This window comes from Triticum aestivum, chromosome 3B (genome assembly GCF_018294505.1).
Source record: "Triticum aestivum cultivar Chinese Spring chromosome 3B, IWGSC CS RefSeq v2.1, whole genome shotgun sequence".
NCBI lineage: Eukaryota > Viridiplantae > Streptophyta > Magnoliopsida > Poales > Poaceae > Triticum > Triticum aestivum.
Genome location: NC_057801.1, coordinates 307,677,077 through 307,749,165, shown reverse-complemented (window position 1 = coordinate 307,749,165; position 72,089 = coordinate 307,677,077). Strand labels below are relative to the sequence as shown.

The following is a 72,089-nucleotide window of genomic DNA, read 5'->3' as shown; positions in this document are numbered from 1 at the left end:
TCAGCTCGAGAGATGTTGCTATGTCCCATTCCGTGAGTTAATCCTGAGTTGTTCGATCTTTGAGAAGATTAATACTTCTAGAGTTTTCCTTCCCTCTTCTTGTCATGTTAGTTGGAGTTCTCAGAGAAAGACTTCGAGACAATGATGGTGATCGAATCAACGCTCTTTTGAAGTGCACCCTGGATCGTGAAGATTATACTAGTTTGTGTTTCCCCTTCATCTTACCCTACGCTTGAATCTCGAGACGAGATTCTTGTTTAGTGGGGGTGAGTTGTCACATCCCTAGTTCTGGCCTGACCTATGCTTGCTTCCATGTGTGCATCATGTTTAAATTCAAATGAAATTTGAATTGAGGAATTTTCAAAGCCTCAGGAAACCTCTAAAAATAACCAACATTTAAATCTTCTCAAATGAGTCCAAGAAAATGTTCCTGTTATTCCATAGAAATATTGGTAAGAGGTAAAATTCAAACCAATATTTTTGGAGTCACAGAGATAATTATTTTGGCCATTTGAATTAATCCAATAACTATTTGCTTTGGATTTATATTTAATATATATTAAATATGACTCCAATAATTCTGGAAGTTTGTGAGTGGCTTTGTATATATTTTAGCAAGCCACATAAAAACCTACAGAATTTATAAAAAATGATTTAGTGTCTAAAACTAAATCAAAACAAACTGCAGAAAATAGAAAAGAGAAAGAAAGAGAGAGCAGAAGACCTACCTGTTGCTCACCTGGCAGCCCAGCCGGCCCAGCTCCTCCAGCGGCCCAGCCCACCGCCGCTTTTCCCCCTGTCGTCTTCCTCCCCTCGCACCGAAGCAGCTCGGTGGCGAGCGCCGACGCCGCCCCGGCCACCTCCTGCTTCCCCGGCCCTCCTAGCAACGCCACGACGACGCCCCGTGTCCCCTCACTCTTTTCCCTCACCCGCTGCATCCCCTCTCCCTCCTCTGTCTCTCTCCCTCGCTCATCCCCGGACGCACCCGAGACCGCCGACGAGCACCACCGGAGCCACCAGCATCCCCACGCCCAGCCAGTTAGGCCACGAGCTCCGCCTTGGATCCGGGAAGCTCTACCACGACGCACGCGACGCCGGGTGCCCTGAAGCAACGCCATCACCGCCATCTTCATCGCCACAGCCGGCGATCGCCGCCGTTCGATTCGCAGCACCGAAGACGCCCCCGAGCTCGCTGACCACCTCATCGTTCTCCCTGTGAGCTCCTGCTGCCTCCTCTTTGCTCGCTCCCTCTGTTCCCGTCCCCTAGTTCCATCTTCCACCACGGCCGAAGCTCGCCGCCGCCGTGCCTCATCGCCGTCGTGGCCAGAGCCACTGTGGCTCGAAGCCGGGCACACCACCGTGCTCCACACCTCACCAGGAGCACGTAGCACGCACCAACGCCTCCCCTAGCGCCCTGCATCGCCTAACCCGCCGTTGGCCGAACTCCGGCCGCCGCCTCCCCCGCCGCTGCCGACGCCACAGCTAACCCCAGCTCATCTGGCTTGCTCCATTGGATGCGCATGAGCTCGAGCTCCCTGTAGAACCCCTCCGCGCGTCGAATGGGCGCCGGAGCAGCCATCCCGGCGAGCCTCCGTCGTCGGTTTTGGTCGTCGCCGGCCGAACTCCGGCGATGTCGACGTGGCCCATCATTAGCCACTAACAGTCCCACTAATTAAGCTTAGTTACACTGACAGCTGGGCCCCGCCGTCTAATTAATAGTAGATTAGTTTCTGTTTAGTTTTAACTAATATCAGTGGGCCCACGCGTCAGCTTTGACCAAGCTGACGTGGCCGTTGACTGGGCCCACATGTCAGCGACACTAATCAGCCCCAGTCACTGACCAGTGGACCCCACTGGTCAGGTTTGACCTGAACCTGCCCGTTGACCTGCTGACGTCACTATGAGGTCATGCTGACGCAATAAACCCCTTTTCTGGTTTTAAATAAATCTTAAATGATTTAATAATTTCAGAAAATGCCTAAAACTTCTAAAATTCATAGAAATTCAACCGTAACTCCAAATTAAATAAATTATATATGAAAAATGATCAGAAAAATCCAATCTATCCACCTGTACCATTTTCATGCATGTTAGAACAACTTATAGCTGCTGTTTAGGACAATTCAATTAAATGGCATTTAAATAATCACATGTGGAGTTTGAATTTGAACCTAGGGTTCAAACCAACTCCATTCAACTTGCTGCTAGTTGCATTAGCTCAAATCACATCATATTTCCATGTCACACATGCATCATATTGTCGCATTGCATTGATTGTGTTCTTCCTTGTTTGCCGGTAATTGTCCCATCTCGATAGACGTGTACCGGCGATGTGATCGATGACACCGATGAAGAACTATATTATCTTCAGAAGTGCCGGGCAAGCAAAACCCCCTTGTTCATTCCGATAAAATCCCACTCTCTCGCTCCTGCTCTCTTTTACTTCATTAGGACAACAACGACATATTTGTTACTTGCTGCGGTAGCTGAACCCCTTCATCCTTTGCATGATCTGTCATTGCCACAGTAAATAGATGAAACCCACTAGCATGAGTAGGAGTTGTTTGAGCCCTGATGTGCCTACTCATTCATGCTTGTTTGTCATGCCTGCTACTGCTTAGAGTGGAGTCAGGTCTGATTCATCGGGGATGAATCAGAGGTGTGAACATGTCCTACCATTGAGAGTTAAGTGTGTGAACACGATTTGGTAAAGGTAGCGGTGAGAGGCCATGTAGGAGTACATGGTGGGTTGTCTCATTGCAGCCGTCCTCAGGAACTGAGTTCTGTGTTTGTGATTCATGAACAGCTACTACCACACATTGGGATCCTTAATTGACTCTCTCGACTTATTAATCAACATGATCTCTGTCCAGGAGTTGCAACTAGTTTCTGGTGTTTGTAGGTAGTGTTAGTAGTCTACCAAGTGGCACCCGGTACAGGTGGGCTTGGGACAGACTAGGCACAGTGGCACGGTGTACCAAGTGTCACCCGGATGGTGGGCTTGGGAACCCTGCTCACATCGTTTGGGGCCGTGAGCGACACCCCGGCCGGATCTCCTTGCGGATGGAACCCGAATAGGCGATAAACCTGGACTAGAGACTTGTTCAGTTAGTCAGGTCGTGGCCGACTCCCTCGCCTGGCTTCCGCTTGAAGGTTGCCGAGGTACATGACGTGTCCAGGGCGGTAAGTGGCGGGAGTGTGTGTGAAGAAGTACACCCCTGCAGGGTTATCATTATCTATTCGAATAGCCGGATTCCTCGGATATGGAAACTTGGACCCCTTGTACAGTTCATAGACAAGTGAAAGTGGATACTCTAAAATACGCAAGATAAGCGTGAGTGCTATGGATGGCGTTCTCGTAGGGAAACGAGAGCGGATCCATAGTGGTGTATTGATATGGTGAATATGTGGACTCGTGTGCGCCACCTCAAAAGAGTTACTTGCAGTCGTAGTTTAGGATAGCCACCGAGTCAAAGCTGGCTTGCTGCAGTTAAACCCCACCATCCCCTTGTTGAAAATGATGCATATGTAGTTAGTTCTGATGTAAGTCTTGCTGGGTACATTTGTACTCACGTTTGCCTATTTTATGTTTTGCAGAGAGACTTCAGTCTCACTAGTAGTTCCACGTGGACTTCGACGTTTAGCTTGTTACCTCAGCTACGATCTTGTGCCCTCGGCAGGATCTGGTAGATAGTCAGGCTTCTCAGCCTTTTTCATTTATAGATGTCTGTACTCAGACATCATAGCTTCCGCATGTGTTTTGACTTGTATGCTCTGAGTGTTGGGTCATGAGACCCATGTTTGTAATTTTCCGCTCCTCGGAGCCTAATGAATAACTACTTGAGTCGTAGAGTCCTGTTGTGATGCCATGTTGTATTTGCACATATCGAGCATATTGTGTGTATGTTATTGAAATGCTTGGTATGTGTGGGATCTGACTATCTAGTTGTTTATCCTTAGTAGCCTCTCTTACCGGGAAATGTCTCCTAGTGTTTCCACTGAGCCATGGTAGCTTGCTACTGCTCCGGAACACTTAGGCTGGCCGGCATGTGTCCTTCTTCGTTCCTGTGTCTGTCCCTTTGGGGAAATGTCACGCGATGAATACCGGAGTCCTGTTAGCCCGCTACAGCCCGGTTCACCGGAGTCCTGCTAGCCCAGTGCTATAGCTTGGATTCACTCGCTGATGACCGAAACGTTCGTTGCTGGGTCATGTATGCCTGTCCCTGTAAGTTAGTGCCACTTTGGGTTCACGACTAGCCATGTCAGCCCGGGTTCTTTATCATATGGATGCTAGCGGCACTATCATATACGTGAGCCAAAAGGCGCAAACGGTCCCGGGCCAGGTAAGGTGGCACCCGTGGAAATACCGTGCGTGAGGCCGCAAAGTGATACGATGTGTTACATGCTAGATCGGTGTGACTCAGGATCGGGGTCCTGACAGTTCGGCTCTTAACTCTTCGACCGCCTTCAGAGAGGCCGCATCACTTATTCGGGCTTGCTCCTTGGCTCGGGCAAGCTCCGCCCGAAGGGTATCCACGGCAGCAACTCCATCTGCAGCCATAGCATATTATAGATACTAGCATCATGCTCCTCTTAAACATTTGCTGACAAGCCGAATATACATACCCTGGGCCTTGTCAACCCGCTTGTTAACCAGCACGATGTCGGCATCGGCCACGTCTAGTTGCTGCTTTAGTTCGGCAAAATCAGTAGATCAGTCGGCCGCCGGACCCTCAGCCACCTACACATAAAGCAGCGCGCTTATTACCAGAGATTATGATCCTCTGTTCGCCACGTTGATGGCAACCAGAGTCTCAGGGGCTACTATCTATGCAGAGCACGCTTAGCATGTGCAGTACCATCAAAAATACATTTTTTGCGTACCTCAAAGCCTCTCAGCAGACTCGTAAAAGCTTCATTCAAACCGCTTTTCGCGGATGAAATCCTCTCAACCATTGTACCCATTAAGGCACGATGTGTCTCTGAGATGGCCGCTCGCTCCAGAAGGACCATTAGTGTATCCGGCTGTGTGTCGGACAATCCCGGACTCCTCCTGAAGCTCTCTTTGGGAGCCAGATATTCCAGACTCTGGGCGGCCGAAGTGTAAACTTCTGGCCTTGGTGGATTAGGAGAAATCCTCCGTGACGACACCTCAAGGTCGTCCGCCCCATGTGATGGGGAGGCAGGGGGAGGCGTCTCGCTCTCCATCATCTCTGGAGGAAGATCCCCTGAGGATGAACTCTATGGAGAAGGGCTACGAGCCAGACTACAACTAATATGTTTCGGTCATTATCCTCACAGACAAAATGGGGTATATTTATCAAAGTACTCTTTTACTTATGGCTTGGTGGAGGGCCGGCCCCCTTGCGAGGTTTTCTTCCCTCGTTTAGAAGCCTCCGTTTCCAAATCTTCAGAGGCGGCCCTTTTCTTACATTGAGGAGACGGGATTTTAGATTCCCCTCCCCGATTATCCTCCTTCGCGGAGGCACTTACTCCTCCGATTTGGATGTGTAGAATGTGAGGCCCACATGTGGCTTCTCTATTCCTCCCCTCGTCTTCTCCTGATGGCACCTCATACGGCACGCGCTCAAGCATCCTGGTCAACAAAGGATTCGGCGAGCCTTCGGGAAGAGGGGCCGGACACCTAATCCTCTCCGGCTTCCTCAGCCAGTCTTGGCAGAGAGCAATTTTTTGGAATGATGTTATAATAAACATAAAGGATGGTGTGTTCGGTAACAGAAGTATTTACCTGGGTATCCAGAAGGTTGCAATTGAGACCCGCGTCCTCGGTGGTGTCCGGACACTTTATTCGTGATCCGAAGAATGACTCATACATCTCTTTGAGCGTCATGCCGAAAAATTGTTGAAAGGTTCGCGGTCCTTTCGGGTTGAACTCCCACATACGGAGATGACGACGTTGGCCGGGCAGGACTCGACGAACCAGCATCACTTGCATTATCTTGACAAGACTGACATCCCTCTTGAGAAGGTCTCGTATGCGGCTTTGCAATGTCAGCACGTCGTTAATCGGCCCCCAGTCCAGCCCCTTGTTGACCCATTACGCCAGTTGCGGTGGATGGCCCGGGCAGAATGCTGGAGCAGCCACCTGCTTTGTACCTCGGGGAGCGATGATATAAAACCACTCTTGCTGCCATAAATCAGATGTTTCCGCGAAAGAACCCTTTGGCCATGGGGCGTCGGCGCCTTTTCTTATTATAGTCCGCACTCCGTGTGATGCCCGTCAATCACCCTCGGCCTCACATTGAAGGTCTTGAGCCACAGGCCGAAGTGGGGGTAATGCGGAGAAAGGCTTCGCACACGACGATAAACGACGAGATGTAAAGGATGGAATCCGGAGCTAGATCATGAAAATCTAGCCCGTAATAGAACATAAGCCCCCTCACAAAGGGATCGAGACTAAAACCTAGCCCTCGGAGGAAGTAGGAAATAAATACGACACTCTTGTTGGGTTTGGGAGTGGGGATGACCTGCCCTTGAGTAGGCAGCCTGTGCAAGATTTCGGCGGTGAGATACCTGGCCTCCCTAAGCTTCCAGATGTCCTCCTCTGTGACGGAGGAGGCCATCCACCGGCCTTGAAGATTGGATCTGGACATGGTCGAAGGACCGAAGTGCTTTAGCTTGAGCCTTGGGTGTTGGAACTCGAGGTGCGGGAGGGGAAGGATCAAGCGTGGGAAGGAAAGGACAGGCCTTGGCCCCTTTATAAAGAGGACGAATATCAAGCATCCCTCGCGTGACCGTTTGGGACTTGCCTAAAATCGAGGAGTCATATTAAACAAACAAGGTTGGGTTACCCACACCCGTATTGATGAGAATCCGGTGATAAGGGGGACACGATCTCTGCTTCGACAAGACGTGCCAATAAAACCGCCTCGCAGCACGTGTCGTGGCTGGTTAGGAAAAATGGTTCGAGTAAAGACTGGGCCATGGTAGGACGTCATGCTATGAAAAGCTATCGGTGGATTAGATTTGTGGTAATTATACTCTCTACGGTGGTATGTGGAAATTGTTTTGCGGAGCCGGACACGATTCTCGTGTTATAAATCTTCTATCGAGTATTCGGAGGAGGAACCCGCCTTGCAATGCCGAAGACAATCTGCGTGCCGGACTAATCGTCATTGAAGCCTGGTTCAGGGGCTACTGAGGTAGTCCTGGATTAAGGGGTCCTCGGACAGCCGGATTATATACTTTGGTCGGACTGTTGGACTATGAAGATACAAGATTGAAGACTTCGTCCCGTGTCCGGATGGGACTCTCCTTTGCGTGAAAGGCAAGCTTGGATATTCAGATATGTAGATTTCCTTCTCTGTAACCGACTCTGTGTAACCCAAGCCCCCTCCGGAATCTATATAAACCAGAGGGTTTAGTCTGTAGGACAAGAACAATCATAATCATAGGCTAGCTTCTAGGGTTTAGCCTCTACGATCTCTTGGTAGATCAACTCTTGTAATACTCATATCATCAAGATCAATCAAGCGGGAAGTAGGGTATTACCTCCATCAAGAGAGCCCGAACCTGGGTAAAACATCGTGTCCCCTACCTCCTGTTACCATTAGCCTTAGACGCATAGTTCGGGACCCCCTACCCGAGATCCGCCGGTTTTGACACCGACACTCCCCCTGACGTACAATGGGATTCTTGGACGCCCAGCTCTGGCTAAATTCATGGCGGCATCCCACTATGCCTACAACACCCTGAAGATGCCTAGGACATTGGGAGTCCTCACCATCCCATCAGATGAGAAAGATGCCATCATTTGTGTGGACAAGATGTACCGGGACGCGGTCGCGACAGAGGCAGCGACGGCAGCAGTTCCCGCCAAGGAAGGCGAAGGAAAGAAGAAGGATTGTAGGACCTCTGGCAAAGAGTCTGGGAAGCATGCCCCCACCGAGTGCACGGCACCTGTTGACGACGTGCCAGAGTGCTCCCATAGCAAGAGATCCAAGGTTGTTGCTCCACAAGTGAAAAAGGTCCCAGCAGGGCTGGCCACCCTCAATGACAAATAGGAAAGCGCGCTCGTTGCCTTTCTACAGGCGAATATTAATGTGTTTGCATGGCAACCATCTGATATCCCCGGTGTTCCCAGGGAGGTAATCAGGCACCACCTTGCTATCTGCCCACACGCCAGACCTGTTAAACAGAAAGTCCAAAAGCAGGCCTTGGAGTGGCAGCAGTTTATTGCAGAAGAGATCAAGAAGCTTCAGGCAGCTGGTTTGGTCAGAGGAGTGCTACATCCCCCTTGGCTAGCAAACCCAGTGGTGGTCCGGAAGGCAAACAGGAAGTGGAGGTTGTGCATTGATTTCATAGATCTCAACAAGGCTTGCCCGAAGGACCCGTTTCCCTTGTCGCCTATTGATCAGATTGTGGATTCCACTTCAGGCTGTGATTTTCTCTCACTTCTGGATGTCTATTCTGGATATCACTAGATCTTCATGTCCAAAGAAGATGAGGAGAAGACGTCGTTCATCACACCATGTTGTACGTACTGCTTTGTCTGCATGCCATTCGGACTAAAGAATGTTGGGTCCACCTTTACAAGGGTAGTCCAGATTGGTTTTGAACCTCAGCTGCACAGAAACATTGAGGCTTATATGGATGATAGTTTGGTCAAAACCAAGGACAGAGGAACTCTTATCTAGGATTTGGAGGAGACTTTTGCAAATTTGTGCAAGATCAACTTGAAGCTCAACCCAGAGAAGTGTGTGTTTGGCGTTCCCTCCAGCAAGCTGCTTGGGTACTTTGTGTCCCACAGGGGGATTGAAGCTAATCCCAACAAGATCAAGGCCATTGAGCAGATCCAAGCGCCAAGGTCAGTTAAGGATGTGAGGCGCCTGACGGGATGCGTTGCCGCGCTGAGCAGATTCATCTCCAAGTCTACCGAGTGTGCCCTGTTGTTCTTCAAAATTTTGAAGAAGGCAGGTCCTATGAAGTGGGCCCCCAAAGCAGACACGGCTTTGCAAGAGTTGAAGGCCTACCTATCTTCTGTACCAACTTGGGTTGCTCCCAAACCCCAAGAGCCGTTGTTGCTCTATTTGGCGGCAACCAACCAAGTGGTCAGTGCAGCCATGGTAACGCAGCGGGAGGTGGATGAACCAGAGAGTGAACAGAGACCGGCAGAGCCAGATAAGGATCAGGACGGCAGTGAGCACAGCAATGAGAGCAACCCCAAGGACGTGGCGAGGAAAAAAGTGGTGCAGTGCCCAGTGTACTTTGTCAGCTCCTTGTTATAGGGGGCTAGATCGAGGTACTCTGGTGTGCAAAAGTTGATTTTTGGTCTCATCATGACCTCAAGGAAGCTGCACCACTACTTCCAGGCCCATGAGATCACGGTTGTTACTCGTTTCCTGTTGCAACGGATACTCCAAAACCCAGAGGCTACTGGAAGAATAGTGGAGTGGGATTTGGAGCTATCCAGCTTTGGTTTGAAGTTTGAGAGTACATCAACTGTCCAGAGCAGGGCATTGGCAGAGTTTATTGTAGAATGGATGCCAACCCCTGATGAGGAAGTAACAAAGACAGTTATACCTGGCAAGGAATCACCCCAAGAATGGATTATATATTTTGATGGTGCTTTTTCCCTGCAAGGTGCGGGGGCTGGCGTGCTTCTTGTTGCCCCCTCCAGGGAGCAATTGAAGTATGTCATCCAAATGCATTTTGCCCGGGAAGAAGCAACCAACAATATAGCAGAGTATGAAGGGCTCCTCGTCGGGCTCAGGATTGCAGCAGAATTGGGAATTAAGAATCTGGTCATTCAAGAAGATTCACAGCTGGTGGTGAGACAAGTTAACAAGGATTATCAAAGTACATTAATGGAGGCATACGTCGAGGAAGTGAGAAGATTGGAGGAGCACTTTGACGGATTGCAAACGGAGCACGTACCCCATGCGCAAAACAGCATAGTTGATCATCTGTCTAAGTGTGCTATGCAGAAGCTTCCTGAACCAGGAACTTTTGTTCTCTGTCTTACTCACCCTCCGTATCCCTAGCAACAATGGCCTGGAAAAGGAGAAAGTTGGACACCGGTAAACCTCTCTTGGTAGAGTCGGCCGCTCCCGGCAGAGACCCTACCGGAAACAACTCCTCGCAGCCTGCCGGACCATCCCCTCCAGCCAGGCCCACGGACCCGCGTACGAGGCTGGTTCTCCCACAGCAGAGGAGGTGCTACTAGTCCTTGTTGCCGAGCCTTAGGCTCCAACTTGGGCAAGGCACATTGTTCGCTTCCTCCAAACCGGAGAGCTTCCCGGCGATCAAGACGAAGCTGAAAGAGTAGCCCGGAGGGCCAGTATGTATCAGTTTGTCGATGACACTCTGTACAGAAGGAGGCTCAACAGTGTGAAATTTAAGTACGTTTGCCAGGAAGAAGGAAAGGAACTGTTGGCTGAGATACACAAAGGAATGTGCGGCTCCCACATTGGATCAAGGGCATTAGTAGGCAAAGCATTGCGGTGAGGATTCTATTGGCCCACAGCCCTCCAAGATGTGGTCGAGCTAGTCACTAAGTGTGAAGCCTGCCAGTTCCATTCCAAGAAAACCCACCTGCCTTCCCAAGCGCTTCAAACAATCCCTCTATCATGGCAATTTTTGGTCTAGGGGCTCGATATCCTTGGCCCCTTCCCTCAAGCAATCGGGGGCTTTGAATTCTTGTTCATTGCCATCGACAAGTTCACAAAGTGGCCGGAAGTGATTGCCATGAGAAAGGTGACTGCTCAGCCAGCTATCAAGTTCTTGAAACATCTGTTGTGTCGTTTTGGAGTTCTAGCAAGGATCATCACCGACAACAGCACCCAGTTCATGAGCCACGCCTTCATGCAATATGTTCATGCCCTCGGATGCAAGATCTCATTCGCTTCTGTGGCACACCCCCGGAGCAATGGACAAGCTGAGAGGGCGAACATTGAAGTGTTACGCAGACTCAGGACAAGAACCTTTGATACGCTGTAGAAGCACGGCAGGCGGTGGATCGGGGAGCTGCCGGGAGTTCTCTGGTCCCTCAGAACGACACCAAACCGAGCTACCAGGCAGACTCCCTTTTCCCTAGTCTACGGGGCTCATTTATGGGTCGCCTTGAGTGCTTGCTTATGATGAAGTCATGCAAGATCAGCATCGGCGTTTGATGCTGTGCTACTCGAGGAGAACCATCTCCAGGTTGCTCCACGTGCTGCACGCTATTAGCAAGCCCTACATCGCTATCATAGCTGCAGGGTTCATGCCCGGTGTTTTGAGGAAGGTGACCTTGTCCTTAGGCGTGTTCAGTCCACCAAGGGTACACAGAAGTTATCACCAAAGTGGGAAGGCCCTTACCGAGTAGTACGAGTCACCAGACCGGACGCAGTGTGTCTGGAGATCGGAGATGGCACTCTGTTGCAAAACTCATGGAATATTGAGCATCCCCGCGAGTTCTACCCGTAAGGCGTGATGCTGTCGGGCCCTGCCCAGCAGCCACCCATTTGTACAGGCCTTGCCTCAGTTGCATGTAACCCCTTGTACAAAGCCGGGGCGATGACCCCGTGCGAGAGAAAATAAAGAAGCACTGTAGGGGAGCCCCCAACCTAGATTATATGCATGCATGAGCATTCCAGATCACTGCATAAGCATTTCATGAGAATCTGCATATGCATATAGATAGGATCGCATATTGCATTCATTCTCATCTGCATGAAGCTGCAGGTTCTTGCCGTGAACTTGGCTTCGACAAGGAGTTGAGAAGATTGCCCGACACTGTGATCCCCGTCAAGACAAACAGATAACTTCTACCTCTTGTCCATTCGTGTCCTGTAAGCTATAACTTATGCATTATAAAACCTCGTCACTCTTTTTAGACTTAGGTGCTCCCATTCCTGACTCGAACGATGCTTCCGTCAAGATGGTCGCAGTGGCCTTTGGTAAAAGGAAGCCGGTAGGGGGTTGGTCCCTTTGTATGTATCCCGGCAGATATGGCTCTTCGACAGGCAAGAAGGGTGCCGGTAAGATAGCCTACCGGGAAAAACTCGTTTATTTATACTAAAGAGGCATCTCACCTCTACATGGACGTACACATGCGCGGGTCCCCAGCAAGGTTTATCTTTTTTATTAACATGTTGATACAAGTACAAGCATTACAAACACGAACATGGACTCGAGAGATTACATTATTTGAATTAAAATTTGGCAAGTGCCTACAAGTTTAAGATTGAAAAAAGATAGGTGCCCTGTAATGCCTTTCCCCTGTCCATCTCCTACAGGACGAGGTCGAAGAGGCAGGGGCGGGCGCAACTAGAGTCCAGTGCCTCCCCAGGATCAGGACGGCGCCGCTCTCTAGCAAGCAGGAAGAAAATGGAGGGCGGGCGTGGATGGTGACGCTGCCAGAGGATCGGGTGGTAGGGCACGGAGTCACCGGCAAACACGGCTCGTCGGAACGGTTGCCCCATTCTTGATGCGACGTGGTTGCCGCCGTCATCCGCATCACTACCACCCGAAGACCCCAGATCGTCAGCCACATCGAACACCATGCTCTCTGGCTCACCGCATAGAGAGCATGGCCGTCCCCAACGGCCCTGATGTCAGAAATCACCGCACGTCCCGAAGACGTGTACGAAGACGAGAATCCCTCCTCCACAAATAGAGGACGATGCCTGGAGGAGCCAAATCTGCCCTCACGAGCGATAGACCTCCCCCAAGGCTCTTCCTCTATGTCGTGCAGGAACGAAGAATGAGGAGCGACTGACTACCACGCCTCGCACCCACCGTGTGCCTCGGCATGGTGTGGTTCGCATCCCCTCCCACCAAAATCAAGGCCACGGGCAGCACGACGACGAGCACGCTGGAGTCGCCACCTCCGGCGTTACTGCCGTGCCTCCAGAGCATCCTCACGACCACAAAGAATTCTAAGATAAAGCCTTGGGGGCAGCCCCAGGCTCTCCCTTCCAGCATATTCAAGATGGAGCAAGACAAAGGAGAAGGAGAATGTTGTTGGATGCCTCCACTCCTCCCCCACTCTTCCTTTTATAGGCAAGCAGGGGGGTTGGGGCCTGGTTCCGCAACGGGTGATCACCACCCTCCTCCACCAATTCAAGGAAGTCGGACCCTTGCCATTATGCCCTCCCGCACCACATGCCTCCGTTACCTACCCTGTGCGATGCATGTGACATACGTTGCAAAGGATAAGGGCATGGTGGGAAGAGTGAATTGGCAGTTTCTACCCCGTGTGTTAAAGTCATTCACGGGCCATTACTGGAGAGGCCCCACAACTATTAGCTTTGCCGATGCACGGTGAAACCGGAAAGACTAATGAAGAAGCAAAGAACATCTCAAGAGACCAGCCTCTTTGGCAGCTCTGACTCTGCACTTGTTAGGCCCTACCCCGACGACGCTCGGCAGCGCATTCTGGGTAGGCCCGGGGGCTTCTATCGGTGCAATAGACCCTGGGTCTATTGCCCTGACTGTGCACAGGCACAAGATCAAGATTGAAACACTAGTCCAAGACGGAGTACAAGAAACCAAGAGATGCGAAGAACCAACAAGAAGATCAGAGAGACCAGGACCAAGCCAGAAGAACAAGATGTTGTCAAGAAAGGGGCCTCCCTTGCCATGCAGGCGAGCCCGGCAAGGGGCGAGGCCATCCCCAGAAGAAGATGACCAAGGCATCCCAGCAGGGCCTGCCGAGACCTGCGGAGACCAGATCACCTCCCCGACCACTCCACCATGACTCACGTTGTTGATCAGTGCGGTGTCAAGCCGCGGAGTGATTAAGTGGCAGCCATCCGCCACATGGCAGACACTTTCTACCAAGAGAACCCACAAATGACACTCGTCCCATGACGTGTCAGGCAAGCAGGCGTGGAGCTGGCATGATAGCTCGGCAAGCCTTGCCGGGCAACCAACGACGTGACGTTAAGAGGTGCATTAAATGTGCACTGTTAGCCTGTAGTTTAGGTATGATAGCACTATTTGCTATCTTATCAGTGTCTAATGACTAATTTGCTACTGTGGTGACCCCTTAACCTATAAAAGGAGGCCAATGGCAACGTTTCGAGGGGTTGGAAAGTTGGATAACTCGCACCCTCGTACGCGCGTAGCCACCGCCGCCCTGAGGCAACCCTTGTCGGGCAAGTGTACTACGCACCACCACCAGTTTTCCACAATTAATCCACCAGCGCAGGAGTAGGGTTTTACGCCTCGCTGTGGCCCGAACTTGGGTAAAACTGCTTGTGTGATCTCTGTCGTGCTGCCCCACGTTGGTGTGCTCTTTGTGCAACGCAATGTCCCCCTGTCGAACCAGCAAGGGGCCGCCCTGGCCCCATTGGTGTTTTTGGTTTCCCACGACAAGTGTGTCTATGTACACTCATAGACCATAAGCGGAAGCGTTTCACAACGCGGTTGATGTAGTCAAACTTTCTTCGCAATCCAACTAATCAAGTACCGAACGTACGGCACCTTCGCGTTCAGCACACGTTCAGCTCGGTGATGTCCGCGCCTTCTTGATCCAGCAAGACGTCGAGGTAGTGGATGAGTTCCGACAGCACGACGATGTGGTGATGGTGATGGTGAAGTGATTTCCGCAGGGCTTCGCCTAAGCACTACGAAAATATAATCGGGGTGTAAACGATGGAGGGGGCACCGCACACGGCTAGGAAATTGTCTATTGTGTGCTAGGCTCCCCCCTCCCATATATACATATAGGTGGGAGGGAGGGAGGAGCAACCAAAGGAGGTTCCCAAGTATGAGGAATCCTACTTGGAGTCCCTCCCAAGCCGCCCCTGCCTTATATAGGTGTGGGGGAAAGGCAGGGGAGGGTGGCGCCCCCCTTTCCTTTGTCCCATGAGAGGGAAAGGCGGGAGGGGCTAGCCCTCCCCCTTTCCTTACCTTAGGGCCTGCTGTCCAAAGAAGGGGTGCACCAGGGGCTGGTCTGTTCCCCCTTTGTCCAATTAGGCCCATATCTTTGTCGGGGGTGCCCGAAACTCCTTTCCGACGACCCAGTAAGTACCCGTTACCCTCCGCAACACTTCCGGTGTCCGAATACAATCATCCTATATATCAATCTTTACCTCTCGAACATTTCGAGACTCCTCGTCTTGTTCGTGATCTCATCCGGGACTCCGGACAACATTCGGCCACCAAATCATATTACTCATATAACACTATATCATCAACGAACATTAAGCGTGTGAACCCTACGGGTTTGAGAACTATGTAGACATGACCGAGACACCTCTCCGGTCAATAATCAATAGTGGAACTTGGATGCCCATATTGGCTCCTATATATTCTACGAAGATCTTTATTGGTCGAACCATTATGACAACATACATAATTCCCTTTGTCTATCGGTGTGTTACTTGCCCGAGATTCGATCGTCGGTATCTTCATACCTAGTTCAATCTCGTTACCGGCAAGTCTCTTTACTCATTCCGTAATACATCTCCTCGTGACTAACTCCTTAGTCATTTGCTTGCAAGCTCATGATGTGTATTACCGAGAGGGCCCAGAGATACCTCTCTGATACTCAAAGTGACAAATCCTAATCTCGATCTATGCCAACTCAATAAGCACCTTCAGAGATACCTATAGAGCATCTTTATGATCACCCAGTTACGTTGTGACGTTTGATAGCACACAAGGTATTCCTCCGGTATGCGGGAGTTGCACAATCTCATAGTCGAAGTAATATGTATTTGACATGAAGAAAGCAATAGCAATAAAACTAAACGATCATTATGCTAAGATAACGGGTGGGTCTTGTCCATCACATCATTCTCCTAATGATGTGATCCCGTTATCAAATGACAACACATGTCCATGGTTAGGAAACCTTAACCATCTTTGATCAATGAGCTAGTCTAGTAGAGGCTTACTAGGGACACGGTATTTGTTTATGTATTCACGCATGTATTTAAGTTTCCGATCAATACAGTTCTAGCATGAATAATAAACCTCTATCATGAATAAGGAAATATAAAATAACAACTTTATTATTGCCTCTAGGGCATATTTCCTTCAGATGTAAATTTAAATCTTCACACAAATGAGTCAGTGAGGTGATAGTATTATCGACACTTATCTGACACGAAGTCCTCAAGGCCAGCATTTTGTACGTATGCACCAAATTCATCCTTGAAACCTGCATGAACCATGAATTGATCAAATGGCCATTCTCAAGGCCGTACTTGAGCTTCTCTTGGTGGTTCGAGGTCCGGCTCATGGATTGCGAACCTTGGGGCTTGCTTCCTCGAGGAACCACCTTGATATATCTTCCTAAACATTTTTCTTCCTCTGAAATTTTTAGTGACTCACAACAAAAGTGAACAAAACTCAACAAAATTGATAGCAACTACTCCTACAAGTGCCTAGAGGTTGTATCATGCATCAAAGCTACTTGGGACCATATAAATTTGACATGCAAGCTCAAGAACAAGGTCACCACAGTAGCAAAAAATTGCAATATATAAAGCACTAGAACAGAAACTAATTGGCCCATTGGAGGAGTCACATACCGAAGAACAATCCCCCAAAATTGTTTTGCAAATGGAGCATTGCACAAGGAGATCGAAAATGGCAGCAAGGCACGGGTTTGAGCAACGGGGTGATTTTTTTGGTGGAAGACGAAGTGGATGGGTGTTGGAATAAGTGAGGGGGACCCACGTGGGACCCACAAGCCACTAGGGTGCGCCCAGGGGGTGGGCGCGCCCCCAGGGCTTGTGGCACACTAGTGTAGCCCCCTGGTGTGTTCTCAGTGCCAAAAATTCTCAAATATTCTATAAAAAATCATACTAAATTTTCAGGGCATTTGGAGAACTTTTATTCCGGGACATTTTTTATTGCACGGATAATTCAGAAAAGAGATGGATAATAGTACGTTTGCTTTATTTAATCCAAATAAAAGAAAGTAAATGGTGTGTACAGAAAGTTGTGCTTTCTAAATTCATCCATCTCATGCTCATCAAAAGGAATCCATTAACAAGGTTGATCAAGTATTATTAACAAACTTCTTTTGAATAACATGAAACCGAAGATTTTTTGAATAACACTAGGTTACCTCAACGGGGATATCCATGTCCCCGACAATAAGAATATCATATTTATTTTTCACAGTAGGGAGAGAGATTTCAAAATCTCCAATAGTAATAGTTGAAATTTTTCCAATAGAATTGATACTATGAATTTGGGGTTGTTTCTTCGGAAAGTGTACCGTATGCTCAACCATTAACATGAAAACTGCCATTGCCTTTGTAGCAATCAATAACAGCCCCTACAGTATTCAAAAAGGTCTATGAAGGATGATCGACATACTGTCGTCCTCGGGAATATCAAGAATAACAAAGTCCATTAAGATAGTAAGGTTTGCAACCCCAACAGGCACATCCTCACAAATATCGATGGGTATAGCAGTTGATTTATTAGCCATTTGAGAAGAGATTACAGTAGGTGTCAACTTATTCAAATCAAGTCTATGATATAAAGAGAAAGGCATAACACTAACATCGGCTCCTAAATCACATAAAGCAGTTTTAACATAGTTTCTTTTAATGGAGCATGGTATAGTTGATATTCCTGGATCTCCTAATTTCTTTGGTATTCCACCCTTAAAAGTATAATTAGCAAGCATGGTGGAAATTTTGGCTACCGGTACCTTTCTTTTATTAGCAACAATATCTTTCATATACTTATCATAAGGAGACGTTTTCAGAATATCAGTCAAGCGCATACGCAAAAAGATAGGTCTAAGTATTTCAACAAGCGCTAAAAATCCTCATCATCCTTTTTATTGGATGACTTAGGAGGATGTCATGGGGGAACCACGTGCACCTATGGGGCTGCGAGCCCCTTTCTGGTTCGGCGGGGGGATGGCATGTTGCCTTGAGAGCCGAGGAGCGTGAGGCAGCACAACAGAGATCGCACGGGCAGTTTTTACCCAGGTTCGGGCCGCCGTAAGGCGTAAAACCCTACTCCTACTTTGGTGGATTGATGGTGGATGGTGGTGGAAAAAATGCAGCGCTCTCTGCCCGGTAGGGTTGCCTTGGGGAGAGAACGGCTATGCGCGTATGAGTTTACAAGGGTCTGAATCCTTTCTATGGTTGCCATGGGCCTCCTTTTATAGATATAGGGGTCACCACAGTGGCAAATCAGTCATTACGCACTGATTAGATAGCAAACAGTGCTATCATACCTAACTCTGTAGGCTGTTAGAGCGCATTAAATGCGCCGCTAAATGTCACATCATAGCTTGCTCGGCAGACCCTGTCGGGCTAATTCGCCAGCTCGGTGCCTGCTCGCTCGACACGTCGCAGGAGGGGTGTCGCTTGTAGGTACTTTCTGTAGAAGGTGGCTGTCATGTGGCATATAGCAGCCACTTAGTCACCTTGGGGCTTGACACCGCACTGATCGACGACGTACGTCGTGATGAGGTGGTGCGGTGGAGTGGTTTGTCTTCGCTGGTCCCGGCAGGCATGCCGGGACGATTCAGGGGAGGCTCGCTTCCGGGGATAACCTTGCCTCCATCAGGCTCGCCTGCCCGGGAAGGAAGGTTGTTCCCTTAGTAGTGTCTTGCCCCTCTGGCTAGCCTTGGTCTTCTTGATCTGTGCTTGGGTCCTTCAAGGGGATCGATTCACCTTGCTTGAGTTGATCATGGTGTTGTGAACTTGTCCTCACGCCCGATAGCTCGTCGTCCGTGCACAGGTCAAGGGGGAAACATGCACCCTTGCTTGTGTACCCCGACATAAGCCCCTGGGCCTGAGCCAAACATGTCGCTGGGCACGTTGGGTTAGGCCCCAAACCATGCACGGACACATGTCGAGGACCCTCCGTGCATGCAGCGGTTCACTCTGGTCAATCCAACGTCCACTCCGCAATTACTTTGGGTCATGGGGTGTGTTACTATTGCAGTTAATGTAAAATGGCAACTTTCTGAAGCGTCACGCCCCCACTCCACGCCTTTTGCCCTTTAAGATAGGGAAATGTGGAGCGACGCGGTTTACTCCTCGCCTACCTCGCCCTCCCATCATCTTCCTCAGCAAGCCAAACAACTCTCCTAGACCCGCCGCTGATCCCCATCTGATTCCCTCCCTCATTCGCACCGGCACTTGCGGGAATGGGGAAGAAACCCACAGCAAAGCGGAAGCAGACGGCTGCAGCGAAGGAAGCGGTCGCCGAGGGAAGCAAGAGGGCGATGGAACTAGACAAGAGGCGGAAGGGAGACGTTGTCTTCTTCCCATTGAATCTGGACGGCCCAGTCCTGCAAGCAAGGTACGGATAACTGTGGGGGCGAGAGGTCCCTAAAGGCATGGCGCTCCCAATGTCTTGGCGGAGGGAGAGGAAGATCCACTGAATTCTTACAAGTTCTTCTGTGCATATTTCATTTCTGGCCTCTGGCCTCCTTTTTCTGATTTCTTTGAGGCGATGATGACGATTTACGGATTCCACCTCCTCGACTTCACGCCGAATGCAATGGCGACCATGGCCATTTTTGCTCATTTATGTGAGAACTTTGTTGGGGTTGCTCCCAATGTTGATCAATTCCGGCATTATTTTGTCCTGCGGGTGGAGAACAAAGCTCACCGCTCCGGAAACATCAGCTGGATGCCACGGGTGGCAAGCAAATCTTGGGATTACATCTCCGGTCTGCGGCGTGAGAGATGGGATGAATGGAGAGGGGACTGGTGTTGGATTCAGGATGAGAAAGCCCCCGAGTTCTGTGAAGCGCGGACAGTTTGCATTGAGCACGGCAAGGAATGGAGTGCATTTGGTCTCTCCGATGACAGGCTTCGCCCGGCAATAAACAGGATCACCCGCCTGAAGACTGCCAGGTTAACCATAGAACATGTGGGAGCAGATTTCTCTTCCGCCGCATCTCGCCACTGCAGAAGAGGGATAGACCCGCCTGGTTGTATGGTGACGCTGGGGACAGGATGAGATTGCTCCCATGCCTGGCCAATAACCTGTCTGTTTATGGCCATGCCTGGTTGTGCGATCAACTGTTTGTCCGCTTTGAGCTGTTCAAGCTGCCGGCGAACATTATCCCTCTGAATGTCAATTCTACTTGGGATCAGATCTTGAAATGGATGCTGGATTGCAATGCTCATGGGGTGGCAGGTGATTGGCGGTTGCCTTCTCTTGATGAAGAACTTGAGTGGTCCAGCACCCTGACGAAGAGGGTTACAAGGGTGGAGACCAAAGTGTACAAACGCACCTCCTCCATAGAGGTGGCGTTTATCAAGAGGAGGATCGAGGAGGACAAAGCGGCCCAGAAGGCTGCAATGGCGAGGGCCGTAAAGGACGGGAAAGGGAAAGCAGAGGATGAGAGTTCTTCCCATGATGGCAGTGAGGCGCAGACCACGGAAGAGGTTGCCGGAGGAGACCTTGCCAGGGATGATCCTGCCGGGCATGGTACTCCCGGGCTTGAGGCTTTGGCTACCATGGCAACAAAGCTCCAAGAGGAGGAGGAGGCGGACGAGGTAGCGGAGCCTGAGGCGGAGTGGCTCGTGGCTGGTCCTCAAGCCCCCGAGCCGATTTTAGATCAGCGCCCCCGCAGGCGCGCTGCTAGTCGGGGAGCGGTGGCCTCAAATTCAACGCATGTCGCCAAGAGGGTGAAGAAGACCACCACCAAGAGTACCAAGGCAGAAGTGGCGTGCCACCAGTCTCCTCGCCTCGCTAGGATCAAGGATTCTCCCGCCAAGCGATCAGTAGATGTGGAAGCTGATTCCAGCCCCCACTCTGGCTCGAGCTCTTCACAGAGCTCGTCTTCGCCGGAGCCCCCAGCGCCTCGACAGGGCTTAGAGCTGTCAGAGAGCTCTGCTCCTGCATCCTAGAAGAGAAGCAGAGCACCCTCACCGCCCATGGTATTCAAATTGAGCGCCCTGCTCATCGATGAGGAGTAAGGAAGACTTCCCTCTCATAAATAGCACCAATATACTTGATTATCTTTGTTGACTGACCTTTCATTTTGTTGTCATTGGCAGGGAGGAGGAGGAGGAAACGGAGACCCTTGTCCACCGGTCGAAGAGGCTCCGGCGTGCAGGGTCGCCGAAGCCTGTGGACAGCCTAGACTTGGCGGGGAGAATACGGAGGATCCTACACCGAGCCCCCAGCCCAGCCCCCGGCCTGATGATAGAGGCCTGGTCCTTCCCGCCGGAGGCGACGGAGGTGAGATCCCCATCCCTTCAGCTTGAGGAGGCGGCGGGACGATGCAGGAGGAGCTTCCCCTAGAAGGGCATGTTCAACCCTTGGATCCAACTGCAGAGCCCTCGATGAAACCCTCTGCGAACGAGCCCGCACAGAGTGTTGCTGTGACTGCCGCGGCAGGGGGTGGAACCTCTATCCCGGCAACTGGGGTTGCCGGGGAAACCGAGGCCTCTATCCGGCAAGCTTCTCCAGGTATGTAGCCTTTGCTTTTTCTCTTTCCTTTTCATACACGCCACTTCTCCTCATCCCCTGGATATCTAATACTTTTGCCTTTTTGTCATTTGCATGTATTTTCATCTGTAGCTCCCCAGGCTGAAGAGCTAGAGCTGTTGGAGGAGGTGGCTGGAGAACTGCAGCGGATGAGGCCGCCAAAATAGTTACCGCAGAGGGGCAGGGCTCCGCTGCTGGGATTGCTCAGGAATCCTTGGTGGTGGCGGAATATGCTTCCGGGAGTGCCTCAGAGGTGGGAGAGGTGGTCGAGGGGAAGATTCCTCTCCAAACTATGGGTCCCCTTCCCTCCTCTGTGCTCGTGGCGGAGGCCTCGCCATCCTCCTTGAGTCAGCTGGCGCTGGTTTTGGCGCAGCCTGGGACTGGAGCCCCCGGCCCGTCAATGGCAACGGGCGTGGAGCTCGATGAAGAGCTTCAGCGCCTTCTGGCACCACTGCGCCAAGGTGTTGGGGAAGCAAATGACTCGGTCATCGTTGCGATGGACATGTCTTTCCTGGAGTCCATGGTGACGGGTATCAAGGAGATGCAGGCCCGATATGATTAGAAGTGATAGGCACTCAAGGAGCGGCATGAATCCTCTAACAAGGTGGACCAGAAGCTGAAAGACAAGTGCCTGGAGTTGCGCGAGTGGCACGGCAAGCAGCCCCAGGCGCTTAGGAGGCAACATGAGGTGATCTTGATGATGAAGGAGGATGTCATAGCCCGCGAAGCACGCCTGGCGGATCGCAAGACACATCTGGACGCCAGAGAGCAAGAGATTTCCCTTGGAAGGAGAAGCTTGAGGCCACCCTTTGTGCCAAGGACGATGATCTGGAGGCCCTTGTGCAGCAGCGCACCAAGGAGCTGGAGGACAAGCATAGGTCTGCCATGGATGCTCTTTCCAGTGATTCTGCTGCCCAGCTGCACAAGCTTACTGACGATCTTGCCGTTGCATCCGCTGCCAAGACTAGCCTCGACCAACAAGTGGCCAAGCTGACCGGTGATCTTGTCAGGAGTGCCAAGGAAATAGAGGCCCTCAAGGAGGAAACGCGGAAGGCATAGGCCCATCTAGAAGATGTGCGATCGCAGCTTTCCTCTAAGAGCCACGACCTTGAAACCGCCAATGGTACTATCGTAGATTTGAAGGCCATGATTGGCACCCTAGAGAGCACGGCAGAGTCTAGTGATGTGCGCCAGTAGCAACTGTCAAAGGACCTCGACACTGCTTGGTGCCTCCGAAAGGATGCAGAAGACAAGCTGGCAAACCAATCTGAGCAGGTGAACCTTTGGATCAAGAGCATGGTGGATATCGCCAAGCGCCTTGCTGCCTAAGATGCAACAATGGGCATGGACGGGCCAGCTTTCTCGATCAGCAGGCAGGAAGTCCCTAGCGCCAAGCTGGGAGTTTCCTTCAACGAGCTGATTGAAAAGCTGAAGGTGCATGAGGAGGGGAGGGCCAAGCATTTCGCGATGGAGTCCCGGAAGCTTGCTCATGATGCCCTCCTCATGGTCCTGAGCAACATCGCCTGCCGTCATCCGAACCTTGACCTTGTTGATGGATTCAAGAAGCCGTTGACGGGTGCTGATGTCACTACTGCTAAAGAGAATGATGCCCCTCTGGCTGCCAAGGCCCTCAAGATCCCAACGGCTTCACGTGGCCGCCAGGTTTGACCCCAAGCTATTCCTGTTATCGCACAGCCCTGTAATCAAAACATGATGTATGCTTTGTGTTCAGGTATCGTATTGTTTATGCTAGCACGGAACTGATGTCCTCTGCTTAATCTTAACTGCACATTTATCCCTTTGGGTTTATCTGCTTGTGTTCATACGATTAGTTCCCACATATGTTTTGGTTACTTGCCAGTATCATATTGTCGCGATTGTCATAAGGGACTGGCCCTTAACAGTTATCTTGGCGCGGATGCATCCCGACAAGTTTTTCCTTGGTAGTTCTTGACGCGGCCGCTCATTCGCTGAGCAGGGCTCGGGACAGAAAGAGGGTGCAGACAAAGAACTAACCAAGGTACCATCACACGAAGGACTTCATAGTACGACACTAGAAAAATAGAGGGATAAACGAATGCGAAAATCTAAGATTCATCAAAAGGAAATGGTTGTATTGACTTAGCTTTTGATCTTTGCTCTTCCTCATCTCTCCCGGCAGCGAGCGTTCAATGTGCTCACTATGCCCGAAAGGGTGGGAGCCAAGCGAATAGCTCCCTAGTCTCCGGCAGGGACCATCATACGTCACGCATGTCTGGCGGGCAGCAGGATACGGTGTCGGGCTTCCCTGGTCCCTCCCTCTTTCTTTACCCTTTTCATACAATCCAACGGTGGTTGGCACAAAAGTCACGCTCACTCGGATGTCCTTGCCGGAGTGTGCCTACCAGGGGCATCGATCAATGGATTTGTACCAGCGCTTTACTCAGGATTTCCCTAAACAAGGTAAATGCTGGACCGAGTATCGTGCGGTACTCATCAACATTGATGGCATCTAGGCCAAAGCAACTCGATTTCCTAAAAGGGAGAGGGAAATGAGAGGAGGGACCTCGCTCCCACACGTATCATCTCCCCTCCTTGGATGGTGCCCGAGCGGCGCTTACCTTGTTCGGGCCACCTGGGAGGGGCATGCCGTCGCTAATGCTGATCTTCACCACAGCCACGACCACGGCAGGACGGGGCAATGAACAAAGCGGGTGAGGGCACGGCCCCGCTTCCTCCGCTTTGTTTTCATACCCCTAGGGGCACTATCAATGCCAAGAATTTTGGCTAAACTGCAATGGAGGTGTTGCACTGCTCATGCTTTCAGGTTCGCGCAAGTGATCCCCCTACCTGGCGTGCCAAAGATGTCGTGGGGGAACCACGGCCACCTATGGGGCTGCGAGCCCCTTTTTGGTTCAATGGGGGGATGGCACGTTGCACAAAGAGCGTAGGAGTGTGAGGCAGCACGGCAAAGATCGCACGGGCAGTTTTTACCTAGGTTCGGGCCGCCGCGAGGCATAAAACCCTACTCCTGCTTTGGTGGATTGATGGTGGATGGTGGTGGAAAAAATGCAGCGCTCTCTTCACGACAGGGTTGCCTTGGGACGAGAATGGCTACGCGCGTATGAGTTTACAATCCTTTCTATGGTTGCCATGGGCCTCCGTTTGTAGATAAAGGGGTCACCATAGTGGCAAATCAGTCATTACGCACTGATTAGATAGCGAACATTGCTATCATACCTAACTCTGCAGGCTGATAGGGCGCATTAAATGCGTCACTCTATGTCACATCACAGCTTGCCCGGCAGGCCCTACCGGGCTGATTCGCCAGCTTGGCGCTGCTCGCTTGACACGTCGCGGGACGGGTGTCGCTTGTAGATACTTTCTATAGAAGGTGGTTGCCATGTGGCATATAGCAGCCACTTAGTCACCTTGGGGCTTGACACCGCACTGATCGATGGCGTACGTCATGATGAGGTGGTGCGGTAGAGTGGTTTGTCTTTGCTGGTCCTGGCAGGCCTGTCGGGACGATTCTGGGTAGGCTCGCTTCCGGGGATAACCTTGCCACTGCCAGGCTCGCGTGCCCAGCAGGGGAGGTTTTTCCCTTAGTAGTGTCTTGCCCCTCTCGCTAGCCTTGGTCTTCTTTATCTATGCTTGGTGCCTTCAAGGGGATCGATTCACCTTGCTTGAGTTGATCATGGTGTTGTGAACTTGTCCTCGTGTCGATAGCTCGTCGTTCGTGCACAGGTCAAGGGGGGAAAATGCACCCCTGTTTGTGTACCCCGACAGAGGAAAGGGCATGGGTTTTTGTACCCATGGTTCTCTTTCTTTACCGTGCTTCCTAGCAATGAAGTTTCTCTTATCATAATGTTTATTCTTAGGTTGTGGGTTATCAAGATCAACGGCAGGCTCAATCTCCACATCATTATCATTACTAGGCTGAGCATAAACATGAACATCATCATTAACATTATCACTAGGTTCATGATCATCACCAGATTGTGTTTCAGCATCAGAAAATGAAATATCATTTGGATTCTCAGGTGTGTCTATAGTAGGTTCACTAGAAGCATGCAAAGTCCTATCGTTTTCTTTTTCTTTTTATTACTAGGAGGACTAGGTGAATCGGTGTTAATTCTCTGAGAATCTTGCTCAACTCTCTTAGGATGGCCCTCAGGATACAAAGGTTCCTGAGTCATTTTACCACCTCTAGTCATAACTCTGACAACATGATCATTGTTTTTACTATTCATTTCATTGAGCAAATCATTTTGTACCTTGAGTACTTGTTCTACTTGAGTTTTTACCATATAAGCATGTTTACTGATAAGCTTAAGATCACTAATAGTTCTACACATATAATCACCCAAGCGCTCAAGCATATAGGCATTACTTTTCAATTGTCTACTAACATAAGCATTGTAGTTTTTTTGTTTAGCAATAAAATTATCAAACTCATCCAAGCATTGACTAGCAAACTTATTAAGAGGAATATCGCCTTCATCAAATCTATAGAGAGAATTTACCTCTACTCCTGTGTCGGGTTATCAAGACCATGTATTTCTTCAAAGGCGGTAAATTCTTAACATTTTCATCTTTAATACCTTTTTCTTTCATAGATTTCTTTGCCTCTTGCATATCTTTAGGACTAAGAAATAGAATACCTCTTTTCTTCGAAGTTGTCTTAGGAGTTGGTTCGGGAAGTGTCCAATCATTATCTTTACTCAATATATTATTCACTAGCAATTCAGCCTGCTCAACAGTCCATTCCCTGAAAACGTAACTAACACAACTATCTAGGTGGTCCCTAGAAGCATCGGTTAGTCCATTATAAAATATATCAAGTAATTCATTTTTCTTGAGAGGATGATTAGGCAAAGCATTAAGTAATTGGAGAAGCCTCCCCCAAGCTTGTGGGAGACTCTCTTCTTCAATTTGCACAAAGTTAAATATTTCCTATAAGGCAGCTTGTTTCCTATGAGTAGGGAAATATTTTTCAGAGAAGTAATATATCATATCATGGGGACTACACACACAACCAGGAGCAAGAGAATTAAACCATATCTAAGCATCACCCTTTAATGAGAAAGGAAACAACTTAAGAACATAGTAATAGCAAAAAAAATCCTCATGAGAAAATAGGGTGGCTATATCATTCAATTTAGTAAGATGTGCCACAATAGTTTCAGATTCATAAACATGGAAATGATCTGATTCAACCAAAGTAATTAACTCAGGACCGACAGGGAATTCATAATCCTTATTAGTAACAGAGATAGGTGAAGTAGCAAACTTAGGGCCATATTGCATTCTAGCATTCAAATATTTTTCTTTCAGCTTAGCTAACAGTTTCTTAAGATCATCTCTATCATTGCAAGAAAAAAAGTCTCTAGTAGTTTCTCCATCCATAACATAACCCTCAGGTACCTTAGGCAATTCATATCTAGGGGGAGAATCATAATCCTCAGTTTCAATAATATCATCAGTTTTAGTAATTTCATTCTCTCTAACCCTAGCAAGTTGTTCATCAAGAAATTCACCTAGTGGCACAATATTATCAAGCAAGGCAGTAGTATCATCATAAGCATCACGCATAGCAGAAGTAGCATCATCAATTACTTGCAACATATCAGAATTACTAGTAGGTGGTGGTGTCACAAGCTTACTCAAAACAGAAGGTGAATCAAGTGCAGAGCTAGATGGCAGTTCCTTACCTCCCCTCGTAGTAGAGGGATAGATCTTGGTTTTGGCATCTTTCAAATTCTCCATAGTGATCAAAAGATATAAATCCCAAGTGACTCGGAGAATAGAGCTATGCTTCCTGGCAATGGCGCTAGAAAAAGGTCTTCATAACCCAGAAGTATAGGGGATCGCAACAGTTTTCGAGGGTAGAGTATCCAACTAAAATTTATTGATTCGACACAAGGGGGACCAAAGAATATTCTCAAGTATTAGCAGCTGAGTTGTCAATTCAACCACACCTGAAAGACTTAATATCTGCAGCAAAATATTTAGTAGCAAAGTAGTATGGAAGTAACGGTAACGGTGGCAAAAGTAACAGTAGCAATTTTGTAGCAACTGTAACAGCGGCAACAGCAAAGTAACGTAGCAAAGATCAATATGTGAAAAGCTCATAGGCAATGGATAAATGATGGATAATTATGTCGGATTGCATTCATCATGCAACAATTATAACCTAGGGTGACACGGAACTAGCTCCAATTCATCAATATAATGTAGGCATGTATTCCGTATATAGTCATACGTGCTTATGGAAAAGAACTTGCATGACATATTTTGTCCTACCCTCCCATGGCAGCAGGGTCTGAATGGAAACTAAGGGACATTAAGGCCTCCTTTTAATAGATAACCAGACCAAAGCATTAGCACTTAGTGAATACATGAACTCCTCAAACTATGGTAATCACCAGAAAGAATCCCAATTATTGTCACCTTGGGGTATGCGGATCATAACTCGTAATAGGTGTCTACAACTTGCAAGATCGGATCAAGAACACAAATATATTCATGGAAACATAATAGGTTCAGATCTGAAATCATGACACTCGGGCCCTACTGATAAGCATTAAGCATAGCAAAGTCATAGCGACATCAATCTCAGAAGATAGTGGATACTAGGGATCAAATCCTTACAAAACTAACTCGATTACATGATAAATCTCATCCGACCCATCACCGTCCAGCAAGCCTGCGATGGAATTACTCACGCATGGCGGTGAACATAATGAAATTGGTGATGGAGGAAGGTTGGTGATGATGACGAATCCCCCTCTTCGGAGCCCCGAACGGACTCCAGATTTGGCCTACCGATGAAGAACGGGAGGTGGCGGCGGCTTTGTATCGTAAAACGCGATGAATCCTTCTCTCTAATTTTTTTCTCTCCGGATGTGAATATATAGAGTTGGAGTTAGGGTCGGAGGAGGTCTAGGGGACCCACAAGCCAGGGGGCGCACCCAGGGGGTAGGGCGTGCCCCCCACCCTTGTGGTCTCCTGGTGGGTCCCCTCTGGTTGATTCTTTTGCTGGTATTTTTTATATATTCCAAAAATATTCTCCGTAAATTTTTAGGTCAACCCGAGAACTTTTATTTCTGCACAAAAATAACAGCAAGGCAATTCTGCTGAAAACAGCGTCAGTCCAGGTTAGTTCCATTCAAATCATGCAAATTAGAGTCCAAAACAAGGGCAAAAGAGTTCGGAAAAGTAGATACGATGGAGATGTATCACTGGTTGGCCCTCGTCGAGTTCTGGTACAATTCCACCTATCACTCTACCTTGGGCAAGACACCTCGATAGTCTATGGTCGGGAACTACGCCATTTGGGGGTAGTACCTAACCATGTTACTCCTCTACCTAAGTTGAACAAGTGGCTCAATGAACGGCGGCAAATGCAAGACATCCTCCGCCAACACTTGGTCCGGGCAGAGCAGATCATGAAAGCACAGGCCGATAAAAATAGATCGGCTCGCGAGTTTCAAGTGGGAGATCAGGTCTTCTTGAAGTTACAATCGTATATTCAAACTTCGATGGCAAGGAGAGCTAATCATAAGCCCAGCTTCAAGTGCTTTGGGCCCTACCCCATCATCAGGCGCGTGAACGTGGTCACGTATGAGCTCAAGTTACCTGAGGGATCATCCATCTTTGTCGTCTTCCATGTCTCCCAGCTCCGGCGGGTATTAACACCAGGTGCAAGTGCTTCCTCCTCATTACCATTCTTTACTGACAAGGTTAGCACTCATGTGAAGATCTTGCACAAGCGTTGTTGTTTGGGCTCTCGCAAGATGCGCGAATGGGGCTTGGTGCATTGGCCGAACACACAAGCGACTCCGGACACCTAGGAGGATCTCAAAGATCTCCAGCGTCGTTCCCGGCTGCACCGACTTGGGGAAAAGTCGTGTCTAAAGGAAGAGGGGGTGTTAGCACCCCACCTACAGGTGGAACATCAAGTCCAGGAGCAGAAGCGACCCAACAAGGCCGGCCCAAGAGGGAGCAACGACCGTGCAACAAGTTCACGAGCCCCTAGTGGATTTCCTACATGTTTGACCCGAGCAGCGCAATCCTCAACTAATAAGAGAGGGTGTAGCAGGTGTGAAGAGGTATCCTGGCTAGGATCAGGCAGCGATGGCATGTGCGTATCTCCCTATAATCCCGATCCCCTCCTCATCTCCTACCTCCAGTTGTACTGCTACCTGATCGAGATCCACCATACTTGAGAGAAAGAGAACTAGTGTGTACCTAACACATAGTCGTCGCTCCTGCGAGTTTGTGACTTTGTGTTACCAGCTTGCGGTTGCCAACCCTGAAGTTGAACCACCGGCCCAAAGCTTTTCCTCATCCCTTGATCTATCGCGCAATCGAGGAGAGGCGGCGCCTGCAGTGATGAGTTTTGTAGGGTTTGGTCTGGATCACTGATCGATATAGTTGTAGTTATCGTCTTATTGAGCCCAGCAGTATTACGAGCGGTCTTCTGTTTGCTGCAGATAAAGAAAAAATAGAAGAAGAGAGAAATTGCTCGTGTTGTCGTGCGTGAGCCATGCGGAGGAGGGCGACGCATGAAGAAACAAAGGAATACCGTACTGTGGGTTGACTTTTTACAACAAAAAAATGCTCGCCGGGGCCAAATAGGTAGTAAAGGCCCAAGTGTAACGACCTAAGCCCATGAACGAAAGAAACTTTAACGTAATGTTTAGTGTGTGTGTGTGTTACAGGCAGAAACATATGTAACGATGTACACGCAGAAGCATAACTCCTTTATTAGTAGGTATAGATTTTATTTATTTTTTTGTTGTTTTCTTTGGTTTTCTTTTTGTTTCTTTTCTTTTTTCTTCTCCTTTTTCATTCTTTTTTTGCATTTTTTATTTCCTTTTTATTTTGTTCATTTTGTTTCTTTTTTTAGTTCTCTTTGTTCTTTTGATTATTATTCTACACTTATGCAATCAACAATTTTCTAATACACGTCTAACATTTTTCCAATAGGAATTAAACACTTTTGTAATACATGGTCAACATTTTTTCTATACACTTTTTAAATGTTTTTTAAATACAAGATTAACATTTTTTTAATACATGATCAACATATTTTTTATATAATTTTAAGATTTTTTAATGCTTGATTAATATTTTTCAAATACAAGTTTAACATTTTTTAATACATGATCAAAAAAAATTCTATGCACATTTAACGTTTTTTCAAATGCTTGATTAACATTTTGCAAATACTTGTTCAACATTTTTTTCAAATGCTTGATTAAAAAAAATTCATCATATTTTTTAATACATTGTCAACATTTTTTCTCTACATATTTATCATTTTTCAAATGCTTGGTTAACATTTTTCAAATATTTGTTCAGGTGTTTTTCAAATGCTTGATTAATATTTTTCAAATACATAATCAATTTTTTAATAAATTTTTCGCATGCATGATAAACATTTTTCAAATGCTTGGTCAAAAAAATTCAATTTTTTTTATAGATCCTTTTTGCAATATATATTTAGAATACTTTAAAGTATAAATAAAAGTACCAAAATAAAGCAAAAAAGAAAACAGAAAAAAGAGGCTGTAGCCTCCCACGCAGCTGGGCCGGCCTATCTGGAGCTTCCCTGGCGAGGCTTGCCCTCTCTTGCTTACAGCGAGACATAGGGGCGCCCAACTTTTTATGACTTAACTAGTTTTAGGAAGCTTCTATTTCTTTTCACGTTGGTTTTATTGTATTCAAATTTTATTTTGTCCTATTTCCTTTACCATTTTTTCCTTGTATTTTTGCATATGGCACATCCTACGAACTCACTGTCCCAGTATCATATTGTGCATATGTGAACATTGATTTCTGCAAACTGTTTTGTTTGTTGGCAAACATATGTGAATATTGGTCATGTTGTGCATATCAGTACGAGTGCTCAATTTATGTTTACACTAATCTGACAATTGCAGTTTCTATTTTTCTATTGGAAAACTTGACATTAGAGAATTACACACAATATTCCACATGTAAATAAGTAGGAGTACTCAATTTATTGTAATTTTTCATATCCCACATTGAAAATTTACTAAGGAGGGACATATTGTAAATTTACTCTAAAAATTATGATTACTCCATACTGTGCATATCATATTGCAGATGCTGTTTTATTCTTAGTTTACATGTGGGATTACTAAGGAGGGATTCATATTGCGTCCAATAGGAGTAATTTACTCATATCCTATCCCGTATGTAAATCAGGAGTATCTCCATATTGCCGTTTTAAATTTACTACTCCTACCATATGATTACTCAAAGAAAACTATGGATATTGCAGTTTGAATGCAGTGATGTATGTGAAATTGCACATCATCACCGCAAAACAGGGCAAGGAGATGAACCTGGGGCAAGCATGGCACGACAATGAAGAGCCTGGGCGCGGCGGCCTCCACCTGGGCGCCTAGGCGCGGCAAGGGGCGGGTGTGCTAGTGCTGGGCACGCCAAGGCACTGGGCAACACGCTGCTGCAAGGCAGCGTGCTAGTGCAGGGCATGGCACACTATGAGGACAGCATGGGAGATGGAGCGACGACGCACTGGTGCAGGACGGGATGAGGTGCAGTTGTACCGAGGTGCAAAGGCCGGACAAGGTGCAGGTCGCGTCAAATTTGAAATTCAAATGGGCGAGGTCAGAAATGACTATTCACACTGTTTTGACAGCTATCGGAAAACACAAAAACGTCTGATATTAAGTCACAGAGGGAGTAGAAATTCCTTAACAAACATTTCTTCCGTAACAAAACTTTAAATCTATAGTACTCAATCGGTTTTGAGAATCTACATGCAGTGTAATTAAATCTACGCAGCTAGAAAATCATACTAGCCAGTTGAATGCTCAAGCTAAATCCACCGTCCAAACGACGAACCATGTTCCAGATTCTTGCCACTTAAATATTCCTGAAGATCTTACTGCAATGTTGCCTTTCTTGATACACACAATACAACAATAGTTTCTATGTTGCCAAGGTACAAGTATAATTTCCTGATCTTCAAACACCAGTTACACTATATTCATACAAAAAGAATGTGGCAAGAATGACAAATCATGCCACCACCGGAAAAAAAAAGAATGAAACAAACCTTTGAAGAAAAGAGAAAAAATGAGCAAACTGCAGGGAAAACCTCAAAACCAAGCGCCATGATTACTCAGGGAACTCCATTTGTTACTCATTCCCAGGTTTTTAGACTCAGTTCTTCAAGCTCTTAAGTGAAATGTGATCACATGGGAGATCAGAATAAAACATACCTCCCGCTCACGGCTCCTTGCAATTCATGACAAGCCAAATGGTTTTAAAAATTTCGGTTAAACTATCTTGATGGTTTCTTACGGCTAAGGATCTCCTCTTCTTTGAGGCGCTGTTGAAACCTTGCTAAGCGTGCCTGGAGACTGATCAAGCCGGACGCCTTCCGTGACAGGAGAAAATTCAGTTGTGCCACATAATTGTCAATAAGGCTACCTGGTTGGTCAACATCTGCTAATAGGTTCATCTCCTGCAACACAACGGCAAGTGGTGTTAAGCAATCATGTAGTGCTGAAATAACTGCAAAACTGTGACTAGTGTTAACTGTTAAGCAGTGATCATCTGAGATCAGTAAAAAAAAATGTTTGAAGGTACATAATTTGTAACTTCAGTGGTTGCATTACAAGTTGGTGTTTGGTTAAATAAGAATAGATCTATAGTAAGTAATGGTATGAGAAGAGTGTAACAGCGTGTACCAAATGGAACAATTATAGTCGGACCATTTCACAACTGTTGCATAACAAAGAGATGGGAAGTAAGCTGCAAATATTAGGTTTGCTTTACAAGAACTCAGTTAAATTGACGAGGACATCCTTACCATTGTTACACCCACAACCCCTACCACACTACACATGTTAGGTTCTAGAGAAACAAGGACCAATCGCTAGAGCTCACGCACACTAATTAAATTATCAGGTACTTTCCTTTATCAGAATTACTTCTAATATTCATGAGAATATGATGCTGCCTAAATTAGATGTGTTTGTATTGCTTATTATTCATGGACAAGAGTGATGAGCATTGGAGCATGATCAAGCATGGAGATGAAGGCGGGTGCGCAAGGAAGCAAATGGAGCTTCAGCAGAGATTCCAGGACTTTGAAGCCACCATAATGACATATGAAGACTTTGATGAAATATACAAGATGACATTTCATATTTTCGTTCATAGCCTTCTATATGTGCTGGACCACCTTACTTTTGGGACAAGAAGCAGTTTTTATAGCACGTGGTAGTGGAGGAATAGGGTGTCCCCCCCCCCCCCCCCCCCCCCCCCCCCCCCCCCCCCACCACCACCACAAAAGGTTTCTATTAGTGGAGTATATCATTTCAGCGTATGATCTCTTCTTTAGGTTTTCACTTAGAAGCTCAAGGCCTGACAAACAAAGATCTTTTCCAACATGATCATCTCACTTATTGAGATGGCATATTTACACCACAAGCAACACAATGCTCAACAACAGGGAGTAAGAAGACACATCATGCACGCAAGATCAGATAGCAAGAATATCACAAAACACAAAGACATTTATGATGTAAATTGAGTAAATGTAGCTTACTTCCCGCACTATTTCCATAGTATTTTCAATTTCCTTTCTGTGAGCTGCTATCAATGCCTCCTCTTCCTAACAAAAACAAACGTTGGTATCAGCTCCACTTCAGTAAAATTAAACAATTTAAAAAGGTATTATTTTACCTCAAGTATTGCATTTATTTCCTCATCACACGAACTTTCCTTTTCAGATTGTCTCGATGAAACCTGTGATGCCGAAGTAGACCGTGGTCTTTGCTGCTGCTGTTTCAGTTGCTGTCTGTGAACAATCCGATTTACATCTGCCCCATTTTCCTTTTTCACATAGTTGTTCTGCCTTTCAGATTTGTCCTCCCTATTAGGTTTTCTCCGAGGAGGTGAGACTTTTGTAACTTTATCTTCTTCTTGTGAATTAACTGAATTCTGAAGTGACTGTGCTTTACTACTATAACCAGTCGGGTTAGATTTGAAATCAATTCTCTCCCTATCATTCAAACTAGATGTTGAACCAGTTTCTTCCCTTCCTCTATGAGGATAACTTGGAATCATACTAAATGAGTTCCTATCATGATCCACTGAAGAACTCATACAGATTTCAACAACTCTCCTTGAAGCATCAATATGTCTGTTCTCTTCAATCTGGTCCACAGTTTCTTCAGCTTCACCTGATAATGGATATGATGTATGGGTAGCTTCCTTGCTGGAGGACACAAACTGCCCACTGAACTGCTCTTTTTTTGAGTTGCCACTTTTCGAGAGACTCTTAACCCTGCTTGTCGAGCAGCTATATCGTTAAAACCTGATAACTCAATGTACATCCAAATTATCAAACACAACATGTAAATTTAATGTCATTTAAAGGGAATATCACCTGTCAGCATATCTTAAGGTATTTAGCGTGTGTTCACATGAACCTGAACCCGGTGAGATGCAAGAAATCATTACTGTTCGAGAGTTACCAACAAACGAATCACGAAGCACCTCGGTTAGCTTGCTTCCTCTGAAAGGAATATGTATCTGATCATTATCCAGTGCCCGAATGCATTCCTTGAGAGCCAAAAGGCTCTTGTTTATTTCTGCACCCTCAATTCTGGCACAAGTAGAAAGTTAGAAGGCAGAGGACTGTGGTATGTTGGTATTTATGGAAACATTTCAAGTAAATGGAAAAAGATATGGCTGGAGCATGCCAGAAAGAAAGAAGTCAATATCTATCGGATGAAAATAAGTACCTTGTCTGCTTGTCATTATCTGTTGTATCAGCACCACGCTCGCTTCCAGCAAGGTCTATAAATGACAATTTTCCCACAAGCTTTGTATTTTTAGCTTCATTAGCCTCACGATCTCTCTGTCTTCTGGTCTCTGTCACTGGGATATGCTTCTTCACAGTTAATTGCAGAATGGCGTGAGATCGTGATGACTCTTCGTTGGCCCCAGTTGATCCTGTGCTTCTCGAGGCATTTCCTCTCTCAATGTATTCTTTGACAATCCGGACATCAGAAACCTCAAATTCCTGTAAGCCAACAATGCAGACCTGTTTCTTTCCATCTTCCCTAATGCAGAGTGGCCTAGAAAAACATAGAAAAAATGCAGCTCAAATTCAACCACAGAACCAAGTAAAAGGTAGAAGAACTAGGTCCCATTAAGCATACAAAAACAAGTCACAAAAGGCAAGTTACTGAAGTGTATGTCAAAAGCAAAGTTTCATTTCAATGCTGAATTTAAACAACTGTAGCTAATCACCGTACTTCCTCGAATCCAAAACGCAAGTCTTTTAGGACACGGCACAATTTTCAAGATGGTAATATCAAGTTTGACATGGCACAAGTTTCTGTGCAAACCTGTTCCCTGTACATTACAAAATTATATTTCATGGCAAATCTAGTAATATCAATATAGAAGATCAAACTTGAAAACATTTCACTTGTAAATTCCTAAAAAGACTTGCATTTTGGATTGGAGGTAGCATTTAGTAAGAGTCATCACCTGCATTAAGTTCCCCCTAATAAAAAGTGGCAGTATTTCCTATGATCAGCAAAAACCTCGTTCCATTAAGCCCAAAACTACTTGCATGATCACTGTTAACCAGTGGCCAATAGGTAACCATCACTTCATACATATATGTGTGTATGCCCATGCTTGTATGCAAGAACAGAAGTTTTTCCAGCACTCCTAAGATAGTCTTAGCAATGTGGCAACAGGAACATGGGTGCACATATATACATGCACAGAAAAATGGGCAAATTAAATGCATTATAGCTGCATACTTATCCACAGATAATATACATACAATTAATTTCAACATCACATTGACAACACACAAAGGCAATAAGTTTACTATGCCAAATTAGATAGTATAAAAATGGAGTGCAGCGATCAACCTCCTTTCGCTCAAAAGGTCATAAAGCTTCCCGCCATATATCTCAAAGTAGCTAAGCCACAACTTGAAATTTTGACTCAGGTACACAGGTTGATGCAAAAGATAAACCATATCCTGTGCAGCCCTTAGAGGTAGGGGTTGCATTGTATATGTCTTACCACTACCTGCACATGGAGGATTAGCAATGCTGCAAAGCGAGATTGGCAAATCAAACTAGGAGTAGGTGTACATGAATGATTCGTAATTCCAAATTCATGAGCCCAGTGACATCTACAACATAGCATCCAGATCAAAAAGATGAATGAAGGACAGCATCAAGCATATATAGCACCTTCAGATACCATAAAGATAGAAAGCTCAGGCTGTATTAATTTTAAGCACCTTTTTAATAATGCTTCTAAGATCAAGGAACACATATTGAACTATCAAGCTGCCATGTTACAATCAATTTTAAATAATAAACTTTCCGGCTTTATTCCTTCCATGAAGTATGAAATCACGATAAGTGTCTATAGGCCATGTAGAGCCAAACACTTGAGAGTCGGGACATCCAGAGAATTTTAGGTACAATATAAACAGAATTGTAGGCTCTATGCGGCTAAGACTGGAACAGCTTGAATTTCTAATTATTCTAGGCGGCTAAGACAAAGAAAATACTTTGATTGGCTTCCTTTATTCATCGGGATCAAGTCCCATCTTATAGGCGAACTAACTTGGCCATCAAGGCAAAACTAAACTGATTACAATCTGGACTCTTTCTCTCTTAATCTAATCTGCCTACAAGATTTTAACTAACTGAATTCTGACTGAAGAATTTGATCTAATAAGCCTAACTTGGACTTGTTACTCTTGAGGATTGAGCATCGTCTAGACGCTTAGGTGTCTGTTCAAGAGCATCCAGAGTGCGGACTGTCGAAGAACTAGTCTCTGGCGATTACCTCAAGTTGGGCGGGTTCTAAGTGAAATTAGCTCAAGTAGACTAAGACGAGGACTTTCGTGTTCTCAGAGTTGTGGCTCAGTCTCTCCATCCCAGACATAGAGTTGTGCCAGCAACTTGAACTGGGGTAACACATCGCATTGTCTTATCCGAGTAAACAAACGGGCTCTATTTCTTCGCACTGTGTTACTTTCAGTAATTCCTACGTGTTTCGAAGAACTTCCCATGTTTCCTTTCTTTGTGATTGCTGTGAACACTGCGCTGAGAACTATCTTATTCTGTTGCATGCTAAACGTTTAGCTTTGTTCTCTGTTTGTTCATTGTACTGAAGACTATATGTCTATTTGTCAGGCATGTTTACTTGTACTGCTAATTAGTAAGTCTTCTATCTAGCTTGGTATTGACCCTTCCCGGACCCTACGCAAGCGGGAGCAACATGCACCAGGCTGCCCTTTTTTTCTCTATCTAGCTTGGTATTGTCTTTGACTCAGTCATTTTACCTTATTATTCTCCGAGTTGTGCCTGTTTATATATTCTTCTATTCAGTATTGTGTCTCTTAGATTTACTCTGTTCTTGAAGAATTTGTTAAATCTCCCATTCATCCCCCCCCCCCCCCCCCCCCCCCGCGGGTGACATCTGACCCTACAGCACTGCTGTCGATGACCTCTTGTACATGTTTCTGATACCAAAATTGGAAGAACTCAAATTTCTATGTACTCTAGGCTGCTAAGGTAAAAAAAGTGCTTTGAATTGGCTTCCTTTATTCATCAGGTTTAAGTCCCTTCTTATATAGGCAAACTAACTTGGCCAACAAGGCAAAACTAAACTGATTACAATCTGAACACTTTCTCTCTTTATCTAAACTGACTCTGCAAGCTTTTCACTAATTGGATTCTGACTCAACTCGAGGCTACAGAAACAGTCTCCCCTGCTACTCATGCCTCCTATGGTGGTTCCTTTGGTACATTGGTGTGGGTACTACGGCTATAGGTCTTGCCCCATGTAACAAATACCAAAACATAACAAATCATAAGCACACTGAGGACATGATTTACCAGAACGTCTACATAAATTACAACTTAAGTGTTTTAGCTTGAAACCAGCATTATCTAACCTGTTTGGCCATATGCAAAGCATGTTGCTTTGGTCCTTCGGAAAATTATTGGTATAATGGGCTCCACAGTCTCCCGGTACACCTGCTCAAACAACCCAGCAACTTATATGCTAAGAATAACATGTTGAAAAAGAGAAAAGGAGACAGCCATTTATGATGGTTAGGAAAGTAGTACCTCGTCATTAGTTACAGCCTCATCCAGGACAGCATCAAAGCAGAATTCATGTTTGTCCACATAAGCCGTCAAATCCACCTTCCAGTGGAGACTTCGTGTTAGCCCAAATCACATGATAAGCTAAAACGGCTTGTGATTCACAGTTTTATTATTGATAGGTATGCATGACAGTTGAGTGTTGCATCTTATACGGACATGCTTCTTTTTGTCAGCAAAATGAGGACACACTGCCAAGAAAACAGAAACACATGGAATAGTTTATCTCCAGCAATCCTGTTATGTAATACTCCTTTCCAAAATATAAGGTGTATTTTTTTTCTTTCAAAAAGTCAAACTTCTCTAACTTTGTTTAAGTGCCTGTTCGACAGGCCTCCGCTCCGCAGCACAGCTCCTGGAGCGGCTGGAGTAGCTGCGGAGTGGCACTGAACGCGTTGGCTCCATGCTCTCCCAGAGCGGAGCGGAGCGTAGGCCATTTTTTCGGAGTTGCAAAAGTGCCGCTCTGCGCGCTCCGCATCTAGATGGAGCTGGGAGTTGAAAAGTGGGGAGTGGAGCCCTGCCAAACATGCTCTAAGTTTATACAGAAAGCATTAGATATGCCATGAAATATATTTTCATATTTTACTTATGTAGCATTGTAGACGTTGATATATGTTGCTATAAACTTGGTCAAACATAGAAACATGTGACTTTTGAAAAAACTAATACACCTTATATTCTGGAAGAGGGAGTATAATTAACCCCCATAGGTGAGAAGGTAGTTTTTGCCAGTCATACAGTTGTACATAGCAACAATGTTGCGTAGATATAATATTTTATAAACCCATAGAATATTCCAGACCCCACCTTGTGTGGGAGCTTTCAGCACTGGGTACGCCCTTTTATGTCTAAGATACTACTGACGGGGTGAAACCGTGAAAGGAAAGATAGTGCACCATTGCAGGATGTAGATAGACGCTAAGCACATAAAGGAATTCAAATGCCCAGAAGAAAGATTCTTTTGCATTAAATGATTTAAACTCTTCGTATAAATGTTTCATGAAAAAGATAGGTCGGATTATCTATAGGCTGTAAACGTACTTGTTGATGCACATCATAATTCATGGCCTAAATCATATTGGCGTTAAAATAATATATAGTGTTTATGTATTGCAATAAATGTCATACTGCAAACAAGACTACAATAGGCATGATGGAAAACATGGAAGGAGTAAATGGATTGTCTCTCTTACTACATTTGCCTCTACTGCATCACAAGACATCTACAAGTCCCATAGAAAGATGAAACACAAGAACTAAATAATTTTACCTATTGAACTATTGCAGACATAATGAAGAATACCAATGAATGGATGAAAGATGGTACCTTTAATTTAGGTTCATGAACAGTCAAGAATTGAGAATTATGTACATCTATTACGTCATCCTCCTTTCGAGATATTTCCTTTCTGTTCAGAGGCCTCTTCCTTACCTAACATTGTTACTAGTATTAACTGAATAATATTTTCACTAACAATAAGAAACAAAGAAAAGACTGAATTGTGACTTCAATGCATAACTGTAGACATAGTAGAAGTACTTGGAAGTGATCAACGCACCACAACTTTAATCTTTGCTACATTACTTTCTTTAGTATTGCTCTCTTTTTCGCTTGTGATTGCACCACCATAATTTTCTGATAGACCTTGCTGGCTTCCTGATATTATATCGTCCTCATCGTCATCAGTTTCCTTTGGCACAAAGGGTGAAGCTTCAAATGGTTCTGATGCTACATTCTGACAACAAAGAGACCATAGCTGGATTAGACCACGAAGAAGTTATTTTGAAGAGCAGAAATCAAGATTTGGACATCACATGTGTTTGAATCCCTTTGCCACATGCAACATCACCCTAGTTTCTAAAAGGAGCAGGCATGCACAATGAGCACATGCCAATATAACATGTGGGCATAGAAAGTTATTTTGCTTATACTACTAACTAGAGTAATACCTCAGAAAGAAGCTCGCTGTCATCCATTGCATGAAGATCCAAAAGGCCAGCTCCGAATTCACCTCTAAGTTCGGGTGAGTAGAATCCATCTGTGGGGGGCCCACCACTGAAGCTCTGGGTTGTCGGTGTGTATGGCTCAGATATAGGTGCAGCTGATTCACCATTAAAATTCAGGCTCCTTAATAGCATGTAAAGCTTCTGTTTTTCTTCGATCGATTGGGGCCCATACCCCTACCAAATAAATAGCAACTGTTGTAAAACTGTATATAATCACTTGGCAGCAGCATGCATGTATTGATAAAGCGCTTATCGTTGAACAGGTCAGAAGTCCTACAAGGCTTTAACAGATTAGCAATATTAGACAAAGTGCCCTAAGTGCAAAATATGAACCGAACCACAAATAACAAACAAGGCCTCAACATGAGGACCTCACGCATATACTGTACATGGGTCACCTAAGCACAGGAGTAAGGTCAGACCTTTGCAATAGATGCCATAATCAAAAGTTGATATAATCATATCGACAATGCCACATACATGCCCATGTAATACAGTAGGTGTTCCTTGAAATTCAAGACGAGAAATTTGACAGTTCAAAAGGGCATTTAATGCAACAACAAAAAACAGCAGACACAATATTTTTCTGATTTTCTCACTAAGTAATATTTAATTGTTTGCATCATAACAGATCAAATTGCTGAGGTTTCAGCTTTATATACTTGGCATTCAAAGCAAACTGATGTGAATACCATTACCGAAAAAGGGTTTCCCCCCTCTTTGTATTCCAAAGCAACCAACACCGAGTACAAAGATCCCTGTGGCGAGCAGCACAACAAGCTAAAAGAAAAAGAGACAAATGCCAACCACGGCAGCTCGGCAAAGCGCGGATGACCCGCTACCGCGGCGCCCACCGGATACAAACCACCACAAGCCGAGGCTCCGAACCGCCGCGTACCAAGCAGCACCTCCAAGAAGGGATGCGACGCCGACGACGCTGCTGCCCAGACGAGTCCTAGGGTTTCCCCCGGCACACGGAGGGAGGTGGGGGATGGATACCACCGACACCCTCCAGGAAGGAATGGTGGCACCCGCAGGTGTCATCGCATCAGGACCGAAGCCGGCAGGGATTTCTCCCGCACTCCAAACCCAACTGCCCAACCGAACGGAGCCGACCCGCCAAACCGTCGCCCACCACCATGCACCAACGCAGTTGCGCCGCCACCCACACCGCCTCACTACGAACACCACCACGAGGCCAAGAGGACCGGAGAGAAGCGCACCACGACGGGAGCAGCAACACCGAAGCCGAGCGGGAGGGAACCACCTCCACCGCCGTCGTGCGGGAGGCCCGTGCCTCCGGCACCGTCAAGGTCGCCGTCCGGACGCGGCAGCGGGGCATGCCGGGCCACCCCTGGCCCAGCCAGGCCCGAAGCGGGCCCGTTAAGCCCCGCCGGCCATGATGCAGCAGGCCGGCATCGGCGCCGCCAGCACCCAGCCGCTCGTCGCGTCTCCCCCGCCTCCCGGAAGCCACGCCGGAGACCATCCCCGTCGCCGGCCCGCCCAGGCCCAAATGGGGCCCGAAGGGCCCGGATCTGGGCCGAGCGGGCGACGCCAGATCACACCGCCGCCCAGCTGCTCACCTGCGTCGCGCCACGGAACCCTGCCGCCACGCCAGACCGCTGCCGCCTAAGTGCACCCCGATGCAGCTCCGCCCGCGCCGAAGAGCGACCGGGAGGGGAAGGGCAGGGAGGCCGCCACCACCAGCAGCCCCGGGGCCAAGCCGGCCGCGGGCGCCGGCGACGGGAAGGAAGGAGGGAAGCAAGGCCTGGAGGGAGGAGGGAGGTTGCGCGGCCGGTCGCCCGCGGGGGGGGCGACGCGGTCGCCAGAGGAGGAGAGCCGTGTTCTCTCGTGTGGATACCATTTCATATGGCACACAATGCATCCTCTAATTTGCATCCAAGATACAACAGATTTACGTGTGCACCAGCTCAAGATTATAAAAAATCACATCGTGAATCTATTTAAAACGAATAGAGTAATCTCCCAAAAGAGCGGGTGCTATTTTGTGTCCATTCAATCCATCCAGCTTACTTCTTCAAACTGAAGAGACATAGTTCCACCATCCAGGTTAATAGTGTGCAGTTCTAAACTAAACTTTCATGTAATGCAGGCAGTTAACAGTGTGCAGTTCTAAACTAAACTTCATGTGATGCAGGCAGTGGTTTCAAAAGAGTATGCGGTAAGACACTACCTTCCAGCTAACTAGCAGAACTACCAACCTAACCATCCAGTCTGGCTGTGCCAGCCTTCCTAACAGGACTAGAGACAGGCGTGCCAGCCATGTAATTTCACAAGGCGTGATAATCATGAGCATAGTTTTGACAGATTGATCCTTCAGGAGCACAACCCCAACTTGCCAGGCTGAGAAACAGCAAATTTCCCACATATGACTCGAATATTTATACATCAGTCATGCAGCAATGTGGGCTTCAAAGCCAGCAATTCGTCATTGTACAATACAACCGGCAACTCTCACTCAACTTGAATCGATCCCTGAATGTGGGCGATGAATAAACTCACTGGCTTCCGTCCATTTCTTCACCGACCCACAGAAATAGGAGTGACTTGAACGAAATACACGCGCGCTGGTATGGACACGCACAAGATCCGCGTGGCTAACCTAGCGATCGTGCAATTGCAGGTGACGACCCGAACATATACAGCGTGGTATCAAAACGTGCGGAAGGACCACGCCTACTGGAAACGACGAATAGCTGGAGGCGATCAGAAGAGGCGCACGAACCTGCATGAGAAGGTTCGGGAGGATACCGCCGCCGCGGAGGTCTCCGGCCATCCCCATCGCCAGTCCGGGCCCAGGAGCGGAGGAGGACACCGCGAGGTGCTGCAGCCCCGCGGACTGCAGCCACCGGGCCATCACCGCGTCCCCCGAGTCAGCCGCGGCGGACGACGCCGTGGCAGCGGTGGCGGCGGCCGCGCCACCGCCCCCGCCGACGCGCTGTGGCCGCTTCTGCGGAGCCAGCTTGGCGTCGCGCAAATTGCGGGGTGGCTACGAGAGAGCAGCGTGGGATCTGGAGCTTCTGCAACTGGAGCCCAGATCTGGGGGTGAGACGAGCAATGTGGGTGGGATTGGCGCGGGGTGGGGGGCAGGCAGGGTTTGGGACGAATCGGGTCGAATTTGTTGTGGGTTACTGGGATTGCAAGGGGAGGGGAGGGGATTTTGGGGGTGGATTGCAGGAGGAGTTTGAAGGTGGTTCTCAAATAGTTTTCGTCGAGAGAGACGTTCTGAGTTGTGACGTTGTTGGTGCTCGTGAGGCAAGTTTGAAACGATAAAATGGGCAAGCTTCAGTCTACTGCCCCTCGATCCCATAAGATCGAGTATTTAACCAAAAACTACCACATTTACCGAAAACGTGACAGAAAACTATCACTCTACGTTTTTGTGCGAAAAACTACCAAATTTTTCCTAAGCCGTGGCAAAAAACTACCAACTCGCGTAATCGCTCGCTTTGCCCGCGCTAACCCCTATTCTGACTGGTTGGGCCCGCCAACAGTTGCCACGCGGGCTAAATGACGCCCGGCGCGCGCGGACGGCCGTTAACGGCCCGTCCCCTGTCGGAACGGCCGCTGTCGGTCGGGTCAATAAGTGAGAGCGAGCGAGCTCAGCCACTCGCTCATTCTCTTCCTTCTCGCTCGCTCTCACTCGTCCTCATCCTCTCCCCTCTCCCTGGTGCTCTGAGCTAGGTCAGGCTGTCGCCGTCGCCGCCGCGGCCATTGCTGCCGGTAGAAGTTGAGGATGCCATCCTGGAATGACGAGGAGAGCTCGGACGAGGACATCAACATGGTTTCAATGGATCCTCAGCTCTTTGTAAGTGCATAATGGTGGAACAGAGTTAGGGTTAGGGTTAGTTCATCCAAGTTGGAGATTCCAAGTTGCTTTAGGTTTGGTTCGAAGTTTATGTCAGATGCTAAATATAGCTGTTAACTGAATTTATGTCTGATGCTAATTCAGAGAGCATATTGATGTAGGTGTGAACTTTGGTTATCTGTACTAAGTTTGTTACTAAGTGATTTGTGCTTAATTATAAATAATTGCTTCTGTAGGATGTAGGTGTGAACTGTGGGGTTGTGGAGTGGGTGGATGGTCCTTGGCCAAGGAGCAAAGGTGCATTCTTCAAAGCCAGGCAGATATCATTCAGAACATGAGGAAGGCCATGAAGGAAGTGGAGGGGGACAGGGACCTACTTAAGAAAGAGAAGAAGAAGCTGGAGTATCTGATTGCTGATCTGGTCAATGCTGGGCATGCCAGCAAAGATAAGCTGGAGAGGATCAAGGCAATTATGAATGAGTGAAGTGCTTGGTGTGTGGGTTAAGTAATTAGTAGGCCTATATATATAGCTGGCCTTGGAATGTCATGCATGTTAGGTGTATATTTTGGGAAAGTTTTATGTGCTTTCAGAATGGTACGAGGGAGGGAGGTACTCTTATGGTTTAAGAACTAGTTGGTTTTATCTATGATGTAATGACTTTTATGTTAAGACCTACTATGCTAAGTGAGTACTCATGCTAAGTTAATTAAGTAAGAATGTTTTATCTATGATGAGTCTGTTTTACTCTGCATATATCATGTGTGGATAACTGACAGTAGTGACATAGTTGGAAGTAGAAAGCAGCAAGTAACATATATAGCAGAGTGGAAGTAGCTTAGATAGTGTGACAAATAACTTAACATATGTAGCAAGTAGCAACTAACATATATAGATAATCTGATATAGATAGATAGTACTACCATTCATAGTCTGACATAGATAGCAACTAGTAGTAGATAGTGCCTGACATAGATAGCAAGTAGATAGTGCTGACGAAACTGAGCCTAGGAACTTACTGAACTTATGAAAGTCCAGGACTGACGAAACTGAATTTTTTTGCACTGAACTAACTGAAGGCAGCACTTCACTCCTCCTTCTTCAGCATCTTCAGGCGATGGGAGCGGCGCACTGCAGTCACGGCCGCCCTCTTCTTCTTGCCCGGCGCCGGCTCCACCACATCTTCCTCGCCGCCATCTTGTTCTTGCTTCACCACGACGCCGTCTGGGAGATCGACCTCCGGCAGCGCATCCACGTGGATTGGGAGGTTCCTGTCCCCCTCCACGGCGTCGAGGACGGGAGCCAGCAGCTGCACTTCAGGCTCGTCGTCGGAGAGGATGACGACCTCATCCACCTCGTCAGATTCGTCAGACGACTCGTCCTCATCATCTTCACTGGACTCGTCGTCAGAGGACTCGTCGTCTGAAGACTCGCCGTCAGAGTCGTCAGAGGGGCCAAGGACCCATGGATTGCGCCTGTCCCAGTAGGCATTGTTGATTGGGGCTGGGAGCGCGAGGACGGCGTCGGTGACGTGGTCCGCGGCGGCCGGCGGCGTGGTGGATGAGCGGTACATCCACCATCGGGCGCGTTGCCTGGGGTCGGGGGAGCGCTCCACCTCGCGCATCGCCCACAGCAGAAGGGACGGCGGCGGGATGGTGCGGCCGGCAGGGAAGGCGCGCTGCTTTTCAGCAGCTGCCATCACCTTCACGAGGCCGCGGGCGTGGTTCCTCATCATCGCTAGACTGGGGAACCAGCGCGCGATCTCCTTGTACTGCGCGCGCATCTCCTGGTTGTTGCCGGCGAGAGCTTCGATGGCCAGCTGCCAGTCCATGGCGACGGCGGTGGCGGTGGTTGTCGGCGGCGATTTCGATAGGAGAGAGGGGGAAGCGGAGTGGGCGGTGCGAGCGGCGAGTGGGCGAGTGAGCAGAGAGCGTGGTGGGTGGACACGTAATAAACTCGTAGAATCCGAAACGGCTGGGTTTATTCCACGACGTGGTGGGCAACATATAATAAGTTTGGCCGATGTTATGCAAACAAATCACTAGCACTACCCTATTGGTATTGAACGCATGGTTACAACCAACTGGTCCTGGGTTCGAGCCCAGGCCAGACATTTTTTGTGCATATTTTTTTTTCTAAAATGAATTTGGCAGTCACTTCTAAACTGTACAAAGGGCAAAGTAAAACAAAAAAACAAATTAAAACATGCACCTAAACTGCACAAATGGCAAAGTAAAACAAATAAAACAAACTTAACCCATACATTCAACATTGCACATTGCACACAAGTTCACATGTCTGAATTTAAGCAGTCTAGTAGCAGAGCACAAACTTAGTACCATACAATCAAACTAAGTAGCAGAACACATTGCCACAAATTTAAGCAGTCTAGTAACAGAGTTTCAATGGTTTCCACTAGCACTAAAATATAGTGCAAACTTGCTAGGGGGTTTCCTCTTCCTCTTGCCTGCTAATATCCCTGATTCTGCAGTGGATGCTCTTGGTGCATTGAATGTTCTTGTTGATGCTGATCCTCTTTGAGCTCTTGTTGATGCTGATCCTGTTGGAGGTGCTGGTGAAGACCTGGCTGCTCCTGCAGAAATAGTTGATGCTGAAGCTCTCTTATCTGCTGTTGTTTTTCTGTTCCTCACTGCTTTAGGAGGTGGAGTAGATGAGGCTGGCCTCTGTGAAGTTTGGTGTTGATGTGGTGGTTCTGGAGGTGGGTGACTAGCACTAGAGGAACCCCTAAAAATTTCTCTATTCTCCTGCATGACAGAATTAAGATAGTTAGTACATAATTAAACAACTATTAACTAAACAAAGAATGCAACATTTTTAAATGACCTGGTGTAAGTTCTTTCTCATCTGAAGACTTGGGTTTAGAGCTGTCCCACAGTAAGTAAATCTATGCCTTGTAGACCACAATTGCTGCATGTAATTGTTCCCATCCTGCTTGTGTCTTTTGGTGCAGGCACCTCAAACTGGCCCTTTCTCCTAGCTGTTTGTTTCTTCCCTACTTTTTCTTTGAACACTGGTGGCTCAATATCCTGAGTATGGGTGTCAGGCCAGAATCCAGGACCAGGGACAGGGTACACTATGTCTTTGTATGCTTCAATATATAGTGGTTTTTTGAAAAATTCATGCACATAGTCCTCTGGGTGCATGTGAATCTTGCTCATTGCTGCTATTGCATGACTGCATGTCACACCTGTCATGTCCCACCTCCTGCAGTCACATGAGTTAGTAGCTAGGTTGACACAGTACTGATTTTCCTTACTAGACACTTGCCAAATGTCAGGACCAGCCTTATGTGCCTCACAAAATTTGGCATACTTCTTATTCTCCTCTAGTTTCTCTGAATAGTTGGGTGTGATCATCCACCTGCTGTTCTCTGTTTTTTCCCTGGTCTTCTGCCTTTTGATCATTTGCTTAGTCCTTATTCCTTCAAACATAGTTCTAATTGGTTTGGCCCTAACATCAAGGATCATTTTGTTGAAAACCTCACTCAGGTTGTTCACAACAAGATCAGTTTTGCAATTGTAATCCATTGAAGACCTACACCAAGTCTCCTTTGGAATTTTTGAAAGCCACTTCCAGGCATCCTCACACTCTGCTTTAAGCTCTGCCATTGCTAATTCATGGCCATGTTTGGTGAATGAGTAGCTAGCCTTATCTACTAGCTTTTTTAGTTCTGCTCCTCTAAAACCAGCTGACTGAAAATTTGCATAGATGTGCCTGAGGCAGAATCTCTGAGGGGAATCAGGGAACACCTCATTTATAGCCTTAAGAAGACCCTGATTGTAAATTAATAACCATGGTCATGAACAAAAACAAATAAAGCCATTAATAACTATATTTATGTGAACTACTAGCTAAGATAGGTTGCATACCTTTTGCCTGTCAGAAATAATGGTGTAGGTTCCAAATTTGCTTCCACTTCCAATGCAACATCTTAGCTGGGTTAAGAACCATGTCCAACTTTCTGAATCTTCCTTATCAACCACACCAAAGGCTATGGGGTAGATGTTGTTGTTGCCATCTCTTCCTGTGGCTGCAAGAATTTGATGTCCAGTGGTTAGCTTGATGAAGCAATCATCAAGCCCTGCATCCATACCCAAATTAGCTACCAAAAAATTACAACAAGATATTTTGAACATAATGCAGTTATATATTTACCTATAAAGGGCCTGCAACCATTAAGAAATCCTTGCTTTGATGCATGCAAGCAGTAGAACATGTACTTAAATCTAGGAGTTGGGGCAGGGTTTTCTGGGTCCTCAAATGTTGTAACTACACACCTGCTACCAGGGTTTGTGTCAAGAACTGCTTGTAGGTAGTCCCTCAGTCTATAGTACTGCTCCTTCTGGTCACCTTGTACAACCTTCATAGCCTTCCTCCTTGCCCTATAGGCCACACTCTTTGATACATCAACTAAAAACTTGACTTTGCTGTTTTTAATAAGTGAATCCACAGGTGCTCTAGGATCTGCTCTAAGAGATGGCTCAACTTCTTTGGAAAGCCACTTAGTAGTAACTTTTGTGTTCTCTGCTGATGCTGGACAAGTGTGCTCCATGTTACACTTCTTAATGCAAAATGTCCTTTCATGAGCTATCCTGGAGGCACAGATGTAAAATTCACATCCATGCTCTCTCTGTGAACACCAAACAATAATTCTTGTTGGAGTGTTCCTGTGGTAGTGAAAAGACCTCAAAGTCCTTATATGAAAATCTCTTAATGCTTCTCTGAACTGGTAAACAGAATCAAAACACAAGCTCTTGCACAAGAGTAAATGTGAATTGATAATTGAAGGGTCAAAATATACTCTTTCCTTCATCTTTTTCTTACTACTCTTTGTCTTTGCCTTCTTCATGATGTATGGTAGTTCAACTTCATCTTCTTCTTCCTCATCACTTATGCCTGGATCACCAGCAAAACAAAACTCATCTGCTTCAGGAAACCAATCTTCAAAACATTTTTTCTCTACCTCATTGTGACATCTGCTAGTTGGCCAAGGGTTCTTCACATGTTTCACAATAGCAGTACTTTGCAATGGTGTTTCCTCTTCAGAGGCACACTCTATTTCCATTTGTTGAACAGCTTCAGCACTACCATCTGAATGAACTAAATCATCAGAACAAAATTCAGACACTTCAGTGTCTCCTTCAAAGTGGTTCAAATCTGCCTCTCTTTGAATCCTGCTCCTCTCAAGCTGAGCCTTTCTATCATCTATCTCATTCTGAAACTCAGATTGCTCCACAACCTTTTGCACACAACAACTCTCTTGAGTGTTCATGTAATTCTGAATAGCCTGTGTACTTATTGCAGGTTCAACATCTCTCACAACCCTTATGTTCACAACATTGACATGATTAAAAAACTCCAACATTTCATGAACACTAGATTCATTACCTAAATACTTTACTCTTGCAGATCCAATTTCCTCCTCCTTCACATAGTACATGTAATCACTCTGCCCATACCCTTCACTAGCAATGAGTGATTGTAGAGTAACAAAAGATATATCTGACTCATATATAACCCTTTTCACAGGGTTTCTTCCTTCTAAATGAAACCATATCTCCCACTTCTTGTCAGCAAAACTGCAGAAATAGGTGCTCATGAATTCAATTGAAAATGACAGAGCTACAAGTGCAATACAGTTTACTACACATGTCCAACAAGCTCTAACAAACACATATTACTAATTTGCTAGATTGAAGCAGCTAACCAATTCATGAGCAGCTAACCTGTTTGGCAGATTGAAGCAGCTAACCTAGCAGATGATATTTTCCATACCTGCAACCCATTGGCGATGACTGGGCGAGCTGTGCCTCCTGCTGCTGCGAGCCGGCCTGCGTCGAGAAGCTGGTGCTCCCCAACCAATTGTCGACTGATCCCGCAGCGTCCAAACTTGTGCCACCGCCGCCTGCGTCGCCGCCGCCGCCGCTACCACCCATATCTCTGACGCCCCCCTCCGGAACCACCGCCGCCATCGTTGCCGCCGCCGCCACCTAGTTCAGAGAGAGGGAGAGGACGGAGAGAGTGCATCGAGAGGGGAAAGGGTCAGATCTTGACCCGCAGCGACAGGGGACGGGCCGTTAACGGCCGTCCGCGCGCGCCGGGCGTCAGTTAGCCCGCGTGGCAACTGTTGGCGGGCCCAACCGGTCAGAATAGGGGTTAGCGCGGGCAAAGCAAGCGATTACGCGAGTTGGTAGTTTTTTGCCACGGCTTAGGAAAAATTTGGTAGTTTTTCGCACAAAAATGTAGAGTGGTAGTTTTCTGTCACGTTTCCGGCAAATGTGGTAGTTTTTGGTTAAATACTCCATAAGATGCTTGCAAAAACGTCTCATAATACGTCTCATATTACGAGACGGAGGAAGTAGTTCGTTGTAAGATGCATGTGCAATGGTTTTATCAGGACCCCGACTCAATGCCACATCGATCTAGCATGTAACACCTCATATCACTTTGCGGCCTCACGCACGGTATCCCCACGGGTGTCGCCTTACCTTTGCTCGGGACCGTTTGCGCATTTTGGCACACGTATATGATGGTGTCGCTAGCATCCATATGATAAAGAGCCCGGGCTGACATGGCTAGTCGTAAACCCAAAGTGGCACTAACTTACAGGGACAGGCATCCATGACCCAGCATCGAACGTGTCGGTCATCAACGAGTGAATCCAGGCTGTAGCACTGGGCTAACAGGACTCTGGTGAACCGGGCTGTAGCGGGCTAGCAGGACTCCGGTATTCATCGCGTGACATTTCCCCGAAGGGACAGACACAGGATCGAAGAAGGACACATGCCGGCCTGCCTAAGTGTTCCGGAGCAGTAGCAAGCTACCAGGGCTCAGTGGAAGCACTAGGAGACATTTCCCGGTAAGAGAGGCTACTAAGGATAAACAACTAGATAGTCAGATCCCACACATAGCAATACACATTACACGTACGCATAACATGCAAGTATGTGCTGTACAACATGGCATCACAGCATAACTCAACAACTCATATAGATAAAGGCTCCGAAGAGCCAACATAGCAATATTGCAAACAGGGGTCACAAGACCCATCATACAGAGCATACAAGCAACAAGCGGAAGCATTACATGTCTGAGTACAGACATCTATAAATGAAAAAGGCTGAAAGCCTGACTATCTACAACATCCGATCAAGATCGTAGCTGAGGTACTAGCTACTAGTCGAAGTCCATGAGAACACTAGTAAGACCGAAGTCTCCGCTGCAAAAACATAAATAAAGCAACATGAGTACAAAAGTACTCAGCAAGACTTACATCAGATCCTATCATACATGCATTTGTATCAAGAGGTAATGTGGGGTTTAGTTGCAGCAAGCCAGCTTTGACTCTGTGGCTATCCTGTTCTACGACTACCAGAAACTCTGGAGGTGAGACAACGTACACGAGTCCACTAATCACCATACAATACACTACTATGGATTCATCCCCGTCTCCCTACGAGAAGGCCATCCATAGCACTCACACTTGTCTTGAGCATTTTAGAGTATCCACTTCAAGTTGTCTATGTACCATGTAAGCATCCAAGAAGTCCATAACCGCGGACCCGGCTATTCGAATAGATCATGTTAACCCTGCAGGGGTGTACTTCTTCACACACGCTCTCGCCACTTACCGCCATGTACACGTCATGTATCTCGGCAACCTTCAAGCGGAAGCCTGGCGAGGGTGTCGGCCACGACCTGACTAACCACACAAGACTCTAATCCAGGTTTATCGCCTATTCGGGTTCCATCCGCAAGGAGATCCGGCCGGGGTTTCACTCACGGCCCCAAACGATGTGTGCAGGGTTCCCAAGCCCACCTCGCCGGATGGATCTACGCTTGGTACACCGTGCCACTTGTGCCTAGTCTGTCCCAAGCCCACCTGGCCGGGTGCCACTTGGTAGACTACTAACACTACCTACAAACACCAGAAACTAGTTGCGACTCCTGGACAGAGATCAAGTTGGTTAATAAGTCGAGAGAGTCAATTAAGGATCCCAATGTGTGGTAGTATCGAGTCATTGGACAGCATACATAGAACTCAGTGCTTAAGGACGGTTCCAGTGAGACAACCCACCATGTACTCCTACATGGCCTCTCACCGCTACCTTTACCAAATCGTGTTCACACACTTAACTCTCAGCACCAGAACATATCGTAACACTCCAATTCATTCCCAATGAATCAGACCTGACACAACTCTAAGCAATAGCAGGCATAGCATGGTAGGAACACATCAGTGGCTTCAATCAACTCCTACACATGCTAGTGGGTTTCAACTATTTACTGTGGCAATGACAGGTCATGCAGAGGAATGGGTTCAACTACCGCAGCACAAAGTAGCAGATGAATCGCTGTTGTCCTAATGCAATAACTGAGAGCAGGAGCGAGAGAGTAGGATTTTATCGGAATGAACAAAGGGGTTTGCTTGCCTGGTAGATCAACAAGGGAGGCACTGCTTCATAGACAGGCACTCTGGAACGGACTCCGGAGTAGGACCTATCGAGAAGGAACAGTGTCGGCAATCAATACACAAACATATGCAACAATATGATGCATGAACATGGCATGAAGATGTGATGTTGTTTGAGCTAATGCAACTGGTATCCATTTGGTTTGAAGTCCATTTGAACCAAAGGTTCAAATGCATCTCCAAATTAAGCTCCTATATATGCCATAATGTGTTTTCACCTATACAGCAAGTATAAGTTGGTTTGTCATGCATGAAACTAGTACAGATGGAAAGATTGCATTTTTCTGATAATTTTTCATATATAAATTATTTTAATCTGAGCTACGGTTGAATTGATATGAATTTTTGAAGTTTAAAACAATTTCTGGAATTTCCTGATTTAATTTAAATCCAGAAATCATATATTGCGCCAGCATGACGTCAGCACGACGTCAGTGGTCAACGGCGGCTGGCTGGGGTCAAACCTGACGTGTGGGGTCCACACGTCAGTGACACTAGGGTTAACCCCGAGTCAAACCTGGGCTGATTAGCTTTGACTAAGCCCTGGGGCCCACTCGTCAGCGTCAGTAGGTGGGGATTAGTGCCTAATTAACAGAGCCATGTCAGCTCGCCGGAGTTTTGGCCGGCGGCGACCAATAGCGCGGCGGCAACTCGCCGGACTTGCGCTACAAGCGGCGTTTGGTCGCGCGAAGACCACCGGGGCGTAGCCCGTCGTCGTCCGCAACCAGGGGAGCTGGTGGGGGGCTGCGGGGGCGCCGGAGCTCGCCGGAGCAAAGCTCGCGGCGGCGGCCGGAGCTCGGCTTCGAGCGGGAACGGGCTGCGGGGCACGGGGAGGCCACCTGAGGGGCTCGGCGGCACCCTCGTGGCACTGGGAGCGCGATGGAAGGCTCGGTTTGGGTGGAGGCGGGCCGAGACAGCGGCGGCGACATGGACGGCGGCGAGAGGCTTCGGCCGTGGTGGGGAACGGCGCTACGGCGCAGAAACGAGGGGGGAGAAGAGAGGGGAACGGCGGCGGAGCTCACCGCGATCACGCAGAGCAGCACAGCGGGGTCGGGGGAGACCTGGTGACGGCGAATCGACGTCGGCGGACGGCGGAGCCCGAGGAGGAAGACGATGGCGATGGCGGCTACACAGGGCGTCCGGAGGTTCGTGGCTCGACGAGGAGGTGGAGGGGGTTGTGGCGGAGCTCGGAAGCGTGTCGGGGAGGCGAGGGGAGGCCGGTGGCCACGGCAACGGCGAGCGGCGGCGACGAGCGCGTTCGGGCGGTCGGGAGAGAGAGAACCAGGGGAGGGGGAAGAGTTCGGGAGAGAGGGGGGTGAGGCCAGGGGATCGGGGCGGCACCGAGAAGAAGCAACGCGGCGTCGCGCTGGCGGGGTAGGCAGGCAGGCGAGCTGGTGGCGTGGCGCTCCGCCCGTGCGCGCGCGTCGGCCACACGCCTGGCCGACTGGCGCCAGGAGGACGACGGCGGTGGTGGGCTGGGCTGCCTTGCTGGGCCAGAGGCGCCAGGTAAGAAGCCTAGGTAAGGTTTCCCTCTTTTATTCTGTTTTCTAATTTTTCTGACATTTGTTTTGATTTAATAAAATATTAAATCATTTTATTACCTTATGCCAATTTTTTGCAGGAGCTAGATATATTATTCCAGAGCTCCTTTATAAATGGCATAATTTTTGGACCATATTTCATATATATAACAATATATTTCCAATGCAAATAATTTATCGCATTAATTCCAAATGCCCAAAATAAATATCCATGAGCTCCTAAAAATATTGGTTTTGATTTTTATCTCTGTCCAATATTTTCAGAGAGCAACATGAGCATTTTCTTGGACCCTTTTGGAGAAATTTTTATTTGGGTCATTTTCAAAAATGATTCTGAGGGTTCCACCAATCCTCATTTCAAATTTAAATGAAATTTAAATATGATGCACAAATGGCTAGCTAGTCTAAGTCATACCAGACTAGGGATGTGACAACTCGCCCCCACTTGAGAGAATCTCGTCCCGAGATTCAGGGGTCGACGGAAAGAAAGCGGGGTACTCCAGTCGAAGACGATCTTCTCGTTCCCAAGTAGCTTCTCTCTCGGAATGATGAGACCACTGAACTTTGAGAAACTTGATGTTCTGACGTCGAGTGACACGCTCTGCTTGATCAAGAATGCGAACCGGGTACTCTCGGTATGTGAGGTTATCTTGGAGATCAAGCGTTTCGTGGTCCACTCCGCGGATGGGATCCGAGAAGCAACGCCTGAGTTGAGAGACGTGGAAGACATCATGAACTCGAGAAAGATGTGGGGGTAGTTCCAATTGGTAGGCAACCTCTCCTCGTTTAGCGAGAATGCGAAAAGGACCAATGTAACGAGGAGCCAACTTGCCCTTGATACCGAAACGATGGGTACCCTTCAAAGGAGTAACCCGAAGGTAAGCTTGGTCACCAATTTCATAAGTCATATCCTTATGATGACGATCGTACTGGCTTTTCTGACGAGACTGGGCTGTTTTCAAAATCTCACGAATGATGCGAACTTGCTCTTCTGCCTCCTGGATCATATCCGGTCCAAAGAATTGTCTTTCACCGGTTTCTGACCAGTTCAAAGGTGTTCGACATCTTCGTCCATAGAGAACCTCAAAAGGAGCTTTCTTGAGGCTGGATTGATAGCTATTGTTGTAAGCAAACTCGGCAAAAGGAAGACATTTCTCCCAATCCATACCGAATGAGATAACGCAAGCTCTAAGCATGTCTTCGAGAATTTGATTGACCCGTTCCACCTGACCACTCGACTGAGGGTGGAAAGCGGTACTGAAGGAAAGATGGGTTCCCATGGCAGTTTGGAAACTCTCCCAGAAATGAGAAGTGAAAAGACTGCCACGGTCTGAATTGATCTCTAGTGGAACACCATGAAGTGACACTATTCGAGAAATATATAAGTCAGCGAGCTGACTAGCGGTGATACTCTCTCGAACAGGTAGGAAGTGCGCCACTTTGGAGAGACGGTCAACGACTACGAAGATAGCGTTATTCCCTTTCTTGGTCCTGGGAAAGCCGGTGATGAAGTCCATACCAACTTTATCCCATTTCCACTCAGGAATAGCTAAAGGCTGAAGGGTGCCAGCAGGTCTCTGATGCTCTGCCTTAACGCGACAACAAACGTCACATTTAGCAATGAACTCAGCGATTTCTCTCTTCATCCTAGTCCACCAGAACCTCTGGCGTAGGTCCTGATACATCTTAGTACTACCGGGATGAATCGTGAGAGGAGATTCATGCGCCTCCTTAAGAATCAATTGTCGCAGATGTTGATTCTTGGGAACCACCAAGCGATTCTCAAAGAAAACAACACCACGATCATCCATAGAGAACCATCCACCAACTCCCTTCTTAATGTTATCCTTGATACGAGAAATACCCGTATCATATTGCTGGCTAGTTATGATCTGATCCTCAAGAGTAGGTTTCGCCACCAAGGTAGAAAGAAATCCGCGAGGAGCTATGTGAAGATTAAGCTTACAGAATTCCTCATGGAGAAGTGGTTGGCCTTGCTGCAACATGAGATTATTGCAATAGGATTTACGGCTTAGAGCATCAGCCATGACATTGGCTTTGCCTGGGGTGTAGGTAATCCCTAGATCATAATCTGTGATCAACTCCAACCAACGTCTTTGCCTAAGGTTCAGATCTGGTTGGGTGAAGATATACTTGAGACTCTGGTGATCGGTGTAGATCTCGCAACGTTTACCAAGGAGGTAATGTCGCCAGGTCTTGAGTGCATAGACTACGGCTGCAAGCTCTAGATCATGTGTAGGATAATTATCCTCATGTGGATGCAACTGTCGAGACGCATAGGCAATCACATGACGATCCTGCATAAGAATGCAGCCTAGTCCCTGTCGTGAGGCGTCGCAGTAGATAATAAAGTCTTTAGTGAAATCCGGTGGCACAAGTATGGGAGCAGAGGTCAGGCGCCTTTTCAGTTCCTGAAAACTGTGTTCACACTGTGGGGACCACTCAAACTTTTTATCTTTCTTGAGAAGTTCCGTGAGGGGTTTGGCTACTTTGGAGAAGTTTTCAACAAAGCGGCGACAATAGCTGGCTAGACCAAGGAAACTCCTAACTTGTTTAACGGTCTCAGGTGGAGTCCAATCGAGAACAGCCTGAACTCTCTCGGGATTGACAGCAATGCCCTTACCAGAGATTACGTGGCCTAGGTAGGTCACTTCTGGCAACCAAAATTCACACTTGGAGAACTTGGCATAAAGGCGGTGCTCTCTGAGTTTTTCTAACACAAGTCTAAGATGTTCGGCATGCTCTTCCTCGTTCTTCGAGTAAATAAGAATATCATCGAGGTAAACCACGACGAACTTATCTAAGTACTCCATGAAGATCGAGTTCATCAAACGGGAGAATGTGGCTGGGGCGTTGGTTAGGCCAAAGGACATGACGGTGTACTCGTACTGGCCATAACGAGTGACAAAAGCTGTCTTGGGAATGTCCCCGTTCCTGATCTTAATTTGGTGGTATCCTAACCTCAAATCCATCTTGGAGAAGACTGAGGATCCAGCGAGCTGATCATACAAATCGTTGATCCTGGGGAGCGGATACTTGTTCTTTATCGTAACCAAATTAACGGGGCGATAATCTACAACCATCCGGTCCGTACCATCCTTCTTCTTGACGAAGAGAACGGGGCAAGCCCAAGGAGAAGAACTAGGACGGATGAAACCCTTTTGCAAGGACTCATCGAGTTGTTTCTTAAGCTCGGCTAGTTCTAAGGGTGCCATCTTGTAGGGTCTCCTAGAGATTGGAGCTGTTCCTGGGATAAGATCTATGACGAACTCTACATCTCTGTCAGGCGGAACACCTGGCAGTTCCTCTGGAAAGACATCCAGAAAGTCACGGACTACCGGGATATCTTCAAGGTCTGGAAGAGGGCTGGCATTAAGGGAATAGAGCTGACGCTTTGCAACTCTAGTGGAGACAGTGACTATCTTGCCAGATGGGTGTGTGAGCTGAACAGACCTGGTGAAACAATCAATCTTGGCATGATGAGCTGTCATCCAGTCCATACCCAAGATGATGTTAATATCCGAAGACTTGAGAGTTATCAAGGAAGCAAGGAATACAAGTCTGTCAACAAGGATTTCATTGCCATAACTTATCCTAGAAGTTTGCCATTTGGATCCAGGAGTTTGAATAAGTAGTGGGGAGGGCATATCACAAAATGACATGTCGTGCAAGCGGGCATAGCTTTCAGAAATGAAGGAATGAGACGCTCCAGTATCGAACAAAACCGATGCCGGATGACAGTTGACAAGGAGTGTACCAAGAACGACATCTGGATCATCATGAGCGGCTTTAGCTGAGACGTGATGCACACGTCCATGTTCAGTGGGAGCTGTCTTGGCACTGATCATCTTGCGTGATGGCTTACCACGGCCAATAGACTTCTCGGGCTGGGGTGGAGCAACTCTGGTCTGAGTGCAAATACGGGCAATGTGGCCTGGCTCTCCGCACTTGTAACAAATCTTGGAGGTAGGATGTGGACCTGCATTAGAAGGCGGTCCACCAATAGGCCTGGGTGGAGCATACTGCTGAACTTGATGAGGTGCCACATAAGATGGCCTCGGTACATATTTGGGTGGAAGAGCGGAGTTTGGAACCCAAATCCGGCGCTTCTGAGAGCTAGAACCGGAGGAAGATCCCAAATCACGAGTGTGCTTACGAGACTCCTCGTAAGTGAGCTGAGCTGTCTCTGCATTAATGGCCTTGTTCACAAGGGCTTGGAATGTATCACAATGATGCAGGTGGAGATCACGACGCAACTTGGGGTTGAGACCCTTCCGGAACCTAGCCTGCTTCTTGGCGCCCGTGGACACCTCTTCTGTGGCATAACGGGCGAGGTTCTCAAACTCTCTACTATAGGCATCAACAGCCATCTTACCCTGGGTGAAACTACAGAACTCTTCTCTCTTGCGATCAATGAGGGCTTCAGGAATGTGATGCTCGCGAAAAGCCTCAACGAAATCCCTCCAGGTGGGAGTCTGGCCAGCTGGAAGCATAGCCTCATAGTTCTGCCACCAAAGGCTAGCAGGACCTTCCAGGTGATATGTGGCATAAGTGACCTTGTCATCTTCAGCTACGTTCGCGGAACGCAGCTTATGGGTGATGCTACGGAGCCAGTCATCTGCATCGAGTGGCTCAATGGAATGATGAAAGGTGGGTGGGTGCAAGCGGATAAAGTCATGAATGGTCACAGATCCTTTGAACTGATGTGCGGTGTTCTCCTCGATACGTGCCAACAAACGATTAGACTCACGCTTGTTCCTCTCCATCTCTAACATGAACTCTGCCAACGAAGGCTGATCGGGAGGATCCTCATCCCTACCATCTCCGTGGTTCTGGCTACGAGCAACGGAACTTCGCTTAGCTGATGACATCCTGAGAAACGAATCAAGGACGGAATCAGCATCAACTATGGACTGTAGAATGTAGGACAAGGAATTAGTATCTCTCGAACTCCTAGGGAAATTCGGCAGCATAACGGCAGTAAAATGCTCAGAATGAGACAACCTACTAGAAAAATGGGGTGGTAACATACTCATCAACATTACTCAAGGTTCTGAGATCATACTAAATAGACTACACCGGAAATACTCAAAACTAGGGTATGACTCTGATCAACCAATCCTATGGGACTACGGAGTAGTAACACGTGATCCTGATAAACGGAAGAGAAAGCCTAGTTCCTTAACCCCGTAGGAAAGATAGGACGACTCAGATCAGAAGGCCATGAGGTAAAGGAGTAAAAAGAGCCTTACGTTCCAACCCACAATCAATTCCCTTACATAACTAAAGATTTCTAGACTCAACTTCGACCGGTTTGGCTTGGTAATCCTACAGGCAGTCAGGCTCTGATACCAGCGCTGTCAGGACCCCGACTCAATGCCACATCGATCTAGCATGTAACACCTCATATCACTTTGCGGCCTCACGCACGGTATCCCCACGGGTGTCGCCTTACCTTTGCCCGGGACCGTTTGCGCCTTTTGGCACACGTATATGATGGTGTCGCTAGCATCCATATGATAAAGAGCCCGGGCTGACATGGCTAGTCGTAAACCCAAAGTGGCACTAACTTACAGGGACAGGCATCCATGACCCAGCATCGAACGTGTCGGTCATCAGCGAGTGAATCCAGGCTGTAGCACTGGGCTAACAGGACTCCGGTGAACCGGGCTGTAGCGGGCTAGCAGGACTCCGGTATTCATCGCGTGACATTTCCCCGAAGGGACAGACACAGGATCGAAGAAGGACACATGCCGGCCAGCCTAAGTGTTCCGGAGCAGTAGCAAGCTACCAGGGCTCAGTGGAAGCACTAGGAGACATTTCCCGGTAAGAGAGGCTACTAAGGATAAACAACTAGATAGTCAGATCCCACACATAGCAATACACATTACACGTACGCATAACATGCAAGTATGTGCTGTACAACATGGCATCACAGCATAACTCAACAACTCATATAGACAAAGGCTCAGAAGAGCCAACATAGCAATATTGCAAATAGGGGTCACAAGACCCATCATACAGAGCATACAAGCAACAAGCGGAAGCATTACATGTCTGAGTACAGACATCTATAAATGAAAAAGGCTGAAAGCCTGACTATCTACAACATCCGATCAAGATCGTAGCTGAGGTACTAGCTACTAGTCGAAGTCCATGAGAACACTAGTAAGACCGAAGTCTCCGCTGCAAAAACATAAATAAAGCAACATGAGTACAAAGGTACTCAGCAAGACTTACATCAGATCCTATCATACATGCATTTGTATCAAGAGGTAATGTGGGGTTTAGTTGCAGCAAGCCAGCTTTGACTCTGTGGCTATCCTGTTCTACGACTACCAGAAACTCTGGAGGTGAGACAACGTACACGAGTCCACTAATCACCATACAATACACTACTATGGATTCATCCCCGTCTCCCTACGAGAAGGCCATCCATAGCACTCACACTTGTCTTGAGCATTTTAGAGTATCCACTTCAAGTTGTCTATGTACCATGTAAGCATCCAAGAAGTCCATAACCGCGGACCCGGCTATTCGAATAGATCATGTTAACCCTGCAGGGGTGTACTTCTTCACACACGCTCTCGCCACTTACCGCCATGTACACGTCATGTATCTCGGCAACCTTCAAGCGGAAGCCTGGCGAGGGTGTCGGCCACGACCTGACTAACCACACAAGACTCTAATCCAGGTTTATCGCCTATTCGGGTTCCATCCGCAAGGAGATCCGGCCGGGGTTTCACTCACGGCCCCAAACGATGTGTGCAGGGTTCCCAAGCCCACCTCGCCGGATGGATCTACGCTTGGTACACCGTGCCACTTGTGCCTAGTCTGTCCCAAGCCCACCTGGCCGGGTGCCACTTGGTAGACTACTAACACTACCTACAAACACCAGAAACTAGTTGCGACTCCTGGACAGAGATCAAGTTGGTTAATAAGTCGAGAGAGTCAATTAAGGATCCCAATGTGTGGTAGTATCGAGTCATTGGACAGCATACATAGAACTCAGTGCTTAAGGACGGTTCCAGTGAGACAACCCACCATGTACTCCTACATGGCCTCTCACCGCTACCTTTACCAAATCGTGTTCACACACTTAACTCTCAGCACCAGAACATATCGTAACACTCCAATTCATTCCCAATGAATCAGACCTGACACAACTCTAAGCAATAGCAGGCATAGCATGGTAGGAACACATCAAGTGGCTTCAATCAACTCCTACACATGCTAGTGGGTTTCAACTATTTACTGTGGCAATGACAGGTCATGCAGAGGAATGGGTTCAACTACCGCAGCACAAAGTAGCAGATGAATCGCTGTTGTCCTAATGCAATAACTGAGAGCAGGAGCGAGAGAGTAGGATTTTATCGGAATGAACAAAGGGGTTTGCTTGCCTGGTAGATCAACAAGGGAGGCACTGCTTCATAGACAGGCACTCTGGAACGGACTCCGGAGTAGGACCTATCGAGAAGGAACAGTGTCGGCAATCAATACACAAACATATGCAACAATATGATGCATGAACATGGCATGAAGATGTGATGTTGTTTGAGCTAATGCAACTGGTATCCATTTGGTTTGAAGTCCATTTGAACCAAAGGTTCAAATGCATCTCCAAATTAAGCTCCTATATATGCCATAATGTGTTTTCACCTATACAGCAAGTATAAGTTGGTTTTTCATGCATGAAACTAGTACAGATGGAAAGATTGCATTTTTCTGATAATTTTTCATATATAAATTATTTTAATCTGAGCTACGGTTGAATTGTTATGAATTTTTGAAGTTTAAAACAATTTCTGGAATTTCCTGATTTAATTTAAATCCAGAAATCATATATTGCGCCAGCATGACGTCAGCACGACGTCAGTGGTCAACGGCGGCTGGCTGGGGTCAAACCTGACGTGTGGGGTCCACACGTCAGTGACACTGGGGTTAACCCCGAGTCAAACCTGGGCTGATTAGCTTTGACTAAGCCCTGGGGCCCACTCGTCAGCGTCAGTAGGTGGGGATTAGTGCCTAATTAACAGAGCCACGTCAGCTCGCTGGAGTTCTGGCCGGCGGCGACCAATAGCGCGGCGGCGACTCGCCGGACTTGCGCTACAAGCGGCGTTTGGTCGCGCGAAGACCACCGGGGCGTAGCCCGTCGTCGTCCGCAACCAGGGGAGCTGGTGGGGGCTGCGGGGGCGCCGGAGCTCGCCGGAGCAAAGCTCGCGGCGGCGGCCGGAGCTCGGCTTCGAGCGGGAACGGGCTGCGGGGCACGGGGAGGCCACCTGAGGGGCTCGGCGGCACCCTCGTGGCACTGGGAGCGCGATGGAAGGCTCGGTTTGGGCGGAGGCGGGCCGAGACGGCGGCGGCGACATGGACGGCGGCGAGAGGCTTCGGCCGTGGTGGGGAACGGCGCTACGGCGCGGAAACGAGGGGGGAGAAGAGAGGGGAACGGCGGCGGAGCTCACCGCGATCACGCAGAGCAGCACAGCGGGGTCGGGGGAGACCTGGTGACGGCGAATCGACGTCGGCGGACGGCGGAGCCCGAGGAGGAAGACGATGGCGATGGCGGCTACACAGGGCGTCCGGAGGTTCGTGGCTCGACGAGGAGGTGGAGGGGGTTGTGGCGGAGCTCGGAAGCGTGTCGGGGAGGCGAGGGGAGGCCGGTGGCCACGGCAACGGCGAGCGGCGGCGACGGGCGCGTTCGGGCGGTCGGGAGAGAGAGAACCAGGGGAGGGGGAGGAATGAGAGAGTGGGAGAGAGATGCGGGGCGTCGCGTGGCGTCGTCCGGTCCATCCAGAGCGACGAGGGAGGACAGGCAGGCAGGGAGGGAGGAGGTGGCGCGGCGCGGCGGTGCGCGCGCGTCGGGCACGCGCCGTCCCCCTGTCGGGGAGGAAGACGACAGAGGAGGGGGGGCCAGGTGGGCTGGGCCGCCTGCTGGCTGGGCCGGCCCGCTGCGGCTGGCCTGCTCAGGGGGGGGAGCCCCAGGTAAGCCCCTCCTTCTTTTATTTTTTTGTTTTCTAATTTCTGACATTTGTTTTGATTTAGTTAAAATATTAGATCATTTTATCACCTTATGCCAATTTTTGCAGGAGCTAGATATATTATTCCAGAGCTCCTTTATAAATGGCATAATTTTTGGACATATATTAATATATATAGCAATATATTTCCAAAGCAAATAATTATCGATTAATCCAAATGGCCAAAATAAATATCCATGAGCTCCTAAAAATATTGTTTGATTTTTATCTCTGTCCAATATTTTCAGAGAGCAACATGAGCATTTTCTTGGACCCTTTTGGAGAAATTTTTATTTGGCTCATTTTCAAAAATGATTCTGAGGGTTCCACCAATCCTCATTTCAAATTTAAATGAAATTTAAATATGATGCACAAATGGCTAGCTAGTCTAAGTCATACCAGACTAGGGATGTGACAGGTTTTTTGACACAGTACACATACGGGCGTTCATACACGCACACCCTTATCCATGTGAGCACATTTGAAAGACATTCCTATCAACGATGAGACGTCTACAATGGCTTCGTAAATGTCAAGATGATATGTCCGTGCAATGTTGTTGTTAGAAAAATTGTCATCCTAAAAAAAAGTTCCCGTGCAATGCGATAAAACCCCAGGTTCATAGATAAGAGAGCTTTAACCTTTTCTTCTCTCATTTCTCGAATGGAGTTATCTCTTTGTTCTGTGTGGGAACTCGGTTTAGGATATTACATGCAGTCAATATCGCCTCCCCCCACCATGACTTGGAGAGACCCGATGTGTCTAACATGGCGTTAACCAAATCAGTTAGAGTACGATTATTTCTTTCGGCTACCCCATTTGACTAAGGAGAATAGAAGGCGTCCTCTCATGGATTATACCATGTTCCGCACAAAAGGAATCAAATTCATTTGAGAAATACTCTCCACCACGATCAGACCTAAGTCTCTTGATTTTTCGATCAAGTTGGTTTTTCGCTTCAGCTTTATAGGTCTTGAAATAGTTCAAAGCCGCATCCTTAGATTTCAGTAGATACACATGGCAGTATCTAGTGGAGTCATCAATTAACGTCATAAATTACTTCTTTTCACCTTTTGTCGACACACCATTCATTTCACAGAGATCTAAATGTATGAGCTCTAGTGGTGCAAGATTTCTTATTTTCGTAGTCGTATGAGACTTACGAGTTTGCTTAGCTTGCACACACACTTAACACTTAGATCCCTTGACAGTGTGAAACTAGGGATTAAGTTCAACTTTGTTAGCCGCGACATGCAACCAAAGTTAACATGACAAAGACATGAATGCCATACATTTGATTCACTATTGTTGCAAACATGATTAACAACTTTATTGCAAACATCTGATAAAGATAAATGAAACAGGCCTCCTGACTCATAGACTTTATCAACAAAAGTTCCATACTTGGATCTTACAAATTTATTCGACTCAAAGACAAGCTTGTAGTCATCTCTACACAGAAGATATCCGCTAACAAAAATTTTATTGACGGAGCGGACGTAATGCATGTTCTTCAGCCGCATGATCTTCCCCGAAGTAAACTCCAGATCGACCGTGCCAACACCACGAACAAAAGCACTTGAACCGTTGCCCATCAGCATGGTTGAAGTCTCTGCAGTCTGATAAGACAAAAACATGGAAATATCACCGCATACATGCACATTAGCACCCATGTCAATCAACCAATTAGGAGAATGACATACTGAAAGAATAGTGGGAAATACACCATACCCAGCATCCTTCATGTCAGTGTCACCAATGACAACATTAGCGGTCTTGTCGCCTTTCCCAAGATGATGCTTGTCATAATGATTAGGGCAACTGGGAACCCAATGGTCAGGATCTCCGCACACATGACAAACACCTTTCTTCTTGTCATTCTTCTTCTTGAAGTTGGTGTGTTGTATAGCCTTGTTCTTCCCATCAAACTTTGTTTTACCATCAAACTTGCCCTTATTCTTGAACTTGTGGGGCTAGAAGTTTTTCTTTTGTACCAGATTGGCACTAGATCCTCCCTCAATACCTCGAGCACGTGTTTCTTTTGCTCTCGCCTTTTCTTCCACATCAAGAGTACCAATGAGATCCAGAACGGAAAACTCCTGCCTCTTATGCTTCAGTAAGGTAACAAAGTTCTTCCACAAGGGAGGAAGTTTAGTGATGATGCCTCCTGAAGGAAATATGCCCTAGATGCAATAATAAAGTTATTATTTATTTCCTTATATCATGATAAATGTTTATTATTCATGCTAGAATTGTATTAATCGGAAACATAATACATGTGTGAATACATAGACAAACAGAGTGTCACTAGTATGCATCTACTTGACTAGCTCGTTGATCAAAGATGGTTAAGTTTCCTAGCCATAGACATGAGTTGTCATTTGATTAACGGGATCACATCATTAGGATAATGATGTGATTGACTTGACCCATTCCGTTAGCTTAGCAATCGATCGTTTAGTATGTTGTTATTGCTTTCTTCATGACTTATACATGTTCCTATGACTATGAGATTATGCAACTCCCGTTTACCGGAGGAACACTTTGTGTGCTACCAAACGTCACAACGTAACTGGGTGATTATAAAGGTGCTCTACAGGTGTCTCCGAAGGTACTTGTTGGGTTGGCGTATTTTGAGATTAGGATTTGTCACTCCGATTGTCGGAGAGGTATCTTTGGGCCCTCTCGGTAATGCACATCACTTAAGCCTTGCAAGCATTGCAACTAATGAGTTAGTTGCAAGATGATGTATTATGGAACGAGTAAAGAGACTTGCCGGTAACGAGATTGAACTGGTATTGAGATACCGACGATCGAATCTCGGGCAAGTAACATACCGATGACAAAGGGAACGAACGTATGTTGTTATGCGGTTTGACTGATAAAGATCTTCGTAGAATATGTAGGAGCCAATATGAGCATCCAGGTTCCGCTATTGGCTATTGACCGGAAACGTGTCTCGGTCATGTCTACATAGTTCTCGAACCCATAGGGTCCGCATGCTTAAGGTTTCGTTGACGATATAATATTATATGAGTTATGTATGTTGGTGATCAAATGTTGTTCGGAGTCCCGGATGAGATCACGGACATGACGAGGAGCTCCGGAATGGTCCGGAGGTAAAGATTCATATATTGGATGATATGGTTAGGCCAAGGGGTCAGGCCCACGGGGCTATAAGTTGGTGCAAAAGGAGTTTTGCGAAGGCCAGGGGACCAAATGCCGGAGACCCTGGCGTCTGGCCCTGGGCCAGACGCCGAGGCCCATGGCGTCTGGGCCAGACGCTAAGGATTGTGGCATTTGGTCCTGGAGTCCGAGTGGGTCTCTTGCCTTTAGGGCAAAACCGACTTTGAGGAGGCTTTTGCTCCAAGTTTCGATCCCAGGGCTCAACATATAAATAGAGGGGCAGGGCTAGCACCAAAGACACATCAAGAAACACCAAGCCATGTGCCGGCAACCCCGTCCCCTCTAGTTTATCCTCCGTCATAGTTTCCGTATAGCTTAGGCGAAGCCCTGCGGAGATTGTTCTTCACCAACACCGTCACCACGTCGTCGTGCTACCGGAACTCATCTACTACTTCATCCGTCTTGCTGGATCGAGAAGGCAAGGACGTCATCAAGTTAAACGTGTGCAGAACTCGGAGGTGCCCTGCGTTCGGTACTTGGATCGGTCGGATCATGAAGACGTACGACTACATCAACCGCGTTGATAAACGCTTCCGCTTAGCGATCTTCAAGGGTATGAATATACACTCCCCCTCTCGTTGCTATGCATCACCATGATCTTGCATGTGCGTAGGAATTTTTTTGAAATTACTACGTTCCCCAATAGTGGTATCAGAGCCAGGTTTTATGAGTAGATATTAAAAGCACGAGTAGAACACAAGTGAGTTATGGGCGATACAAGTCATACTGCTTACCAGCATGTCATACTTTGGTTCGGCGGTATTGTTGGATGAAGCGGCCCGGACCGACATTACGTGTATGCTTACGCGAGACTAGTTCTACCGACGTGCTTTGCACACAGGTGGCTGGCGGGTGTCAGTTTCTCCAACTTTAGTTGAACCGAGTGTGGCTACGCCCGGTCCTTGAAAAGGTTAAAACAACACTAACTTGACGAACTATCGTTGTGGTTTTGATGCGTAGGTAAGAACGGTTCTTGCTAAAGCCCGTAGCAGCCACGTAAAATTTGCAACAACAAAGTAGAGGACGTCTAACTTGTTTTTGCAGGGCATGTTGTGATGTGATATGGTCAAGGCATGATGCTATATTTTATTGTATGAGATGATCATGTTTTGTAACCGAGTTATCGGCAACTGGCAGGAGCCATATGGTTGTCGCTTTATTGTATGCAATGAAATCGCCCTATAATTGCTTTACTTTATCACTAAGCGGTACCGATAGTCGTAGAAGCAATAGTTGGCAAGACGACAACGATGCTACGATGGAGATCAAGGTGTCGCGCCGGTGAAGATGGTGATCATGACGGTGCTTCGGAGATGGAGATCACAAGCACAAGATGATGATGGCCATATCATATCACTTATATTGATTGCATGTGATGTTTATCTTTTATGCATCTTATCTTGCTTTGATTGACGGTAGCATTATAAGATGATCTCTCACTAAAATTTCAAGATAAAAGTGTTCTCCCTGAGTATGCACCGTTGCCAAAGTTGATCGTGCCCAGACACCACGTGATGATCGGGTGTGATAAGCTCTACGTCCATCTACAACGGGTGCAAGCCAGTTTTGCACACAAAGAATACTCAGGTTAAACTTGACGAGCCTAGCATATGCAGATATGGCCTCGGAACACTGAGACCGAAAGGTCGAGCATGAATCATATAGTAGATATGATCAACATAGTGATGTTCACCATTGAAAACTACTGCATCTCACGTGATGATCGGTTATGGTTTAGTTATTTGGATCACGTGATCACTTAGATGACTAGAGGGATGTCTATCTAAGTGGGAGTTCTTAAGTAATATGATCAACTGAACTTAAATTTATCATGAACTTAGTCCTGGTAGTATTTTGCAAATTATGTTGTAGATCAATAGCTCACGTTGTTGCTTTCATATGTTTATTTTGATATGTTCCTAGAGAAAACTGTGTTGAAAGATGTTAGTAGCAATGATGCGGATTGGATCCGTGATCTGAGGATTGTCCTCATTGCTGCACAGAAGAATTATGTCCTTGATGCACCGCTAGGTGACGGACCTATTGCAGGAGCAGATGCAGACGTTATGAACGTTTGGCTAGCTCCATATGATGACTACTTGATAGTTTAGTGCACCATGCTTAACGGCTTAGAATCGGGACTTCAAAGACGTTTTAAACGTCATGGACCATATAAGATGATCCAGGAGTTGAAGTTAATATTTCAAGCAAATACCCGAGTTGAGAGATATGAAGTCTCCAACAAGTTCTATAGCTAAAATATGGAGGAGAATCGCTCAACTAGTGAGCATGTGCTCAGATTGTCTGGGTACTACAATCGCTTGAATCAAGTGGGAGTTAATCTTCCAGATAAGATAGTGATTGACAGAGTTCTCTAGTCACCATCACCAAGTTACTAGAACTTCATGATGAACCATAGTATGCAAGGGATGACGAAAACGATTCCCAAGCTCTTCGTGATGTTGAAATCGACGAAGGTAGAAATTAAGAAAGAGCATCAAGTGTTGATGATTGACAAGACCACTAGTTTCAAGAAAAGGACAAAGGGAAAGAAAGGGAAACTTCAAGTAGAATGGCAAGCAAGTTGTCTCTCCCGTGAAGAAGCCCAAAGCTGAACCAAAGCCTGAAACTGAGTGCTTCTACTGCAAAGGAAATGGTCACTGGAAGCAGAAATGCCCTGAATATTTGGTGGATAAGAAGGATGGCAAATTGAACAAGGGTATATTTGATATACAAGTTATTGATGTGTGCCTTACTAGTATTTATAGTAGCCCCTGAGTATTTGATACTTGTTCGGTTGCTAAGATTAGTAATTCAAAACAGGAGTTACATAATAAACAGAGACTAGTTGAGGGGAAGTGACGATGAGTGTTGGAGGTAGTTCCAAGATTGATATGATTGTCGGCGTTCTGGGAACGGGGGTCCCCAGACTTGCCTGCCTGCGGCCTGCGGCGTGGCTCAAGGGGTGGCCCAGCGTGGCCCATCTTCATCAGCACGAGGTCAAGACCCTCGCAAGGGGCCAAGCCTCGCGGGGCGGATGACAGGGAGCTTCCTCAGGCACGGCCTCGTCAGGCTGGCTCGCGAGGAGGCGGAGAGATCAAGGCGGGGTACCTCACGAGGTGCCCATGACGCAAGCCATGACGACCAAGGGCGCCAGGTGGGCGCCAGCCCACGCAGTGTCCTTCCTTTCCACTTTGGTGCAAAGGGAGCAAGCGCAGGCGAGAGCATCAAGCAAAGGCACCCATTTCCGTGCAACAAGACCAAGACCGTCGCAACAGCATGAAGGAAGTCATCGTGGAGCCCAGGAAGGCGTCATCGTCAGAGCCTTTGATAGGCGAAGACCAACTTTACTCAGGATAATTTTACTAGATGTTCCCCTTCAAAATGGCCAATTGTTGGCGCCCTTCCCGCTCAATATTTGGGAAGAGGCCCAGGGCCTTTGCCTATAAATAGAACTAGCCACCCCCAGGGTAGAGGAGGCTGGAGATCAACCAGAGAGAGAGAGAGAGGCGACTGAAATCACCCAAGCAGTTCGTCGCACCAGCCAAGAACAGACCCTTGGGAGGCTGTTCTTCCTTGTATTGTTCATCACCAGCCCAAGAGGCAATCCACCACACCACAAACTAGAGTAGGTATTACGCCACAATGGTGGCCCGAACTAGTATAAACCCTGTGTCTCTTGTGATGTTCCTTTGATTGCTTAGATCCAAGCGAGGCGGTGAGGTGCAGGTAGGTGGTGGGCGAAATCTCCGCGCGCACCCCAGTGTTCGAATCTAAAGGGTCTGCCGGAACCCGAAATCCGATATTTGGCGCGCCAGGTAGGGGTGCGCCGGAATTCGTCTTCCGCCGCCCTGTTCTTCACCAACCATCGCATCCATGTCAGACGCTCGTCGGGCCCGCGCCTAGCGCCAAGCCGCTCTCGCTTCTCGCGTCGCCCAGACGCCCCCCGTCGGCGGCCACCCCCGCTGTTCCCCGTCGCCTGCCGTCAACGCCGCCATCGGCCCTGTGGGGAATGAGCAACAAGCATCGTCCCAGCATCCGTCCATGAGGCGAGACGGCCACACTGCTACTCCCTCACTCGCCCCAGTTGGTTCTTCATCCCGCGCGCCCCGCGCGGCCATGGAGGCTCGAGCTGCGCTCATCGCGGCAAACGAGCTCCTGCACTACCGCCTAGTCGACGACGTCTACAAAGAGTGGCTCGACCGCGTTACCGAGCTCGTCCGTGCCGCAGGGGGCTCCCCCGCGCCGTCCTTCTCGCTGCACCGCGCCCCGCCCTGCGTGGGCAATGAAGCTCCAGGGGCGCCTCAGCCGCCTCCCCCTCAAGAAGGCGCCCTGGCCCCAAGGCGCATGGCCCCTGGGCGGAACCCACTCCGTCCGGCGCCAGCGCGGCAAGAGCGGAGCTGCCAAGAGGTCCCTCGCCCCCAAGAAGCTGCCCGAGTGCTCCCTGCTCCGGCCCGTCGCGACCACGCTCCTGTTCCAGCATGCCAAGACCCCGCGCTGCTCCCAGCTGCAGTGCATGGGGACCCGCAAGACCGAGCTCTTCGTCACCAAAGGCCTCCCGTGGCCACAGCAGGCTGCCTCGCCTTCACCACCGAGCTGCGCAGCGTCGCGTGGCCCTGCAAGTTCAAGCCAGACCTGCCTCCTCGCTACGACGGCACAGCCGACCCTGCGGAGTTCCTCCAGCTCTACGAGCTGGGCATCGAAGCCGCCAACGGGGACGAGAAGGTCATGGCGAACTGGTTTCTCATGGCACTCAAGGACGGGGCCCGCACCTGGCTCCTGAACCTGGCTCCAGGCACGATCTCCTCCTGGGACAAGATGCGCACCCGTTTCATCGCCAACTTCCAAGGTACTCGCGACCGGCCACCCGCCGTGAGCGACATGTGCCGCATCAAGTAGCAACCAAGGGAGACCCTGCAGAAGTACATCCAGTGCTTCAACAACACATGTCTCAAGATTCCCAAGGTGACTGAGGAGGCCATCATCTCAGCCTTCTTTGACAGTATGCATGACGTCAAGATGAAGGAGGAGCTGGCGATGCATGAAGATCTGTGCACTTCCTTGGAGCTGTTCAACTTGGCGACCAAGTGCGCCAGGGCTGAGGAAGGGCGCCTTTCCCTCCTCGAGCTACCAGCCACAGACCTAGAAGAGAAGAAATCCAAGGCCAAGGATGTGAAGCGCAAGGGGGCTGCTGTGCTTGCGGCAGAACCAGACACCAAGCAGAGCAGAGATCAGCCCGAGTCTTTCAAAGGCAGCCGGTACTGTGTGTACCATGACCTCCACACCCACAACACCAACGAATGTCAAGAGCTCCGACCCGTGCGAGAGGGGAGGATCGGCCGATGCCCCGACCGCAACAATCGAGGCTATGGCCGAGGAGAAGGAAGAAACACAGGACATTGGGAAGA

The 72,089-nt window shown here is 47.7% G+C and overlaps 1 protein-coding gene across 1 annotated transcript; it reads right to left on the bottom strand.

Annotated features, from left to right (window-relative positions):
- Positions 1-32,264: 32,264 nt before the first annotated feature.
- LOC123069787 (kinesin-like protein KIN-13A) lies at positions 32,265-43,855 on the bottom strand. The gene is made up of 12 exons (XM_044492727.1): positions 43,342-43,855; positions 40,539-40,769; positions 40,148-40,324; positions 39,916-40,020; positions 38,553-38,630; positions 38,378-38,459; positions 36,327-36,489; positions 35,178-35,513; positions 34,820-35,038; positions 34,114-34,717; positions 33,977-34,042; positions 32,265-32,887 (listed from the first exon to the last, which is right to left on the bottom strand). The coding sequence occupies exons 1-12, from the start codon at positions 43,471-43,473 to the stop codon at positions 32,705-32,707; spliced, it is 2,376 nt and encodes a 791-aa protein (XP_044348662.1). The 5' UTR covers positions 43,474-43,855; the 3' UTR covers positions 32,265-32,704.
- Positions 43,856-72,089: the final 28,234 nt, after the last annotated feature.

What these genes read in the sequence shown, in the direction of transcription:
- LOC123069787 (XM_044492727.1), bottom strand. Translation starts at nt 43,473, where the DNA reads ATGGCCCGGTGGCTGCAGTCCGCGGGGCTGCAGCACCTCGCGGTGTCC. An exon ending in GATAATGACAAGCAGACAAG is followed by an intron (nt 35,039 to 35,177) that starts GTACTTATTTTC and finishes TACTTGTGCCAG; the next exon opens with AATTGAGGGTGCAGAAATAA. An exon ending in AAATAAATGCAATACTTGAG is followed by an intron (nt 34,043 to 34,113) that starts GTAAAATAATAC and finishes TGTTTTTGTTAG; the next exon opens with GAAGAGGAGGCATTGATAGC.